This window comes from Phaethon aethereus, assembly GCF_964289735.1.
Source record: "Phaethon aethereus genome assembly, chromosome: 2".
Lineage (NCBI taxonomy): Eukaryota > Metazoa > Chordata > Aves > Phaethontiformes > Phaethontidae > Phaethon > Phaethon aethereus.
Genome location: NC_138582.1, coordinates 114,402,103 through 114,474,191, shown reverse-complemented (window position 1 = coordinate 114,474,191; position 72,089 = coordinate 114,402,103). Strand labels below are relative to the sequence as shown.

Below are 72,089 nucleotides of genomic sequence, written 5' to 3'. Positions count from 1 at the left end.
GTCACTGAAATCTTGTACCCACAGTCTGTGTGCAGGTAGGATTGTCATTGCTTTTCATCTAATAGTAGAACGGAAATTTTAGGCTACCATCATCTAGCTTGCTTGATGATGTTCACTGAGGTTATTTCTCAATACGTGAAGTGGTTGGTCATTTCAAATCTGTTTTAACCTCCTCTCACTATCACTAATAATGAAGAACTGATTCAGTCATCCTGAGGACTTTAACTTCAAAAGATTTTGCATATTTTGAAGTAGTTTCTCAGCTGTATTTTTCTCTCTCCAGTCGAGAAGTATAGAGGGACCCAATCCAGTCTTCTGCTAGAAATCACCTGCTGGATGTTACAGATGCATTCAGGAATCTTCAGCGTAGCAAGATCTGGCAGAACTTAACTGCAGAGCCTCCCTCCCTCCCCTAAGTGCCCATGCATGCACCTCCCTTTAGCCTTCACAAGTATCTGCCAGCAATGTACTGGTGGCTTATGGAATTTTTATGAAAGTCACTGTACAGCCATTATTCTAAAGGACATTGCTTGCTTTGGGCTTATTTTTCTCAGAAGAACATTCCTAATAAATTCTGATTAAGACCTTCACTAGCACTTTCCTTCCTTTCTCACTCAAGAAATGTTACACCGTGCTGGCATGAGTGTTGTTTTGTTTGAGTTTGGAGGTTTTTTGTGTGGTGTGGTTTTTTTTTTTAGCTTTTCAGTTACCTATTACTTGTGGCGGGCATTCTTGCTCTGTTATCACACACAGTACAGTTACAACAGTGAATGCTATCAGTCCCAATATTTATAAAAACATGCTTCTCAAGTACTTGCTCATTCAGTTTTGAGGCTACATGGGCAGAACATGAAGTATCATACAGTTGGGCTAAATATTATATCCACTGAACTGCTGCTTGTTCTAAATATTTAGGAAGTACATGTCTGTGTGATCTCCAAATCTCTGCTCCTTCTCCATCTTCCCTCTTTCTACAGCCACCAACTCGCCTCTCCTAGTTTTGAGTAGTCATTTCTCTGGAAGGCCTACGTTTGGACTCCCCTCTTTTTCTTTTTTTTTTTTTTTTTAATCTTAGCTTTTGTGCTTTTGACACAGATATTCTATTTATAGCCATCTACTTAATTCCATATTATTTTAATGAAACACATCTTGCACAGCTACATGGGAGTATCCAGCATTTATGACATTTTGACTTACTGAGATCATGAACAGTAACAGAGGTAGCAGAATAATCACAGCCCCAGCAAAAACAATTGGAAATAGGAGTGAAAATGTGCAACAAACTGAACAACGGACTGTCCCCCCCATCCCCTGCCCCTGACCTGGGCACAGGGGAGGCAGAGCTAATTCAAAACTGCAGTTGAACAAATAATCTGGGGGAGATAAAAAGCAGCCCTTTGAAGTTATAAAATATAACTTATGTTCTCTTGTTTTCCTTTTCTGGCTGTCTTGGAGGCAATTCTCCTCTCAGTTCATTGGAAATGGCTAGTCTGCATATTTTGGTATATGAATTACTGGCAACTATGTCTTGCATAGCTATTTAACTGGAGAGAAAGGTTAGCTGAGTAATTGAATGTAATAAAATTCTCCAGTGATAGTAAACACAGTGATCCATAGGCCCAAGCTAAGAGGAAGAATTGACCTTAGAAAGCAGTTTTACAATGCTGGCATGAAAGTGTGGTCTAGTAAATAGTGACTGGGCTCTGCTTCTCATGTTTGGAGGAGGAGAAACAATGAGGCATCATGTTATCTAGTGTGAAAACACTGTGATCCAATTTAACTTTGAATAGTATGATCCTAGTAAACAGAAGTCAGGTCAGATCAATTTGAGACAAAAAATTGTTTCACAAGCCCACCTCAAAATGTTAAAGCTGCCTCTGCCCTCACAAGGGTATTTTGAGGATTAATGTCCTGTCAGCACTTTGAAAATGTAAAGTGCTAAGTATATATTATTATAACCCTTTCCATTTATTACTTTTATTGATGGTCTCGTGGTTTCCATGACGCTATGTTGATTTGCACGGGATTTTCCTGCAGTGTGCATTTCATCTCATGAAGAGTAAAAAAACAAATAGTTCTTTTTAGGCCTTGTGCCTTGTTGGATATCCTCCAGTTACTGGGGGACTTGTTTATGACCCACTATCTCTGTGCTGTGAAAGCCTTTACTGCAATACGTTATGCAGCTGTTTGTTTTCAACTTTGTTTTCTCAACTGTATAAGCCTCTGCTGCTACTGCGACCAGTGTGCTGCTCCCAGCTGACTCCAGAGGGGTGCCTGGGCGAAAGGCAGGCTCTTACCACCCGCCGAACTCCCCGTGTTTTTTACAGTAGGTGCTTTTTTCTGATAGCTGCTTCGGTGCGTTCAAGGAGTGGGGCTGAAGCCAAGCTTGTCCATCACGGGCAATCAGGGAATATCTTGCTTGTTGAAGTTCAGTCCAGTTTTTTCTGCCTCTTCTGGCACTGGCATCACAGCCAGACCTCCTGGTGGCCAAGCTTTTCTGAGGAAAATTCCAAACTTTATTTCAAAATTTTAGATTTACAGTTTGGCTCAGTAGCATGTCTGTCTAATTCCCAGCCAAGTCCCCAGGCGGCATTTACTTTTGGAGCAGTTTGCCTCCTCAGCTCTGCTTTCCTGCAGACTTCAGGGATCAAGTTAGTCCAAGAAAAGCCGAAGGCATATGAAACCACGTGTGCCTTTTGCTTCCTCCTCTGTTGAGAGTCTCAGCAGGGAGGTTGGCCCCGATCTGTCAACAGCGTTCCCTCGGCCAGCAGCCTCAGCTGGGTGGGTTTTCCTTGGCCCCTATCTCCCCTTAAGAAAAGACATAAAGGGGGTTGGAAGCCATGGCTTCAGGACAGCCAACCCGCCTCTTACTTACACAGTTGGCCATGTGACGGGGCACAAGCACAACAGGTTGTGCCCAAATGCATGGATGAATCGCCACACAAGATAGATACCGAAGTTATCTAAGTCTGTGGTGTTGTCACACCTCTGACAACACCTTTAGGGCCTGCATCAGCTGCCGTGCCTTTAACTATACCTCTCCCCATCTTTCCCCTCAGGGGTCCAGGGTGCACAGGGGTGGACAAAGTCAGAATGTGCTGCAAAGGGTCTTGGAGTTGCCTCCTCTTGCAACTTTTCATGTCCCTCACTGTATCGTATCGCAGACTGACACCTCCAGGGGAAAGATAGACTCGCCCTTCTTCTGCGGAATACAGCGGGGTTTGTGTCACATAGAACAGCAGGCTAATGGAGGTTGGAAGGAGCCTCAGAGGATCATCTAGTCCATTCTCCTGCTCAAATCCAAGCTAAGTCTGGCCGCTCAAGGCTGTCTCCAGGTGAGTTTTGAACATCCCCAAAGGTGGAGATTCCCCTGCCTCTCTGGATACCTGGTCCATGCCGCACCACATTTTGGTGAAGAATTCTTTCCCTATATCCATGCCAAATTTCTGTGGCTGGATTGTGCAACTGCTGCCTCTTCTCCTTTTGCTGTGTGTCTCTGAGAAACATGTGACTTAATCTTCTCTAGGATAACCCATTAGTATTCAGCCCTGTGGAGCATGCAATATGGGTTCTTTGCCAAAAATCTACCCTCAACATTTTTCTAGAGCATTTTCTTTGCTTAGTCTTGCTCTCTTGTTCAACTTAACAGGTGAATGAAAGTGCAGACAGAAGAGAGACAAGAGGGGAAAAAAGCTAATGATGCAATCGACAATGTTTTCTTTAGTACCTTTGTGGAATAAAGGAGGAGTGATCAATACTGAAATGGCAAGACCCCAGATATGATGATTCTTGTAGACAGACAGCTCTCCAGTTCTGCCAAAGCAATTCCTCCTCTTAATGGGAGAAAGCCCAGCTGTCCAAACTGGAGAAAAGAGTAAAATATTCTAGCTCCTTAAAGTGCTGATTAAAAAAATCAAACAGCCAAAAGCTTGAACTTTATGCAACTCAGCTTTGAAGTCTGTAGCTCCTTGTTCTCTATAAGGGAAGAACAGCAAGGTTTTCCTGGCACGCCTAAAAGATCAAATACATCTAGTTTATGTGCCTAAGTAGCTGCTGTATGCCCAAACTGCTATGGACTAATGCCCATATTATTGGTCCCAGCTTGCTGCCATATCTAGTTGCAATAACTTGTCCCCCTCCTTCTCTGCCCACATCATGGCTGTGATGTGGAGAGGGACAGAAGTCCAGGCACTGGGAAAAAATATGGGCAAAAAGGAGCCTTTTGGCAGAGCTTTTTTGGTATAAAAAGGAGAGGGAAGTCAGTAGGGCAATGACTGCTCAGGACACAATTCATTAAGATCGTTGGACACTGCCTCTTCCACAGCAATCAAGTGTCCCATCATGATGTGCAGAGTGTCTGACACTGTTCTTATCCAAGTCAGATGACCACAATCAGCTTTATCTCCAAGAGGAACTGTCCCGCTCCTTATGGAGAATATGTCCTATCTCTGTGTATACTGTCTGCTGAGAGAGAAGATAAACACACAAGAATTACATGCAGAGGTAGCTTTCTTGCATAGCTTTGTGGGGCTGGTGGCTAACCTCTTTGGCTATCAGGATAGTTAACAAGAAGCATCATGCAACCTGTCTGCATCTTGTGACCTCACATCTGAGTTGTTAAATGATACAAAGTTCATGAGGTTTCTTGGTCTTGGTTCATAGTCCATGTTTTCCATTGTTACTCGGGGTAATGCTGAAATAGGAAAGAAAGCCAGAAGCGATGCTGTTCATGCCATGCTGTCTCTGGGGCTGTGACTCTCAGCCCAGGTGAACAAAACAGATCTTTAACCTCAGAAGTGCCAAAGAAAAGAAAAGGACCCATATTCCCTCTAGGACCAGACAAATTTAAAATTAATGTGTAAATGAAGTAATTATTCCTCTGTGGATCTGAGTAGAAAAAAAGAAAAATATGGAAGTGGAAGTTGTGGGGTTTGGGGTTTTTTGTTTTGTTTTCTGGATGATTCTAAGGTCATTGTTAAACTAATATATTATACCAGTGAAATCAAACCAGTGGGATGAATTTTCGACAAACAAGCACAAACGCTCAAACAGAAGGCTCAAATCTCTTTCAAGAAAAGGAAATTATCTACAACTTACAACATTAAAGCTGATATCCGTAGGATATTGTTCATGTGTATCAAATACTGCAATGTCACAAAATACAGCATTTACCCTTCTTTACTACCTAGAGTAAACCTCACAGCGGATAACACTATGTATCACGTGCTGTAGGAACACCTTCTCTTGCAAGACTCTGCCATGTACTTTTAATTCTAATGCCTAATCTCGAGAACTGCCATGCATTCATTCATAAACTACAGGAGAAATCTTTCTTGAACTTACTTAAATATCTAAGTTCAGTGTTTTACAGTATTATGGATTTTGGGACCCATGGTTCTAGAGCCATGTCCCGCAACTTGAGATGTGCTCGGTAGTCAGCTGGCCATCAATGCATCAAATACTTTTAGCACCATAAGATGGTCAAGATAATTTCATAATTTTTACATTGTTTCTTTTTTGATTGTTTTCTTTTTTTTCTCCCCTCCATAGATTTTCATATAATCTACCTTGCTTGGATAGCCACATATAAAAATTCTTTTCCACCCTTCCACATGTTTAGAGATGTGTGAGAATCCAATTGTTAAGAACTGTACATCCTAGCATGAAGGAGAATAAGGATATTTATCCATGCATATTTTAGCATTTTGTAAGTAATAAGATTCACAAATCTTACTTTTCACTGGAAACAAGTATAATCCTAACTAGAAATAAACATTGATGTCCAAGGATTGGAGTTTGTTTTGGAGCAAAAGCAGTTCTTTGTACTTTTTCCTCATGTTGCTGAAGTATAGTTAACATGATTCATGGTCTGGGAAAATATATCTAAGTTAGCCCGACGGTGCAGATTACATCAATTAGAGGGAACGTTGGGAGGCAGGGGATCCTCTGGTGTCAATGTCTTGAAAGGTCAAATTTTGTGCCTGTGCATCTAGTAGGTTGAAAAAACACCATGGAATGGACTTGTATGTTATGTTACTTAATTGCGATACGTTTTCAGCTGACCAAAGATTAATTTTCCTCCTTTTTTTGCAGAAAGGTTGAGATCTCATGTTGCCACAGATCACTCAGAAACGGTCATTCTAACCATCTAAACCCTTTGAATTTATTTCTGTAAAATGTCTCTGCTAAATGTTAATAGTATTGGGTCTTTGAAAAAGTTTATCCACACTCCAGACTTCAAATAAAATAGAAGGCTTTGAATGGGCCAGATTTCTGTGTATTCTCAGGTTTTTGCAGTACCAAGGAGTGACTGTAGTTTTCTGTCCTACTTCTTAAGCACAGGACAAAACAAAGTGGTAAATGGAATTCAGACCTTCTGGTTTGTGGACTATGTAAAAGTACTGGATACAGAGAATGAGAGTGACATATGAAAATGTGAGGAAGATTGCAAAACCATCATAGGCAATGCAATGTAGTTTGCTATTTCTTTCTCAGGGGAATCCGGGCAGTGCAGCCAGACTGTCAAATCTGGATTATAAAATAAATGACATTAAAGGGAAAGGGTAGCACTTACCATTATTTCTGCTTTCGCTATATTTGTCCAATCTCTGGAGAATGATCAAATCTCCTTCCAAATAGTAAAATCTTGCAAACAAAATAGCTTCAATATATGTGTCTGTGTATGCCAAGATAGATCAAGTGCTTTATGAAAGAGATGCAGAAGTTCAATATATCTTTCCTTTTACCTTACATATTGGAATGGCCCCAAGTTATACGATCATAGAAATGGAAAAGACCTATTAAATTATGCATTTCCTTGCCAGTGAAAGTGTAGTCTCAGTATATAGTATTTTCCATCTCAGGCTATTAGGCATCTATCCATCACTTGAGGACTCTATTCCATAGCACAATAAAATCAGTGTTGGGAATTTTCCCTACTGCTCAGCCTAAAAATGGATTTGTTCCTTTGTATTGCCTTACTCACACCTGTAAGCCACCCTTTTCTGTCCTTCATCCTTGAGAGTTCAAACTCCTGTAAATTGTCGTCATATATACTCCAACCTCTGTAAAGTCAGCCAAGTGCAAAAGGAAAGTGGGAAATCTGTTTCTAATCTGAACTTATGGACAAACTGTTACGTTTACTATAGGTGAAATATTTTTATCGTCTTTCTTTCAAAAAAAATTCTCAATTGTATCAGTTCATAGCTCTTTGGCCCAGTTGTTATCTTTCTCACTGTCTTCCCAAACACTTAAATGATTCAGAGATGAGAAGGGCAATTTCACCGGTACAGTTCTACACTTGAATTTATTTCAATAGGATTGCATGTTTGGCTTTAGAAATTACTCAAGAGCTGTGTTTCTTTCATGGAAGTGTGCTACTTCATTTAACATCAGCTCCACTTCCTGTGTTCATGAAAACAGAATTAACTTAGCTAGCAGAAGCTCTAGTGATCATGTTGTGCACTGAGTTGGAAGAAGTTCCCCCACAACTCCATATAGCATATGTAGTTTCATGGACATTACAACTTGTCTGTCAAATAGTGCCTTCAATCACTGTCTTATTCTCTCTTTTCATACTTGAATTTAACCTATCTGAATCTTTCCTTTAAGCTCTTCATGGTGGTTAAAATGGTTAAAAAAGACAATTGAAAGGTGCAAAGAAGACGGAGTCAAACACTCTAAATCCTCTTGTTGAAGGGCTGTGTAGTTAATTAAAAAAAAAAAAAAGAGAGAGGAAGCCACCACTGGTGGGATCCCAATTTGTGGGATGGCTGCCCATTGTTAAATTAAGTTCATCCATTCATTTCCAAGTATTTTCACCACGCTACTTGCTCTACTTTTTACAGTGGATACCAGCCAGGTTAAGGATTTACAGCCTTGTATGGCTATTCTTGCCAACACATAGATCTTGAGAAGGTGTTCAGTGTGTATAAAGAAGCTTTAAAATAAAATTTGGTGCTGTTGGCATTCACTGCTCTCTCTCTTTCCTTCCTCTCCTTTCTCTCTCTCTCTGCCCCTCCACCTTAATTTGTCTATGGACTTGGCTTCTTTGTTCTTTCATGACTAATATTACCATCTGTGACATTACATATCAAGATAGCAATGCAACATATTAAGCACAGGAAAACCCGGAATGTTTGAGCTCATCCAAGCATTTGTTGCTTAAGGCTCCAGCATTACTTGTAGCCACCTGAAGCATCCCAAAGTTTCTAAAAGCACATTGCAATAAATCAGCAGGTTTCTGTGTTGTTATTGAAATGGGGATATAAGACCTTATTGGAGCTGCCTTCTTGAAAACAATCTCGGCAACTGACTTGCAGTTTTATTTCTCACGAAGGGCTCATAAAAAAGAGCTTTTGCTTTTATGGTATTAGCCTAACTACCACTGAAGGCACTTCACTTTGGGAACTCCCCAACTCACCATTACGAGATCTCATATACTAGAAGGGAAACACCACTCCCAGATCAGACCTATGACCATGGCCTGTGTGAACTATGCCCTTGTGGAGCAGGGGCCCAGCAACCAGGCAGGACCATAAACAAGTGCTTATCTTTGGCAACTTCTGCCCTTCCAAGGTTGGGGAAGGGGCAGCAGGTATGGAGAGAAATGTATCAAGTAAAAAACATCTTGAAATGGACACGTCCCAAGATGCAAGATCAAAATCAGGATGGAGGTCTCTCCTCCTCCTCCTTCTTGTATGGTTCTAGACAGATCCAAATCTCATTTACCTAATAGGAGTTGCAGTAACCACCAAGATCTGATATTCTGAGACAGTTCTTTCCCTCCCTTTGCTGATTCTTCAGACAATGAATTGCTTCATTGTTTATCTCAAAACCTGTACTCATCTGCAGACATCAGCCTGTCCAGTTTTTCTCTGCATTAATAATTTTCCACTTCAGGTTCTAGTACCTGCATGTAGAATTGAATATTGACTAATTGTATGCTTCACACTGAATCTTATTTGCATTATTGCATTCTACTTGTTAAAAGAAAAGAGCTGTATCTGTAGCAGAGTCATAATAAAATAATGAAAAATAAAGATTCACGGCAAGGTTAGGAGTGTTCCTGCATGTCCATATTCGAAGTCTGTTACCTCCTTACTAGTTTATCCAAATTGCCCACCTGCACAAGTGAGGTGGGAGCAAGCTTCCTCCCCTTGCCTGTTCTGCACCCGCAGCTCCTGAGGACTGAGCTGGTTTTGAATGTGCTCCTCAGTGCCATGCAGCTGGATTGAGCTTATGCAGAAGTGATGATGGGAGAGGGAACAACCATCACCTGTAATTAAGGTGGATCCGAAGCTATAGTTTTTACTCTGTTCCCAGATTAGATGGGGAGCCAGAAAGGAAGATTTGACTTACATTAACTTAATTGACTTTGATTTGACCCTAGGCTAGGCAAGCACAGAGGTGCATTGCCCTTGCTCCTTATTTAGGACAAGTTGTAAATTAACCCTGCTAAAACATCTTTACTGTGTTTTGATATACAAAATATGTGTGGATGTGTGTATTATAATGCAATATTTCTACATTATTTTTAATTCTCCTATGTCTGGACATTTACAAGTCTTTCCTGTCTTACATTACAAATATTTTTTCCAAAAGCTTTCTGTTGAAAAAAGCAAATAAATACAATTATTCTTTCTGTATAAGTCGTAGAAATGAGAGAAATATTACACAAGACAGATACAACAAGAACGATGGAAATGTTGCTGTTAGGATTCGCCAATTTGATTAGGCATGATGGCAGACATAGAAAAACACGTAATAGTGGTATTATTCAGAGGAAAGAAAAGGTGAGGTGGAGAAAGAAGGAAACTGGAAGAAAAGGGCAAAAACCAGGAAATAGGCAGCAGGGAAAGGGAAAAAGTGTCTGCTTCAACAGAAACCTCCTCAGCTTTTTCCCTGGGCCTGCAATCAACCTTGCAGGGCCAAAATGTTCACTAGTGGTGATGCCACTGGCCTGTGTTTCATGTGGGTACTGGGTCATTTATGACCACTGTGTTCACATGTTATGTGGTACATGATTCATCACCACTGTAGCGTAAATGATCTTCCTCTAAACAAGAATTTAAGGATATCCAATGTGCACACTAGGCACGCAGGTGTGCAGACTCACAAATGTGCTCAGGGTGCACACATAATGTTTTATATGAAAATCTGTCTGTATAGAAAATGATGGACGTGTAGCTGTTGACCCAAACGGGGCTACATTTTCAGTCTGCAGCACACGTGGTTTTCTGTTGCATGCACGTGTATTGCAATACGTGTGTGACTTACCGTAGTTCTCTGCATTACCATAAGAGAGACAGGGCGATACAGAAAGTGTATTCAATATTCGGTTTATGTCATTCACATCCTATCTATTTCTTCTAGCTGATGGCTTTAAACCCTTAGTGTAAGGGAAAACCTGATGGTATACCGATAGCTATGGGTGACTGAAAAAGACATGTGGTTAACTTTTGATGTCCTCCTGGGTGACCCAAAACCACCTTTTGGCACAGACCATGGCTAAAGATGGTTAAAGGCACGGTTAAAGGCTTCTGTTTCTGTGCTGTCGTGTCAGGGCCCGTGGGACCCCAACAGCTGAGATCTTCCCCAGGGAGGTGGGGCTGGGCGCTTTTGCTCAGTGGGGCTGTAGAACAACCCGCAGCAATGAACCACATTGCTCCACCACACCCCAGATGTTTTCCACCCTGTCGTTAGCCCCATCGCATGGACTCAGGAGCGGGACAGGTGAGGCATGGGAGGCTTTCCCCTAGCTGTGGTTGCTCCTGGCCCCGGGCGCCCGTGGGGCGGCAGCAGCCCCTGAGGAGACGGGGCTGGGGAAGGCAGGTGCTGTTCCCACGACCAGAGCTCAGCTCCCAGGGGTGGAAAGCGGAGGTCAGGAAGTTAGCAAAGGTCGGCCAAGTCTCGCTGGCTCTTCCTAATCCTCTTTTCCACCCACAGCCCCTTGAAACTCCCCTGATTCCTTCCAGTGCAGTGTCCAGGGGAGTGCTCTACTGCTGCAGGATTGAATTCATTTTGCTCGCTTCCAAGCTATGCTTCTGCAGAGTCTCAAGTCAGCTTTGTTTCAGCTGGTGTCGAGCAACACACAGGAGAGATGCGGCTCTATTACACTGGTTTGTTTTTCTTTTCCTTTTTTTTTTTTAACCTTTTTTTTTTTTACTATTTTGACAGGAAATCTTACTCCTTTTTCTCTTGCATAAGTATGAAGTAACCCTGTGAAAACAAATGTTGTTACTTGTTGTTTATGTGTGTAAAACTGAAAGGACAGTTTTGCTGATCAAGTTAGTTCTTGCTAATCTGAAGACTAGAGTTGTATAAAGAATTTATTTATTTGTATTTGTATGCTGGCCAAACCGAAAAGTCAACAACAATAAAAACATTTCTTTTGGTCCACCCAGAATTAAAATTTGTTGGTTTTCGTGCCAAATAGCAACAAACACACAAATTTGGAAGAAAAGTCATTTCAGGTCAGAAGACATTTCATTTGGGATTTTTAACATTCATTAAAACTGAATATAGGTAAATTTCAGAAGAAACCCTTATTAAAAATGAGAAGTGGAAACTTTCTCTTTTGAAAACATCAATATGATCCTTCCTGACATTTAAAAACGTTTCTTTTGACCCAAGTATTTCATTCTGCTCTAGCAAAGGTTGTTCCACGTAAGGAAATTAGAGCAAGCCTTTTCATACTGAGGATGCTTCCTTACAGAGGACTGGAGAGGTTAAAAAGTGTTTAACTAGCAATCCTCTTAGATAGAGCTGGAGAACGTACTTTCTGGTTTTGGCTTGATACAAAACATCCAGGCATTAAACCAAATTAAAATATATAGACTATAGTGTCAAGGGAAAACTTTATCCAACCAAAATTTAAATAAATTCATACATATCACTAGGTTAAAAAAAATCAAATAAACAAATAATTTTGCACATATGTAATTGTCTCAACATTTTGTCATTTCTCTTCCGGTTTTAAAACAATAAGACCCTAATGTGTAATGTGGATAAAATCATCTTACTCTTCCCACTCAAAGTGAACAACTTTTTCCAAGTTCTTATGCTGAAAAAATGTGTTTCTTAGGAATTAATGATTAAATCTATATAGAATAAGTGTTTTAGTGCTCTAGTTAAGGAAAAATAAACAACTGCGTTAGCTAATCAGAGTTCAAATAAACAGATGCATAAGCTGGGCTGTTTCAAAGCAATGCAGAACTGAACAGAGACCATTAACACTCAAAACACTTCATAAGGTTCAGAGATGGTTAACCTCTTCAAAACAAAATGTGCCTAGATCTTGTATGGCTGCACTGAAGGAGTAAGGGATAACACCCCTACGTAGTGGCAAGCTGTAACTGCAGATTTGCTGAGCATGTATGCTGGTACAGAAGGTGGCCCACATGAACTTAATTTTAAAGTTGAAGAGAACAAAAAATATGGTCTCATTTATTGCTCACTGCAACCAGCAAAGCTGACCAGACATAGTGGTGTCCAATGCTCTTTTGACTCTTAGAAAATAATCTAAATTTTCAGGAACCTTTTTTCCCACGTGGCAGAGAAAGCTCCTTTGAGATATTGCCCAAATTTTGTGACATGGTATTGACCTTTGCTTATTCAGCGCTGCGTTTAAATGATTCGTGGCTCATGGTAAAACCTTTCATGGTTTGTGGGAAAATCTTGGCTACCTGCACAGCTTGGTAGCCAGTGGTGGAAAGCACAAAATCTGTGCTTTGGTGCATTGTGGATTTTAAAACATCTCTCCAGACTGTTCCAAGTCTATGGTCTGTTTCCACAACAAAAATGGACACAAAAAGCGAGGTTCATATTCCGTCGATTTTATTTCAAAATAAGTGTGTGTGTGATAAATACAGAACCATTTGAACTGGCAAAGGACTGGAAGGGTTGTATATAGGTATCAGAACACACAAGAAATAAAAGGCTGTCATTAGGTGCAATGGTGCTGATATCCAGATAGGAAACAAAAGACCTGCCAAAGTCTTCATTCAAGCATTGTTTTGCAAATGTTTTAAATTCAAACCAGCATGGATTACTTTGTATGAATTTTTGATTGAATCAGCTTTCTTCATAGCTCTATAAAATAATTCAGAATCATTGCCCATTTTTTAAAATTTTATTTACTGAGGGAAAGGGGGTGACTTTTAACGCCTTCTGAAAAGCAACCTAACAAGACTTTGTTCCTCAGAAGTCCAGCCCAGGTTTTACACAGACTTCAGTACATGCCAGGAGAGGATTTTGGTGTTTTAGCCAGCACTATGTGATTACACATAGCAGTGTAGACATGATCAATAAGGTTTCTAGTTACAGAGGTCACTGTTAAAACCTTTACAATTGCCATTTACACTTAATTAACATTACCACATGGTTTACAGTATTCCCCACACTATGAATGCTGCTGTAAAGAAAATCAGGTAAAAGTTAGAATTGTAAAAATTTTAATTTGTGTATTCCTTAATATGCAGTCTCAATGCTGTGATTTAAGGAACTCTCAATAACTGCAGAAGCAGTAGGAAGCTTTGCATGGGAAAGGAAGAAGAATAATATTTCTTTTAAAGAGCTCCTTAAAACTTTGTTCCACTTACAAAATCCTCTATAGTCTGTACTATTATAGCCTAAATAATCTATGCTATAACTCCAAATTTATATATTGTAATTCATTATTTTTTGCTCTTATAGAAACTTCTGTTTCTTCTGTTAAAAGAATTCTACTTGGAAATTTCAATTTCAAGATTTGATAAAAATAGCTGTAATAAGTCCTGATTTTTTTTTTAAGTCAGAGCTTTTAAACAGGTTTTCACATTTGCCAGTTTTTACAGCCCATTTTAAAAATATATGCTAGTGTCAGAGAAGCCCAGCTGTGCTGAAATGATAAACATGACTAGGGATGCTTCAGACTGTGGACAACCTCTTCAAAACACAGGAATGAGGCTTGACTTTTCAGGCAAGGGGAGAGCATCACTTCCAGCACCCGAGGAACTTCCTGCAAATGTTCTAGGTGGGTACTCGCCCGCTTTCAAAATGTGGGCCCGGGGAGTGGTCACACCGCACTAGGAAGCCATGAGCTACCTCAGCTGAGACGTGGTATCTCCACGTCGCCCCACAGCCTGCAGCGTAGACAAGTCTTGAGTGTGTTTGAGCTGTATAAACATAACCACAAGCTAAACAGTTCCATTGTTCAATACAGATTTCCACTGTGCTTGGAAACGGAATTATAAATGCCTTTTCATAAAAACATCCTAAGGGTAATGGATGCCTAAAATATATCGGCTCCATTATCAAGGAGTAGATTATCCCAGCTGAATACACAGTATCAGAGTTTCCTGATTTGTGTATAATCTACATTCTTAACATTTTCCTGGAGTGCTGTTAGTTTGGGTTAGTAGGACTTATTGTACTCTCAGCGGTGAAAGATGAATAGGCCTATCAGCTGAACAGTATAATAAATTTGTTAGGCTGTGCATGTTGTGCTCCACCTCTCCCTCGTTCTTCATCGTGTATAATGTAGCCTAATGCAGTATGACAGCTGTTAGCAGAAAAATGGTGCAGCAGCCATAAAAAAGTGATTTATGTCTTATTACTGAAGCAGCTAAAATTAAGAAGCTGGTGTTTGGGAGGGCAGCAAACAAGTGAAATGTGAAACACAGCGCATATATATATATGTTCATGAAACACAGGAAGCTGTGAAATGCTTAGACTGACAGTGAAATTCTCCCTGGGTATCCACCGCAAGGTCGGACTAATAAAGGGGATAATTGGTGGTGATGGTTGTGGATGTTCAGAATTGCCTACATGTCACAGCTGCTTATGCTGGAGTATCAGAAGCATGTTAAATGCATCTCCTGACATGAACCCAAAGATCCTTACTACCAAATGACGTAAGAAAGCCTAATTTAAGGTGGCAGCTGGCAGAAAGAACAACATATCAAGCAGGAAAGTTGTTTTTAGTGGCCACAATGTAGAGAGGAAACAGTGGGATGGGAGAAATAACGCCGGCCTCATTCCCTGCTTCCTTTTTCTGCCGCTGTAAATCCACCAGCTTAAGGCTACAGGGATTTCCCCCTGGATGCTGAAACTACGAGCATCAGAGGAAATTCTGTATTTGGTTTACAACGTGAGTAAGCATGATCACGTAACGTCTTGTCAGTTTTGCCACTGAATGATATAACGCATTAATCTAAGTCACGATGAGTTATAACCACCACGTCAGACCACCCCTTGGTGTCTGTTCAGCATACGCTGTGTATATATATGCTATAAAGACGCATATGTCTACGTACGTATGTGCTCAGGCTGCTGCTGGGCGTGATCTTTTTGGTTCGGTGAGCGGCACTCTCCCTTCCGAGCCAGCCCTCTCCTAGGCCTTCCCCCCGTGGTGCTTAATGAATGGCCAGGTCGGAGAGGTTAATAGCCTTACTTTGGTGAAAAGTGCCAGGGGATCTTCCTCGGCAAGCAGCAAGGATCCTCTGAAAGCCGGCTTGGGACCCGCGTAGAGCCGCAGACAGGAGTGTCGCCGTAATGCAGAAATCGGGGGAACCATGTTACGGGTTTAAGCGGCGGGGTCGTCCTGCCCCGTAGGTGTTTACCAGATGGGGTGAAACTGGGCTTGTTTCAAGCAAAAACAAGGGGACTTGTTGTGGAGTTGTACGTGGAGTTACAAAATAACAACCACGGGTAGGGTGGCTGGAAAATACCAGAGCTTCCCTTTGGCATTTCGATTTGAATAAATATCAGAGAAGACGCTCTCACCTGGTAGCGTGTGGTCATGCTGTAAGTAATCCGGGATGGGGACCTCTCAGACCCGTTGCTGACTCCGGATGACTCCGGATGCGGTAAGTGCTGAACGAGTTGGAGCAAGTGAGACCTGTGGCAGACATGGCCATGTTTTGTGCCGTTGGCTAGAGGCCTGGCCATGGACAGCAATTCCAGTCCTCTTAGGGGAGGGCTATGGAAGGCCTGGTTCCCATGCAGTAGGTGTCCCGAGGGACTTTCTAGCCTCGGGGTAACCAGGATAGGGGTTATTTTAACAGGCTGGTTGATGTTCGGGTCATATCCAGGGCAAAGCGAGACGGCTGGGAGGGTCCTATTTTGTGAAGCCCTGTTTAGCTTTTGCCCTTTGCAACTCAGCGTGGCTAAGAAGCTGCACCCCGGCAGCTGTCTGGGCCCCTGTAAGATGACAGCCACTGAAATATAGCCATCAAAAGTTTGGGTGGCTACAGGATTAGGTACAGGTGTTGCAAATGCTAGCAGCGCCTTAATATTGCACTAGAGAGGCCCTTGCAACCACAGAGCATTTCTGTACCTATCTCCACAGAGACCTAGTAGGTCGCTGCTACCACACTGAATTTTTCCATCAATTCAAACCACAACCAGGTCCTCAGCTAACCATTTCCCAAAGGCGCCAGTGACACATCATCCTCTAACGTACTGCTGACCAGTTTCCTCAGGGTTCCCCTCCCCAGCCTTTCTGTCCAATGCACAAGGAAACCCTTTTGCACGTGCAGAGGAGCCCAATCTCTGCTGGCCCGTTGGTGGCAACTTCTGCCTCCACAAGCCACTTTGGGATTGAAGTATCAATCCCCGATACACACTCATGTCCTAGAAGAACCGATACGATTTTTTTGCAGCACTGCTGTATGCCTGGGGGAAGGAGCATTGCCTTGCACTGGGATGGACTGGCTTGCTGCAGCATCATGCCAAGGAGCTCATGCTGCTCCTGCACCCATGACTGGCTTTGTCTCTGCCCCGAGCACCCTGCGTAGGGAGCCTGTAGCTGCTAAACGTAGCAAAATGGCTTAGGGATGATCCTGTCCCACGGAGACAAGGGGCCAGAAGTGAGGAGAAACGTGTACCTAGCTCAGTAGGAATTCTTAGGAAAAAGGCTTAGCAAGGACATCAGGATTCATCCCACTACCTCTGTGGGATTGAGATGCCTCATAATTGTGTCTCTTTGCCATAACTTTTCACAAACTGCATGATTAGATTCTGCTGTGTAATTAGCGTTCCATACTATTAAACATCAACTTTTTCATCAGTTTCTCTGCAATCACCCTGTTAGAGGATCTAAAATACCTTCTTTACATTCCTGGTAAAAAACATTCAGAAATCCTTCTGTTAGTCAATATTGAAATAATATTGTTACTTTTTCATAAACACCGTTCGATCATTAGTTGTGTCCTGAAAAGTGTGATTGTTTCAGATGTCCAAACTAGATGTTCAGACTAATTCCAAGCACGGAGCACTTTGTCAGATAATAGGATCTTACCTTGGTATGATCTGTTACCTGAATAGATTCCAGAAACTGAGCACAAACCATATTAGGAATCACTTCATCTGTCATTGCTTAGTGGTATTCAAGGTGAAATGAGGCAACTTTTAAATAGCACAAAGTAAGATTGCATAATAATTTAGGTCAAAAAGTGAGTAACATGTCACATAACTGAGATGTTAGATGAGCAGAATATAGTGAATGTCGAACAGCAAACACCATGCATCTCTGTCATCATTCTAGATCCTTTTAGACTAACCATTTCTTGCAGTCCGAATAAAGAAAAATGTTAGCATTGCTGCCACAAACCATTTCTGCAAAGACAAAGTTTGATGGCAAAGGATGCTTTCTGTTTTGATGGGCATTGTTTAAAACATATTTAGAGGTACAAGGTACAATGAGTGTACATATATTGGAAAGCTGAAGAACGTACTCCCTCTTGAAGTGTAACAGCTTTAATAACTGCAATAGAAAGAAGTGCTTCAAGCACACTACAGAAAGCTTTTTTTGCCTAATTATAAAAGGGCATGTGATATCAGAAAGTGAAGCACTGCAGGCAAATTGAAGCAGGCTGTACTTCTTTGTTTGTCTTTCCTTTTTGGAATGGCTGTGCAGCACACATGGATCAAAGCAACGGGTCGTGTGCATCGCTGCAATCTCTACAATTTCTTCTTTTATGCCACATCACACAAAAGTGTTCTAAAGCCTGACATATTTTGCCAGATACTCCTAATCATAAGGAATTATGGTTAGGTGAACTTGTTATTCTATATAATGGTTTCAGTGAGCTATCTTTTTTTTATTAGTTATGTGTTATGTATCAACTTGGGCGAGTATGCTGCTGAACGAGAGTGTGTTTCTACCTGTTTTCTATCTTTCAGTGACAATCGGTGCTGTGGTTCTGTGTCCTAGCTTTGCACAAATCACTAAAGCACAAAATGCTTTACTTTTCAACAACTACTTTAGTAGATGCAAGGCTTCCTTTGCGGGGAATACCATAGCCACCTTGTTTAAAAAGGCAAGGCATAGGGCCACATGTAATTTTGCATCTAAACAAATAAATATGAAGTGTATATGCAGATTCAGCTCCAGATCAGAACTTTTATACTGGTCTTCAAATTCTGTCTTGTTCTGCTTGCTATATCTTACGATACTTCTCTTTGCTCTCTTGCCTGATAACTGTACAGACAAGCATTGCCAGGATCAGCCTGTGAAATAGCTTTATGTGCTCCTTCTGCCCCAGAGTTTCTTTAATAACACCCTGAACATCCTTTCTTCAGGGAATTTCTTCAACAGCCAGAACTGAGCTGGAGTGCCTTTATTCTCTGCTGGCTGAAAGCACCTGGACTTGGGTGACTGTCTTCAAGTGCTCCATAATGAAGGATATTTCTGCCTTTGTTTTATTCCAGAGTTTGCTAGATCCTGATTTCAGTTATGCTTGCCTACATCAGAAATAATCCTAATGCAGTAACTCCAACTCTCCTCTGGTGTCCCTGAGTCTGACTCACTTCTCCTATACCTAGTCTTTAAAATTAAATCTGTTCTTTTTCTCTTTAAAACTGTCATTATGTTCTACTGTACTTTAAAGTGTAGTATTACGTTTAAAAAAAAGAGCGTAAAAATGACATTTCAGGGTTCTATATTTGTCTGACAGTTGTTTCTGTTGCAGAAGTGCTCATTTTATAAGTTAAAAAGCTGTCTTTCCTAACACCTAGCCCTTCAAAATGCACAGGGTGTTATGATTCAAGCTGCTGAAATACCGTCATCAGATTCTGCAACCAGTGTAGGCCATCTTATATTGTAAAGCCTCTGTCTGCTTGTACCACCCAGTCTCCTTCAAATCATGCCCTTGGTGACACTGCCATGCCCTTTGCATTGCACGAGCATGTTACAGGTCTAAAGGATCACGTTATGCCAGGAAAACATACACCGCAGTATAAAAAAGGGAACTTGGGCTTTTTGTTAGAATTGCAGGAATAACAAGTATTAGTGACAGTAAAACTTTACTTCTCTTACCAGATACAAATATAGACCCACTTGAGGTCATTCTTTGGAGCCAGGTTTGAGGCATAGCACTTCTAGCACAGAGATCTGTTCACCATTCTGCTAAATGTACCAGGAAAACCTTCATTTGATCTCAAAGGAGTGTCTAAGGAATTTAAAGTGGTACCTCTCAGTTGTGCAGAAGTGGTGATCTGTTCAGCTGCTTTGGCAGGAAATGTGTTGCTAAGGGTGCATAGGCAGCAGTTGGCCGGGGAAGGGGTTAACTGCAAATGGTGGATGTAGCACATTATGGCACCAAGCAAACTTCCACATCTCCTTGCAGTCAAAGGTCTGTCTTTCATTTTCTTTTATAAAATGTATCAAACAATTTGGCATTAAAAGTACAGCTTTTGTCATATTGAGAATAACAACGTGTTATAAGACAAAGGAACAAAGGCTGGAAGTTGAGGGAAATTAAAAAAGGGAAGAAACAAAGGAAAAATGAAGATGTGAAACAGTTGTGTTTAGTTTAAAAAAAAAAAAACAACACTTCATCTTTACCCTCCTTCCTTGTCTTTTTTTTAATATAGTTGAAAATGCAACATTTGGAAAAATCTACATGTGTCTAAATTTAGACTCTGTGTTACTTTACTCTGCATTTCTTTATCACACTTGAGTCATCCATATATCATTTTGTAGAAAGCGTATGTGGCAGGCTGATGCATGTCTTATTTTATAAATATTTATTACCCACTGGTGTGTTCCTATCTTTGAAGTTACATCCACTTCTCCTTTTCAGTCTATGTTCCCTCCCTTTCCCTATTAAAAAAAACCCACTCTTGTCAAACAATTTTGTTTATGTGGAAATAGTGTGAAGACTATTTTAATTTCGGTTTTAGCCTCGTCTTTGTTTTCGTTTGCCTTGCTTCCCCTCCTCCCCACCCCCTTTCCTTTTCTTTTTAGATAGTGTAAGCCAGGAATAATAATGTAAACAACATAATCTCTGTTGCTGTTGCATGAATGCAGCAGGGCAAACCTGGCCATTCATAAGCCGATTTGCCCGTCCGTCTGTCTCCCCAGGGATGCATATGGCTTGTGCAATTGAAACAGCTAGGAGGACTTGAACTTGGAGGAAATAGCGACTGGCCTGTGAAGAAAGCACAGAGATAATTATCACAGGCTGTAGCTGCTCAGCCATGACGATAATGCAGTTTTGTTATTTAACAGGAAGGGATCTGAAAAACCTGTATAAAAAAAAAAACCAAACAACTGGCTGCATCAGAAGGATAACCAAGCTGCCTGGTTTGCTGCAGCATAACTGTATTTTTGTCTTGCGGTGTTGAGTGAATTCTCTCTGTATACCCAGGATCAGCACCTGCTCATAACCTGATCCTCCGTGTGTTCTACCGGAGAGAGTGTGGTATTATACTGAGGTAAAAGTGACATAACTAATGGAGAATCAGCAATGAGCTTTTCCAATCAGAAACATGATGACCTAAAAATTATATCTTATTTTTCTTCCCTCGGTCTGTCCCTCTAAGGAAATTGGATGAGGAGAGTTTGAGCGAGCTAGACTTTCTCAGCCTAGAGCAGAGAAAACAAAAGGGGGACCTAATTGCTGTCTTCAGCTACCTAATGGGAGTTTCTGTTTTACCCTGAAGTCTGCCATTCTCTTCCAATACCCAAAAACAAGTCTGCATTTTCCAGCTATACCAACTGGTCTCATAAGCAGCAAACCTTGTCTTGCCTAGTAATCCCTAATGTTCAGCTTGCTTTTCTTACTGATGATGAGCATTTAGCTGACACGGTATAAAACAGTTCATTATAATGCTCAAGTCCTTTTCCCGAGGGGCATAGCACTTCTAGCACAGAGATCTGTTCACCATTCTGCTAAATGTACCAGGAAAACCTTCATTTGATCTCAAAGGAGCGTCTAAGGAATTTAAAGCGGTACCTCTCAGTTGTGCAGAGGTAACTCACTTCTATGCACATGAAGTCAGGATTGTTTTCTCCTACGTGTGTCCTGTGTTACCGCTGTTATTTTACGGTTATCAATACTGATTTGCAGCTGCTTTTTCATTATTTTGCAAAGTTCTGCTGCAATTCCATGCCACCAGCCATTTGCTGTGCTATTTTGATTAACTTAGTATTGTCAGGAGGCTTTATCATCTGACTTTTCATCCACTTTTCAGGTTTTTATGCTCATACCACAGACCCTAATGCAGAGCCAGACACTAATGACATCTCTCCATTTCTTTCATCTCTTTTAATTAAAACTATTAGTTATGTGTGTGCTGCCTTCTTTATCCCATGATGGGTTGGTTTCTTTAGGAAATGTTAGTGGGGGTCTTCATAAATTCCTCCCGGAAAAATCCAAGCTATCAGTGTGTTTTCCTTTCCATGAACTTGTTGATGCCTTCAAAGAAATGAAACAGGTTTTCCCCCTACAAAGCACCCATTGACTCTTACTGCACTTATCTTACTTGACCTTTTAACTCATTCTTAGATATTATGGGTTTTGCAGGGTACTCAGATTCTTTTATAACCTCTGTAATATGTTTTTAGAATTAACTTGTTGACATTTCTGTTCTTTTCTATTTTTCTCACTTAAATATGACTTTATCTTGCTGACCTCTCATACTGGCTTTTGGGGTCTTTTTCAGTACTATGCCTCTGAAACAGTATCTTTAAATAGTCTGCAAGCTGCTTTGAAATATTTTACCCTTTCAGCTGTAACTGAAACTTTTAGTTCCTTGAAGTTTTCATAGGTTTTTCCAGTTTCTCTTTCTGAAAACACACTCTGCTGTCGCACAGGTAGGTAAATAGAAAGATGGACAAGTATGACTTACCTTCTTGCTGTAACAAACGTAAGTGTGGTATAGCTACTGTTTCAGAACAATACTTTAATAATAGATTCTTGAGCCAGGTTCTGCATAGCAGTTTGCTGCTTCTCTTGTGAATTCCCTGCCTAGCTGCTCTCTGAAGAGGTCATTGGTGACAGCAAAAAAAATTTAATCTCTGCATCATGACCTGATGTGACAGTTACTGCATGGGAGTAATTGAAACCACTCTCCCGTTGCTTCATTTCCTCCCCCTGAAGTCCTTCTGCTCTTCCACAGGTGCTGCAGACCCTCTCGGTACCTGGGCTGGGTCACTGGCAGGGCAGGTCTAGTACTGGGCTTCTCCTGTTTGGACCTGGAGTCTCTATCAGTAGAGAATGTCTCTTATTTGTTGACATAATTAACTTATTTATCTGATCTCTCTCCTTCCTGCCCAGACATGTGGGGGTGGCATAAAGCTCCTGTGCCTGAGAGTATTTTCTTAGGCTATAGAAATACAAATGGAGATGCGAAGCCTGAAGCTTAAACCTAGAGCCAATTTCGCCACACCAGCTGTGTACAAATGACCAGCCTGTCCACGGAAAGCGTGAGAAAGGAGTAGGATTTGCAGGAAAAGGTATGCATTTGAAAGCATGACAAATTTAAACCTGATTCATACTAAGGTAACTTGCCAGTGCTGAGACAGGCCTGAGTTGCTTCTGAGGGTTCTGTCACGTGCTAGAAATTTCAAAAAATTGAAATAGTTTGATTTGTCACTTGTTAACCAATCTGTCTGCCCTGTCTTTAGATAGATCTGTGGCCTCTGTACACTCTCAGGGTGGCAAAAACAGTGAGTGTCTGATGCCTGGAAGTGCTGCTGCATTTTCTTCCTGCATTGCACCACTGCTGAGGCTGGCATGACCATGGGAAGGGCTATGTCAGTGAAGCAGAAGACACACAGCTCAGCTGAGAACTAGGTTTTACACCTTTGAATGGGATCCTTATGTAGAAACACCCTGTGAAATTGCGTTCTGTAACTGGAGGTTTTTCTACCTAGGTTATCGTCACATTTTTCAAAGGCATTCAACTCTGATCACTCTCATATGCGGTTCTAAAGTGCCTACATCATCTGCCATCTCCCTCTTTGCTTTTTTATACTCAGTGATCTTTCTCAAAAAATAGGACTTCATTTTGCTTTCGGTCAAGCCACCCAGGTCTGTAATACCCTGCTGACTTCATTAAGATCAAGCCCAGGCCTATAAACTGCATCCGAATGCAGCCGTAAGAGGCATTCCTGTGTGTGCGTAAGCTGTGGAGGAGCAGTCTGCTCAAGAGCCCCTCTAGGGACCTCTGCTAGTATTTCTTGCCAACTTTCCTCTGACTGTTTTTCTTGTTTGAATAAAGCTGCCGTGTTGTTTTTGTCTGGTGTTACATGAAATTCTGGAGGCCATAACTCTGGTGATATGCATTTCTATCTTCTCAGAAACAGAGTAACTTTCTCATGCAGTAGAGACTGGATGAGTCAGATGCATTAAATAATTGTTATGCTGCTTCCTGATGTGGTGTTGTAATGTGTACATTGAATTTGCCACTGTCCATAAGCTGCGGTGTCACTGTTCAAAGACAAAATAAACCCATTCCCTCTCACAGCCCTTGTAAGACAAAGATGCATAGGTAGTGTCTACTCATGTGGACCTTTCTCCCAACTCTTCAAGTGCTCAGAGTTGCTGGCTGTCGGAGGGGAAAGGGAAACCTCACCATTCACTTAACTTTGTCCTGCAGAGAGGATTTGGGATGCTTTAGCAGCTGATGATTTTCTGTACTATTTTTCCAGTCAGTGCAATTCTAGCAAAGCAAATGAGAAGCAATAGTGGACAGGAGAGATGTGGTATCAAGTGGTGACAATGAGTGGTAGAGCCCTTTTGAAACCATGAAATGCTCAGAGGTCATAGAAGCTGGGCAGCAGGTACTTGCAAGCCATGGGTTTGATCACTGTGCTATATTCCTGCCAGCAGCATAAGGGAGGACAGTCTACTTTGAGCCCTAGGCAGTACTTGAAATTAGTCTGTGGTTGTATTTCAGGGAGACAGACAAGCTTTAGGAAGAACGGGATCACTGAGGGCAGCCATTGAGACTACCGAAACATAGACTCTGTTAGCCCCGTGACAAGCATGGAAAGAATCATAATATACACTGAAACTAGCCCAGTAGCCCAAGCAGCAGCATGAAGATGTTCCTCTAAGGTAGGAAATCCACACTGAGTAGACACTACCTGTGTATCTGTTTTGCAAAATCATTTGGTGTTATCTGCCTTTGTCTGTATATTATTAGCTCGGTCTAATTTTTTTAGGACAGATTTTTTTCAGTTTTAGCAGATTGTTCTGCTCATGCAAAAGGCAACTCTTAGTTCTCCACTGTTCTTTACAGATGGGGCATTTCAACAAGCCTGTACAATAGCAATAGTTCTCAACAGCAGTAGCATTCTTAAAATAAAAAGAAAATCAAATGGGCTGGAGAAAATGGAAAAAATCTGGATTACACCATCTAGTACTGCGCTTTATGTCATGCCAGAGAAAGGATAACTCCCCATTTTACACTTGAATTGTAAGCTTCATTTATACCAGGTTAATACAATTGCAGTTGGAATCCAGTAGCCCTTGTGATTTTATTCTCTTAGAGCAACTTCCAAACCCGGTTGGATTTGTCCTTGCTGGCAATAATAATAACAGTGATCATAACAAAGGAAAGAACACAAATATTCAATCATGTCTTAATTATATCTGAAACAAAGGCTTTCTCTAGTTCTGATTGCATTGATTTGTTGAAAACTTATTCTCAGTAAGAAGAAAGCAATTCACTTCTCCAGCCTTTGTAGAAAGGCTTTCAGTGCCTAATTATTAAAAGGCCTGCTTATGGCTGCGGTGGCCTACGATTGAGCACCGTGCAAATAATCCGTTTAAAGATCAACCTCAAAATTCTTGTTCCCTGATTCTCACCCCACTGGAATGTAGCAGGAGTTCATTTATCACTGTAGGAATGCAATGACTGGTGAAAACCCTCCATAGGTTCTCTTTACTTTCAAATATGAGAGTATTCAGATAATTCCTCTCAGAGCAGGGATCAGCTGCCTGTGATCAGGACTCTTTGATCACTTCATCTGACTACTAATCAATTTACAAACTAGCACATGGGAACTGACAGCCTTGCAATTTTGTCTCAGTGATACAAATTCTCCTTTTATCTGGGTAAGCATCTAATTCCGGGTTATTCAAGGGAATTGTGGTGATGGTAGTTGAAGACCTAACAGCCTGCAGGGAAAAGGAAGTTGCAGTTGGCTTTAGCTTTTGTACTTCGTGGGTTTCACAAGTGAGCAACCTAAAATTCCATTACATGTAGGGCCATGAATTCGAATGTCCATTTAGCATAGTCACACCAAAGAGAAAGGCATCACACTGTTCAACCCAAAGAGGCACCCACGTTTCACCTCCAAGGTTAAATTTTTCAGCTGTTTCCCCAGCTCTCGTGAATTTCCCAACCAGGAATGCATATTAAGGGACGATTACACAATGCTTGGTGAAACTCCCTTTATTTATTTCACTTGTGTTGTTGCTGCTGTTGTATAAGAAAGAGCAAAGTAACAAAAAGAACAAAGTAAAATAAAATAGTAGCTGACCCAAACATTTTTAACACGTTGACATCTCCTTCCAAATGCAAAGACTCTTTCTTTCTTTCTGCCTTTTCTTTGCATTGATTTGCACAAGCATTTTCTCTGTGAGCCAAATACATCTCTGGTATAACTTCACTGAAGTCACTGGACTTACACCAGAGGTGGTTTTGGTCCTCTGTCCTGGGTAAATACAGTAGGAATAAATTGGTCACGCAGGCAGAGTGTCTGGCAATAAGTGCACTGAGTGGTCCTGGCAAACCAATAGGAAAGATCTAAAATAAAAATCCCAAACAGGTCTTTTATTTAACATAGGGCCTAAAAATCTACCGGGAGCTGCTGAATACTGCCCACTAACTGTACAAAGTATAGGTAGCATGCCTTCCAAATATCAAAATACCAGACGGAATGCCGTGAAAATAAATAACTTCTAATATAAACAAATGAGAACATATCAAACTGTTACCTCTTTAAACATAATGTAAATAAAAAAAATACCAGTCCTTCTACACAATAAATATTAAGAAACCATTGACATAGTTGAAATGTACTCATATAAATTAACAATTTTAATTACATTAGCCAAACAGACATTGGTTAAAGCACTGCATGTAGTATGCAAAATAATAATAATAACAATAATAATAATATCAACAACAAAACACAAAATGATAAAAACAAAATAGGCTTCATAATATCTTGGCTTTCATAATTTATATATATATGTATATACATATATATATAGTTGTGTGTATATATATACTGTAGATATATATATAATATGTATATATACATACATATATATATCTTCAACCCATCGTCAATGTATTGTTTTTGAAAGTATTTAAATACAAAGAAACCCATTGTGAATTAACACAGATTCACTATATCTCAAAAAATAAATAGCTATATAACCCAGAAGTGTTGTTTGTTTCTGCCCACTAAAATGTTGCTTATAGTTGTTCACAAAAGGTCAAAATATTATTTTATTTACTCATACTGAAAACTTTTTTACTCCACATGTGATGCAGTGAAAGCAGATGGGGAGTAAAGCGTTTTTCAGTGTAAGGAAAGTGATTAGCATCTGATTCTTATACCGATGCACACTACTGACATGAGGTTTAACTTAAAGAACTTAATCATTTCCATCACATCTCTTCTACCTACACTCCAGAAATAGATGTTGCTCGCTTTATTGATGCTGACTGGTAACTTTCTAGGAAAGGAGACCCTCCGAAATCAACAGCATTGCTTACAGAGTAAGGCACTATTCCACACGAGCAACTATAGTCCATTACAAATTTTCATTTTGAACACAGACTTTACAGATGCCTGAACTTCTCTACCTCAGAGGTATTGCTGCTAGCCTCTACATGGCCTTGTGGTGTCACAGTTAAATGAACTTGATGGCTTCAATCTCAACTAAATACAGAAAAAAGCAGGTATAGGTAACGGAGTCCTGTTAGGCGATGATTTGGTAAGATACTGTTTCTATTGAAGTCAATGACAAAACTCCCATTTCATTCAGCCCTGCAGTTTTGGGCCCTAGATCGGTATTCTGCTGTGACATATGAGTGCAGAATAATTATAAGCATCTGTAAGCATTTCCTTTTGCTAAACCCCAAGAATACGAATACATTCAGCCCTCCCAAAGCACCGTCTTGACGTGCACTTCTCCCAGTTTCTCAGGCCTTGTGTCCAGTGAGCATCTGATACGGAGAGGGGGAAAAGACAACCAAATGTGGTCAACTGTGAAGCAAGAAGATTGTGGCGGTACTAAACAAATACATTTCTGTGATTAAATATATACTGAAAATACATTTTCAATATAAACAGGAAGTAGGTTATATGGAAAGGAATGTGTTAGTAGTTAAAAGCCTCTTTTTTTTTTTGGTATAGTCATACCTGAAAGGAGGAGTAATTTTTGAGACTGCATGCCCTTGAACAACTGTTTAAATATGGTAACAATTTCTAATGCTATTTTAAGTACATGCAGATTTAATTAAACCAAATTATTGGGGGTGGGATGTTTTGCTGGAATCAGTCAGTCTTGATTAACATCCCGATTTCTTATTTTATTTTATCATATAGTTTTTCATTTCCCCCTGCTTTAAATAACTCTGACCACAAATCAAAACCCCATGACTGAATCTAGAGATCGGAGGGAGAAACCTTTAAAATTTGTGACTCGTATACATACAAAAAAGAAAGCTAAAAAGCAGGGCTTAGGAACAGTTAGTTCTTGATTTGAAAACTTTCTCCTGATTTTGGTGTATCTATCATGAAACATGCTCACCACATCTAAAATCCTATTCTCTTTCCTCGCTTGGAAGTTGTCTCAGGCTAGTTTCAGGTTTTCCAGGGCCAGTCCCCATTCACCGCATAAAAGGTGGTATCAAACTCAGTGTCAGACTTCTTTTTAAAGGCTATTTCTGCTTTGGCCAGGAAAACCATGAGCCTAAACTTACTCTGCTTGCAGTCAATGGGAGTTTTGCCATTGTTATTTAGGGGAAGTTGCTGGGATTTCAGGTCTCCAATACTCTCTACCTAATCACACTTGACAATAATTTTTACCAATGTGAGCCATCTCACCTGCCTCCCTTACCACTATGTTCAGAGATCAACCATGATGCAAGCAGCCTGGTTTAAATAGTTGAATTAAACAATGTTGGATATGATGCCATTCATTCAAAATACTTTCTCTCCCTTCACACTGCCTACAGCAAAAGGAACCTGTGATTCACCCTGGCTTACCTTTACTCATGTAAGTAGTTCTACTACTCTTGCAAGGACACCCGTAGACGTCAAAGAGCCTGTTGACATGAGTAAGGATTCTGGGACACTATGGATCCAATTTTAGAGGCCAAGTCTAAAGCCAAGTGAAATAAAAGATACTCTCCTCAACAACTGTCACAGACTATGTCCCTGCTCCTGCGGTTCCAGAGCCTGGCTTTTCTTCTGGAGAAAGCAACATTAATTCTGCCACTTACTTCAAATGAAGCAGGGTCAGGAACTTGGTTTGTGTAAGTTATAAAGATAAATTAGTTGTGCATCTTTTTTTCTCTTTTTTTTTTTTTTTTTAGTTTTCCTACTAGCATTTGGTATCCCTCCCTTTCCCCAGGAAGAAAACAAAAACCCCCAACAAAATTCTGCAAATAATTTAAATCAGAAAGCCTTGATATTTTACAGAATACTTTAGTGACAAATTTAGTGTTTACCCAATTATTATAATTTTGTAATTTTTTTTTTGCAAATTGCAAACAAGTCTGTAAAAAAAAATGCATGGTATAAAAAGTACATAAATGTATAACCCATTAGCTGTACTATGCAATCTAAATACTGTGGAATAAATTAGAAAACTTAGCTATAAGCATGTATGTTGATATCTATTCAACGGAGGAAAGGGCTTTTTTAAATTTATTTTCATTCTTTTTTTCTTTTTTTTCTTTTTTTTTTTTTTAAATCTCTATCGATATGTACAAATACGGACATGCGCCCATGCGCACAAACATATGCACACACAGAGAACACCCACGCACACATGGACACACAAACAGTTTTGGCTGACAAAAAATGAAGGCCCTGATTACACTGTTTAAACATGGTCCTTGCCATGAAGGTGCTAACACGCTATCCCTAGCCAATGTGACCGGGTTAAAAATTGTGCTATCTTTTTTTTTTTTTAATTTTTTTTTTACAGACTGTGCTCTCAACAAGGTGGGGAGCCACGTTAGTGCTTCTTTCCATGAGAGGCGTTTTGAAGCCTGTCCCATCAGAAGGCACCTAACAGGGGCTTGGTCCTGCAAACCTGTGAGAGTCTGAAGCTTCAGGCTCAGGGTTATCAAATTCAGTGTAAACAGGGCCTAAAAGTTTCTCCCATTCCCTCTTATCATCTCCCCCAACCCAAAGACAAATGTTGTAACTTTAACATTCTTTTAAATATGACAGCGATAGAATTTTTTTAAAAAACTATCTACCTATGCCCTACGGGTTGGACCCTTCAGGTTAGGTGTTGACACTGAAAATTAGGTCTTACAGGTAACATGCAAACCCGTTAAGAGTTGTCATGCTCGAGGGTGGTGGTTGAGACAGCCGGTCTTCTGCTGAAGACTGCATTTCAAACAGAAATCCTACCACAACTGCCATTTTCTCTATATTTGCCGGGGCGATGGTGGGCAGGGCCCAAAGCTGCTTCCATTTTTACATCGAAACTTTCTAAGTGGACACCATCACTTTAGGTTTCTCCCACACAAATACCGTTTTGAACATGTAGCCTCCCACCTGGTAGTAACAAATAAACAGTCCTTTAACACACTGTGCTTTGCACACAAACATTCATTCTTTTAAGAACATTAAAGTGAAGCCGGAAGTGCTTATACGTTGTGTATACATACATATATACATACGGAAATATATACATATATATATGTATATCCCTTGTATAAAGTTGTTTCCCAACAACGCACAGTTTCTGTGCATCAGGGATGAGTCTTAGTGTTGTACATGCAAAAGAGGACAATTATGCTTAGATGGACCTTGGAGTCGAGCACCTCATATCCAAATCCCAGGGCTTTTCTGGGCTTACTTCAAATGGCAATTTTCTGTTGAGGGCACTATTTGAATTTAGCTGGTTAACAGATATTCTAGCCTGAATGTAATCAACCCACTGACCCTTAATTCAAACCCTAACTTATTACAGGTGAATGGTACCAACCACAAACAGACTTTTTAGAGGCTCACACAAATGTCTTTGGTGTATGTGTCTATTCATTTTAAGGTACAAATAATAATAATAATTATTATAATAAAAATAGCTATTTTGTGTGCTGTAGCAGTTCTTGTATAGCTCACAATAAGTGCAGCTCTCAACCCCTCCCACACCCAACCACCCTCCCTTGCAAATATTTGTTAAATAAGGATTAGACAGGTCAGACACCATTGTAGTGCAAATAGTAAACGATTAAAAATTTTTTTTACAAAATATAGAAATGTTTGGCTCCAGTAACTGGACAAACATGTTCCTTTCAAGTATCTCTCACTGAAGAATTTTTTTTTTAAACAAGTTACTTCCACTTAAAAAAAAGTCTTTCTGGTTTTTTTTTTCTTTCTCTCGCAGGTAAACAGTTTCAAACCAACTAGGTTGCATAGTTCTAACATTGTAAGCACCTTTACAAAATGTAACTTTTATTCTTTCATTCGTTCTTTTTTATTCTGTTTTTTTCTTCATTTTTCTTTTTTCCTTTTTTCTTTTTCTTTTTTCTATAAATGTAGTGCAGAAGATGAAGGTGTATACACCTGCACAATATTGTCCCTTTACCAATGTTAAGTATACGTATGTGTATAGTGTCTGTATGTATAAAGATATGTATGTAAATACATACTCATATATATATGCACACAAACACTGCACACCTACTCAGTTCCTCGGTAAATTTGGGGGGGAAGTGCCAGTGAATGTAATGTTCATACACATGGCTTTTCAAGGAATTTCAATGACATTTTGGACTTAGTCCAAATTGCTGCAGGTTAGATGAGCTGCTACCATGGCTTGAACTGATGGATAACTAAGGGAGGGAACATAACTCCCCTAGTAATAGCTAATGTTTAATATACTATGTAATAAGATAAGGAGCATACTGGAAGGAAGGGGAAATCCCCAACCCATACCGCCATTCAGACTTATCTCATTCAAGCCCGGGTTCATCAAACTTTCTTCCTTTTTATAGCTGAAGCCTTTTCTGATCCTCCGTAAGTCTTTTTTTTTTCTTCTTTTTTTCCTTTTTTCTCTCTCTCTTTTGTTTTTGCTTTTATTTCCAATGATTGTTTCATTCTAAAAAGGTTACACCATGTCCGGTCTTTCCTCTTCTTGGGCTTTCGATACATTTTCTTCTCAACTTAACGAGAAGGGTCTTGCGCACACATGCGTCTATGAACAGCCACACTCCTCCACAATCATATTCTGTATGTCTTTCTTAATGATGTTCTGGCCATCGTCATAGTAGAGCATGGACATGGGCCGCAGCTTGGTGGGCACGCAACATGACTTGAGGTTGGCAAAGGGGCTATGGCCCCGCATGCGGTAATGGTTGATGACAGTGGAATGGAAAGATAACGATGAACCAGATGTGCCTGCTATATGGCTGGGGCACTCTCCTTCGCAGTAGTTGGCGTGATAACCTGTAGGTGCAATGATCCAGTCACTCCATCCTATGTCCTTGAAGCTGACGAAGAACTGCTTCTTGCAGCAGATGTTGACTTTGCCATCACACTCAAGGCCTCGTCTCCGCCGCCTGTGCTGGCGGTCCTCTGCGTGCCGGGCAAGCATCATCAGGAAGGGACGATGTGATTGCTCCTTCTCCTCTTCTCCTGTGAATTCTCCAGCTTCCTTTTCTTTCCCTTCTCCATCATCTTCCTTTTTCTTCTTCTTGCCCAGTAGCACCAGGCTGGCTCCAGTCTCTTGGCACAGGTCACAGGCAATCCGGACATCCAAAGAGCTCTTTCCTTGATCCAGGAGTTTCTGGACACTGCTGGAGACAGGAAAGATGTGCCAAGTGCTCTTACGGGTATCCACCGCCTTTTCCGAAATCAAAGTCTCACTCGTTTCACCTTTCAGCCCCCCATCCTCCATATCTTCTGCTCCTTCAGAGTTGCCTTTTGGCTGCCGCTGCTGTTGAAACAGGCGGATGGTGACTTTGGTCCTGCTCCGGTTGGCCTTGGAGACCTTCAGGAAGAGCCACACTTCAGCATGTTCTACCACCGATAATTCACTGCCTTCCTTGGAAATCTCAAAGTGCAACATTTTCTTGGCCGTGCCTGATTTGGTAAATGAAAATAGACAGGAAGAACATGTTAGTATGTCTGCTTTCATTCTGTTAAAGAGAATTCTGTTACTGTTGCCACAGGCATGAAGTTCCCTAGGTTTCCTACTTGGCTCTTTAAATTTTTATCATTCTTCTGTTCTAACCTTCCTTCACCTCATCCCCTCCTCGGTTTATCTTTTGTGAAAATTTTCTCTTTAGAAAAGTATTGCTTTGCCTGTTGTTTTCCAGTATCCTATTTTAACAAAAGTGTTTTGTTATAGTAATGATATAGTCATTTATGTAAAGCATCTCATGGCAAATAAGCATCAGTAGCTGCTAAGAGTTCATTTGCCTAAGCTGTCTTTGTGATCACTGTTAGCTGAAAGGTGAAAACGCTCTTGTGACAACAGTCCTTGACTATAAGTGCCATACGCATACAAATCTGCACCTAATAGCTAAAGTTAAGGAGCGAGTTCCAGCCCTGCCAATTCTTTGGCAATACTTTGGAAATTATGTGGGAACGAGGTCTTTCCTTTCTCCCTCTGTAAAATGCCATTCTTCATCTGCATCTTAAAATGAGTTGTATGTGTCAATTGTTTCAAAACCAAAGAAATTCAAAAGTATGAGCCTCAGCTTTGAGGGCTTTGCAGAGTTATATTGCAAAGAATTGCAGCAGGCAGACTCTTCATCCTGTGAGATGTTAGCTGTAGATCCCGTTCTTAATTTAACACACTGTACTTGCTGTGATTATAGTAATGGTGAATACACTGAGAAATGAGCTAAAGAACTGTATAATTATAGGAATGGTTCTCTGGCATAATTGTATCAACTTGCTGAGATGTCATTATGATGATTACGATGGTGAGGGGGTGTTTCTCCGATACAGAGCTCATATCCCTGGCAGAAGTTGGAATGAATAATAAGGGCTGTTTAATGACTTGATCACTAGAGCATGAAAAAGTTAGGAGAGAATGAATTAGCTGGAGGGGTGAGGGGTGGTGGTATTATTTTTTTTGAGAGAGGTACTTTTCTATTTTCTTGACAAAGAACAAGCCATGTTGGCACCTTTTGTTCTTTCTCAGCATGGAGGCCGGGGCAGACTGGGGTCACAGATTTGAAGTGCACAGATACCTGACCTTAGTGAGACAGAAACAGTATCATAATTATCAATTTGTCATTGATACTATTCTTTAGCTACCCATGGTTGTTGACCCGATTCTCTGTGCAGTGGTACTGCTTGTCAGGGAACCAGAACTTTGTACCCTAAAAAGGGCAAGTGGTGATCAAAACTGAAGTGCTTGGATGCATACAGGAAAAATTGCTCTCTCGGGAGCAAGGCTCTCCTCCTTGCTTCCCATTGCCACTAAACCACACTGGTACAGACCCCCTCACCACCTTCCTGTTCCCCCGTTCTCAGATGAGGCAGAAGTGGGGCAAAATCACAAGAGACATCTATCCCGTATTCACTTGCAAATTCAAGAGTTCCTGGTTGCCGAAGTCTGTAAGCAGGCTGTGCTGCCCTTAGAGCTACCTGTTGCTTTCCTTCTCCGTGAAGTCCTGGCACTGACACATTCAGCTTTCCCTGGTGGCATTCCCAGGTCAGAGAGACAGGCGTTTCTGAATTACAGTGGCCAAAGGGCACAGCGTTTTGTTTTTGTTTTCCCTCTAAGTGAGAGCGTGAAATTGTAGACTTTAACTGTCACTGAGATAGGGAAACACATGGTTTGTGTTAACTGCTTCTCACAGATTTTGCTGATGCCCGTCTCCAAAGCGAGTTACATTAATTTCTCAGGGAGCCACATGAACCAGTGGGACTGTAGAAAAGGAAGGGGCTTATAGAAAAGACAGAGCAAGCTGACCAGTACTATGAGGCATGGTGGAGTTACTGTTTTTCTGTTATTTTTTAAATAAGATTCATTCAATGGTGACTGAATGTTCATTAGTCAGTTCTTACCAGCTGACACCATTTTTTTCCATTCTAGAAATGAAACTATGGCAAAGCTGCCAGCGGTATTGGAGCAGAGGGCAGGTCATAGGCATTAATCTCACTCCTGCCCGGGTTTCAGAGCATGAGAAGATGCACAACGACATTCCTGCAGTCCAAAGAAAGTCTGGTCCAAGAGGCTGGTTGCCTTGTACCTAGGGATGTTATAAAGAGCATTCTCTAGGAGAATGGATACTTCTAAGGCCTGTGAGGACCATCCATCTGGCCTGTGGCTCCATTCCCACTTGACCCTCTCTTCAAAGTAAGCTTCTAACTTTAGCTTATCCCTTTCCTTGGCATAGTCCTCATAAGCTCTTTCTGAGGGGGACCTGGGCTTCAGTGGAAGCAGCCGGGGTGCGCAGACCTGGCTCCACTGGGGATGAAGCTGTTATGGGCCATCTGATCTGAAAAGCGAGACAGCCCCACATTACAGAATAACCTAACGCTGTCACATGCTAATGCATTCACATTCTGCTATTGCCGTGCTAGTGGGAGTTGAAAATACTTACAAAGTGACGTATGCCCATATTGTCAGTATTCATATTACCTTATGCACTGGGCAGAAGTGTAGCAATGCAACCAGTCTTTTTGACAGATAGTACATGAAAGAAACAGGACCTCAAGAACTCTCTTAATTAGTTTGTCATATGCTTCTGTATGTGTGAAAGTCGAATTCTTCCTCATTACTAAAAATATTAGAATAGGTCGGTGCAAGTACCCGAGTACTTGCTTTTTCTTCACTCGAGGAAAAAGAGCTTGAGCGAAGTAGCATAAGACGTGTCCTTATACAGGGATAACAGCCTCCCTGTAGGCTGTTAGCTACAATAACAGCCTCTCTGGATGTGGTTAGCTATGTTTTCACACACGAATGGTCGATTCAGATGCTAAAGAAAAAAGATGCAGGGAGCATATATGAGCCTAATATTTCTGGATGAAACAAAATCCTGAGTCCTCAAACCTGCATAGCTAATAAAAGGTTTTCTAGCAATTAAATAATCTTTCCCTTTCACAGATCTTTTTAGAAGGAGACTGGGAATGGTGCAAAGTTGGGGATAAAAAGCATGCTTTCACATTAGGAAAAAACGAAGCTTTTCTGAATTCTCTTCACATTCACAACTAGTTTGTTACGATCACACAGCACAAACGCTATGAACCCTGCAGTCTTTACAAGGTCACTATGCTCAGACAAGCTCGTTTTGAAATCAGAGTTTGGCCTGTGCTAAAACTGAATTGAGATGTCTGGATCTGGCTTATTATGATTACACAGTCACTTTATAACAGGACCTTTATTTCCAAAAGGTTCGGTGCTACAGTGAAATAGATTATCCAAGTGTTCTGAGACAAAAATAATCGCTGTACTTCATTTTCTCCAAATATTGCTTAGGGACTTCTCAGTCTTTCCTTTTTGGTGTGGGTTAATGACCAGGTTCAGAGCTTTGGAAATAAATACTGTTCGTCTAACTGAAAGTGAAAAGGACACCTTCCTGCAAGTTGGGGATGGTATCACTTCCGTAATTACACTTTGTTTATCCACTTGTCCTGCCTTTTCATCTGCCACAGCTGATTTGCAAGGGTCTTTTTCCATTTCTAATCATCCTGCTCCTCCTGCCTGACTCCTGCGGAAAGACCCACAGCCCAACAGTGGTAATGCCTTCATCACTTCCATGCTCATATAAACCGCGATGTCAACAGCCCGGATTGTTGTCATAGCAGAAAGCAGCTGAAAAAGGAGACGAGGGATTCCTTTGGGCCCCCTTTGATTGCTTTCCCTCATCTCCCCTTCCCAAAGCCTTGGAGAAGCCACCTCGCCGCTTTACTGCTGAGCGAAGTCCCTTCCAGGAGGAGCGCCGTGCCGCCGGGGGAGCAGCCTAGCAGCGCGGGGGACACCAGCAAAAGCTGTGAGAAACGGATGAAAACACGAGCCCTAAGCAGCAGTGCATATATGGTAAAAGATTTAATGGAAGGAGTTACTGAATGGAAAGAAAGCGTAGCATCAGTATATACAGCATGAGAGTTCGCCTGTATCTGTTTTTCTCTTCGCACACCTTCTGAGGCGAGAAACCCGGAGGCGCAAGCTGCGGGGTGCCGGCACAGGTACCCTCCTCTCAGCCTCTGGAAGGGCTACTCAGGGCCCGCCCGTGGGACGCTGGGCCTGCTCCCAAGCGGCACTCGCTGGCGGGCACGGTGCAGGAGAGCCTGGAGGGACTGGCAGAGCCCTTGCAGGCCCCGGCGTGGGGGCACGGGCGGCGGGCAGCCCTGCCTGGGGCAGCTGGTGCTGGATCTTCCTCTGAGGCTCAGGATCCTTCCCTCAGTACTGCTGGCCCTGACTACCCAGTTGAAGCTCGTTCACTTGCAATTTGCAGCGTGGTTCAGGGTCGAGCCCTGCTCGTTCAAGCTGTATGCATGTACTGGGTAGGGTCTAAGCCATACAATGAAGAGGATCTATTTTTGAATAAAACGCTAAGATACTTAAAATTACTTTTTTTTTTTTTTTTAACTATATGCTTTTAAATGATTAAGACTGGTTGCTTCATAATGAAAGTGATTATCCTTTCTGACGCTATCATTTGAATTACTCTTAATTTCTCTTAATACACAGTATTTAAATTTTCCTTTGAAAAATGCTCATTGTGTAAGAAGGTGCTGTTACTTTAAATTTCCACGCTCCACCGCTGCTTAATTTTGAGCCATTTTTACGTTATACTGTAAGTGAACTGTTTTTCCATACAAAGCAAGCTTTTTTTTCCTTTTTTAGTTGCTAACTTTACTACTGCCTATGTTTAGATTTGGGGGAATTTGTACTGTGTGCCAATCCGTAATTACATTCAAAAGCATCCTTCTCTTCACTTCTCACTTCCGTTCCCCAGGAGACAGAAAAAAATAGGTTACTAGAAAGGTTCCTCTAAAGAGAGTGAAGAGAAGAGCATGGTTATTGAGAGATAATTGCTCAAAATGTTTACTAATGAGTGACCACTAGAGTTAGATGAATTGTTCACAGTGTAGAATTTAGTCAGTGAATTTAGCACTGTTATCGTCCGGCAATTATCCCCTAGGCAGACTGATTATTGCAAATGTGTTATTACGGTGATTAGACAGTGACCGTTTCTGCCTATGGATCACTGGCAAACAATTTATTCTAACTATTCGTCACCCCCCCGTATGTGACTGTTCATCCAGGTTGCGTACTTTCATTCCTGCTCCCTGGCTGCCTGACTGTTGCCTCTTACAAAGGGAGGAGCAGTTATGACACAAATGACAAACACCTTATGTTTATGTTCACATACCCTTTGCTGCCAGCAAAAGAAGATTTTTGTTGTATAAAAAAAATAAACCAAAAAAGAAAACCAGGAAAAGGAACTATGCCCCAAGCATTCATGGGGGGGAAAGCAGCAGCAACCTTATTTAAATACCTTTTCTTGAAAAGTTAACCCAAAGGGGCATTGACAAGGTCATTCTGAATGTGAAATAATTCAGTTCTGGTGAACCTTGACTCTCCTCTGCTATTTTGTCAGGAGGGAAGCACTTCACATCCACAGCCTAGAGTTCTTTCCAAATTGACAGCCCTTCCCCCACATGGCTTTAAATATTTAGAAACAAAAAAGGTGTTTGTTTGGTTGAAGTTTTTTGTTACTTTATTTTTGCATTTACGTCTTAAATAGCTCCAGCACAGCTTAGGGTCACTTGCACCAATAACATATTTCGAGGTAAAAACAATACCAAGACTTTGTCTTTCATAAAAGAGAGAGTAATTTTTTTGTACATACTTTTAATAATTTATTGTAAATTCTAAAATTAAGTGGATCAGAAGCTGCCAGTCTGTTTTCATTAAAATATTTAATTTCTGTGCACTAAGGCCCAAATCCCAAGCCTGCTGAAATTAATAGCAAAACTTCCAATTGCTTCAATCTAAAGTAGAAGACTAAGCTTCAATCCTAAATCAACCTTGCAAAGCTCTCCTCCGCTAAATGAGATTGCCTTTTCATACCTACATAAACATATCCAGATATAAGAACTCTTCAGCATAAGTCACTTACACATATGCAGTGTAGCTACATCCTGCACGCAGGAGAGCACACGAATGCACATACTTGTCTGCAGGGACCTATTCATATTACAGTGGTGCAGGTACCTTGGTATGTAAGTGTGTCTGCCTTGGCATATCCCTACATATGGACGTACGTGCGCTGGTACACACATACAGGCAGCTGCATATTCTGATATTCCCAACAGCATTTGCATACAAAACTGCATGCGTGACTACACACAGAGGTGGACACATGCAGTAATCTCTGTCTCTCTCTCAGGTATCTTTTTCTAAACTGGTTCCCACCTTCTCAGATTCGTCTGTACTTTCTCAAGTTGTTCTCAAACCAACTAACCTCCCTGAATTCTCACACTTTGTTACAATGAAACAGATTAATACAGAATGGCTTTCTTCTTCTGGAAGTAACTTGCTTTCATTTGCTAAACTTGAAATCTTCGATATTGTATGCCAAAGGGAAAAAAAAAAATCAAGGGGAAATAGGCTTGTTTTCCAAAAGCCAAGGAGACCGCATTAAAAAAAAGATGTGAGAAAATCAGCTCAGATGATTCACAGTCACATTTCTCAGTATCTTGTAAAAAATAATAATGATAATTTCTGATCTCTCTACATTTCCAGAACTTCCAGCATCCATCAGTTTATCTTTTCCCCCTTTGCCTGTTTCCTTCCTGCATTATTTTGCTTGCAGTCTTTCACTCCAGTGAATCTCTGCCTTTTAAATAAAGTAGAAGAGAGAAACAAGAGCTCCACTCAGAGAAGCTACAGATAAGCATAAAGATCTCCGGGAGTCAGGATCCAATTAGGTACAACAGGAGCCTGCAGGAAGGTTGGCTTGCCTTGCGTGGAGCAAAAAGCCTTTGGAGTCTGCCCTCTCGTGGCCGTTCTCTATTCCGCGCGGACATCTGTACCATTAAATACATTGCTTTTAAAAGAAAATTGTCGAAATTAAAGAGACATAAGCGACCCATCTTTTTTTTCTTCCTGAACTGCCAGCCTGGCTGTATAGGAGGAGGTATCTTCCTAGGAAAAGGCGTGAGCCTGTACACATATCGAGTCAGTTCACCTTGAATTCACTATGAAGTGATACACAAAGGTAGAAGCGGTCTAAATAGCTGTCAGACTTCTAAATTTTTCCTGACAGTTCTGCTAATGAAAAGCCTTTGGATTTCAGTATTTCCATCCAGTAATTCCTGTCACCTTCTCGGGGGCTGATGTTAGCAACTCATTTCATTGGTAGTTTAGTTGCCAGGATCAAATTCACTTGGCAAAATCCCAGGTCTGCCTAATAAGCTATCTACTTAAAATAATGAAAGAGTTAGTAGCCAGCCATATTTTATGAGCATTGGGTATGTATCTCAGTTATAGAACATGTTGGATTTGCTTGTCACAAAATTATGTGACCCCTCTCCCCAAAAGACTATTTTTAAGACCTTGAAGTAACCCACAGAGATCTGGCACAGCTACCCTCGTAGCAGAACTAATCGAGGTTAGTAATCTTAGTTTGATATGCAAGTAGAAAATCATTTTCGTGTTTTACTTGTAAGAGTGCCAAAGGACAGTAGGGGTGCATTTGTAAACTTTTGCCCAATACTCGTGGTCATTAGTTTTGCAGAGATCTGCCTGCATTTGTTAGCTGTGAAAACTACCTGCCAACTGTTTTGCTGATTTCCTGGATGTAACTACACCTGTGCTTCAGACAAGTTCACTGCATTTAGTTTCCCCCTCTAATTGTCTGAAGCCTGTGCTCATTTGAATTTTGGTCTATTTTAGAAAATAGCAGTCTCAAGCCAGAGCCACGTGCACAGGGCACTGTTTGTTCATTCACTCCATTTCATTGTATGTCTGAGAATATGGCTGATGAAAGATGGAAATAGTACTTTTTTATGAAGGCAAGTAGTAAATGTGGCTTCTGAAAGGTAGGGGGAATGGCTGGTTCATGTCAAGTCATACCCAAAGGAAAAAAAAGCCTAAAGTCTTACTTCTTTTTCCATAGACCTTTATTTGATACAATGTGAGATGTTTCCATTCATTTTCATTGATTTCCTATTGCCCTCTTTTGAGACAGAGTGAGTTTCACATTAAAAGCAGGAAGAACGTTAACCTGACGGTGAGAGGAACATGTTTATTCTCCTGCTTGGTGTTTTAAAATTATCCATATTCTTCCGGGTTTCCACAGAGTGAAAAGTGAGGATTGTCTATGTGGCTATGTTCTATTCCTGCCTTTCTAACTCATACTTCCTATATGACATGTCACTTGCTTTCTTTTCCCCTCACTTTCCTCAACAGGAAAAGTAATACTGCTTTAATATTTGACACACAATACTGCCAGTGTGTGAGTGGAAGAGATCCTAGGTAGAATTTCCTTAAGTTGCTGCAGGATTGGTACCTGTAAAGTGTGGTAAATCCCCTGATGTTAGCAAGACACCAGATACGAATGGCTAGAGATGAAAAATATGTTTTAGCAGCTTGAGGTTACTCTACAGAGTGGAATTATCATTTCCATTTATAAACCCAAACCCTAGAGCTCGGTTTCTAAGTTGCTAATTGCTCCTCCCTTCTCCCAAATACCATACCTAAAAGGTATGGGGAAAAGGGCTGGAGCAGCTCTCCTGCCTTGGCTTCCAGGATGGGCTTAGCATGAAGGTGGAGAACAGCAGCAGGGAAGAAAAAGGCATGGGAACACAGCAGATGCCCCCGTCCTCCAGCTGCGCAACTCCATAGCATAAGTCTTAAATTAATTTGGCTAGCAGTGGTACGACAACGCTATGTAAATCAAATTAAGCGATGTGCTAGTGTCGGGTAGTTTGCGGCGGGGGGGATCGGTGGCTGGACTATTGGCCAGCGTGTGGGCAATGGCACGATTTTCGCTGCTCACGTGACCCTGAGAGCCAATGGCTTCAGAAGCCGCCGTTGGAGGGTGTCGTACTGAGTAGGCATATATCAAATTCCAAATTCCTTTGTGTCAGAGCTCAGGAGAGACAATAATGTGTTTACAAATGATCGGGACTCACACAGTGAAGAGAAACCACTGCTCATGCCATATGTGTTTCACTGTGCTCAGAGCGAGCTGCTGAAAACCAGGTGGGGAACCCGACTCATAGATAGCTTAGAGATTTCCTTGCTTTTAAAAACTCATTGCTAAACTAACGTTGAGCCGTCCCTGCTTCTAATGACCACTGGCATTGATACCTTCTGCCTGCTTTCTGAAGTGGAGCGGATGGAAAAACTGAAAAGCCTGAGCTTTCATACTGAAAGAACTGATAATGTGTGTATTGACAAGGACTCCAAAGGCAAGGGCTCCTTGTACAGTTAGAAATCGGGCAGCCGGCAGGAATGTTTGCTCTTAAAAGCATGCACACTTCTTATGCATGGCTTCCCTGCAAACAGAACATCTGAGTCAACAGGTTTTCAGGACTGGAAACTCTGAGTGTTGTCTTAATTGTTTATACTGCTGCAGCAAACTTTTAAACAAAAATGCTTGGAGTTCCTCTGCATACTTTGCCTACCATATGCTGTACCAAACAAAACAATGACATTCTTTTAAAACCGTCTTGGCAACAGGAAAAATGCTTTGGCTAGACAGCATCATAAAAAGTTGCTGTTACTTAGATGATAGAGTTATTGCAAGATACTGCTATTGATGCATGTATAAACATACTCACATATACGAACAGATATATATGCACATACATAGACATTGAATTAAAACGGGTTCTGGTCCTATTCATGTAGGAACAAGACAGTAAAGTACAACTTCAGAGCTGTTTCCTATAGGCAGTTGATGTGAGTCTTAAACCATTAATTAGTAAATATCTATATTCTGAGCTCTTACTGCATAAGAGTTAAGGAAAACAGAGCTGCGAAAGAGTTCAGAATAAACCCTACCAAGGTTGCATTTTTTTGGCAGGGGTGTTTTAGGAACAGAATCTTTTTTTCCAGTATGCAGAAGTCTGCATTACAAATTGGATCAGCTACAGCAACTTGTCCGGTTCTATTGAAGTCATCTGACAGTCCCTGCAACTCTTTATTTTTATTACTGAAGATGCTGTGTTAACGTAAAAAAAAAAAAAAAAAGCCCTCTCAGTTCTAAAAGTTAAAGCTGCTTCGTCTGTTTTTAAAACTTCCACTATAATTTTTACATGAAAGTGTAGTTTCTCAAGTAGTTTGCAGTTCACTTTCTATCTTGATAAACTCCCCCAAAGGCTTCAGCCCTTTTTCTTTCACCATCAGCCCTGCAAGCCAGTACTTTACTGCAAGTACCCTGGCTTCACAGGCACAGTTTGGAGGACCCTGCTGCAGCCTGACTTTCTGCTCAAGATTGGTTAGAGAGCTTCCTCCCTGTGTGGCTGTGGCTGTCTGCTTAGCAAGTGTAATCTGTAGCCAAGACTAAGTCAGAAAAATCAAATTCCTTCAGGGTCCTGTCCCCCAAATCCTATTCCTCCTTCTCCCTTCCCCCAAGTCTCATCCTACAACTGTGCAGAAAACATCGTTGATGAGGAGATTAAAAGAAGTTAATTGCAGTTCTGGCACAAAGGATATTTTACAGTTTTATTTTTCAAGCACTCACCTGATTCTGCAAAAGTGATGATTTCTGAGGTTTGCTCCACAACTTCATTCATTTCGGCTCTTCTTCCAACATCATCCTCTATTTCCACATAACCATCCTCTCCCACCTTTCCCACGTGGAGTTTCTTGATGGCATTTAAAAGTGCTGCCTTGGGCACCGGCTGGGTGATATTAGGTCTGTCCCTCAAGTGCAACATGTTCAGTATGTGCTTCTTTACTGCTTCCACCATCTCAGGCTGTGAGCTGGGCACATCCTTTGAGAGCGTGGCGAGGGCACATGATGGACAGTCAGTGACTGAACTGTGCCCCTCGGATCCTGGGGTTGGGGAACTCCTCACTATAATCCAGCAAAGCACCAACAAAAATCCTCTCTTCCAAAGCAAAGGCATCCTGGCAGCAAAAGTTGTTGTGATTCCCTTTTTAAAAGGCCCTGCTTTTCCTCCCCCTTCACGCACAGTTTTTTTGGGGCTGGTTTGGTTTGTTTGTTTGTTTGTTTGTTTTTCCTTCTCTTCAGGAAATTCTCTGGAACAAGAACCAAAAGTTTTCTGTGAAGTTTTGTTTGCAGGTTCCCTCTCTGAATGCAATAAGTGCTGTAGATGTTTGTGGCTGTCAGGGAGAAGAGTTCTGACTCTGTCTCAGAGTAGGAGAGAGACACAGAGAGAGGGGGGGAGAGAGAGAGGACGGATTGGCCTAAAGTGAGTGAGTGAATGAGAGAGGGAGGGAGTTTTGTCTGTGAGTAAAGGCTATGATTAGGAAGGGGGAGGAACAGGCAGGCTGGCTTCCTTATGCTCATTGCTCCCCTAACACACACCTCTCTTCAAATATCACTACTCATGGTTTCTGCCCTCCCCCCTTTCTAAAATCTCTTTTCATTTCTGTAAATTTACTCTTTTTTTCTTTTTTTTTTCTCTCTGTTTGACCCTTCTGGCTCTCCCCCCCAGCTGTTGTCCCCCCCCTCCTTTTTTTTTTCCCCTTTTCTTTTTGTTTTTTTGTTTTGTTTGTTTTATTCCTTCAACAGTATCACTGGCTTAACTAAACAGAGGAAACATGAATGAATGAAAAGAGTGAAACCTCTCTTATTAACGAGCACCTTGCTCTTGGTCCTGCCTGGTATTGTTGGGGATAGCAGGAGATGTTAAATAGCTTGCGAATGAGACAGGGATGTGGGCAGGGGCTGCGAGAATTTTGGGCAGAACATTATTCTGCCTTGAACAGAGGAGAAAAGATCTTTTCTGCTCTCTTCTAAATGCTGGAGGTTATCAACACTGGCAAGAGATCTGACGGGAGCAAAACAACACTGTTTGGAGGGCTGTGTAATACATGATACACTCTCCAGCTGCAAGACGCGGTGAGGCACTGAAAGCCTAAGCAGGAGTTGGTACGGCACAAATCTCTGACATGCTAAGGTAGTGTCCTCGCACCAGAAATATCCCTACTTCTATGCTAGTCTGTGCCTAGAAGTTCTCAGGCAGAGATATATTTAGGTTAAGGATTAATCAAGTAATGTCTGAAAAATGCTTTGAAGGTGAAAAGTGTTACATGTCATCTGGCCAAATCATACTCGTTCCTGACTCAGGCAAATCCCTCATCGATGCCAATAATAATGCTGTCTGAGTGAAGGCTGAGTAAGATCTTCTACATTTGGCCCATTGTTATTAGAAGGCACTTTTTGTTTCATTCATTTAAACCGCACAGAGCAATCATAATATTAGAATAAGACATCGGTAATGAAAAGCAATCTAAAACACTGCTAGGAGCCTGAGTTTCAACCAGGGTAGGGAGACCCTTGCCAGCTTATGCCCGTGAGGGTTCCACTCTGCAGTGAAAGGGCATTCCCAGTGTCACTGCCATGGCTTCAGGTTGGCTTTACATTCTGTAGCCTTGCCATTCTGTTCCTTACCTAGCAAGGGTGAAGTTAGCAAATTCCCTCATATTTGAACTGGGTAATGGAAAATGAACAAACTACGGCTGGTAGGCTCTAACTTTTGAGGTTCTTCCCTTCTGGACTTCAACTTGCACAGATGTTTTTAGAACAGCTTCTGCTGGTTTTGATCTTTATCCCATTTCTTTGCCTTCCTTTCGCGCTCTCTCTCACACACCTCTGTCTTGTCATGTATGCTTACCTCCTACCCAGCAAATATTCCACTTTCACTACATTACCATCAACTATTGTATTTTAGAGGAAAGGAGTAACTTATAAATACAAGCATTGTAAGGTCTCTTAATTTCCATGAGATGACTACAGGCACATGGGCTGAGAGACAGGCAAGGAATTATAGTTAGAGTAAATGAAACCTACAGAAGTAATTGAACAATCAACCAAAGTTTTACAAATGTTATATATTGCAAGTCCTTTTCAATTAAGCTCTTTTATAAGTCTTTCACTGTTATAAGGCATCCACAGTACACCCTCATCTGTGTTTTACTGACCTCAGTTGCTATACTGTTATATACTGTTACACTTACGGGTCTGTCAGCATTATAAACCCTGCAGCCATTCTTATAAACACATCTTTGTAACACAAACCTCGCTATAATACATCTAAATTTCTTGGATCTTGTGAACAGCCCAAAGTCTGTTGTAATTATACGAAGTCTGAAAGTCAGCTTGAAATAGAACTAAAAGTTTAATTGGACGAAAAAATAATTTCAGATTAAAATATGCATTCATGATTAGATGTACTAACAGATGACATAATTAAAGGGGTTATTTATAGTTCTAATACAGCACCTATCCCAACAGTGTCTGATGAAAAGTAAGGGGTAGGCATAAATCAATTTAAAATACAAATAAGTATATTTGGGATCTTGCTGTGGGGTATATGTTGCTTGCCATATATACCAGGTACACTTATCACCAACAATCTCTATTAGATATAGGTATAGCATATTTTACTTGCATGCCATGAGGATGACAGATTTAACATTAAAGCATAACTTTCCGAAAAACATTGTTTTCTAAAAGCAAGTCTGTTGATATCGCTGATACATAGTTCATTTGTACTTACATACATACATATATATACAAAAATAGGTAGTGTTTGAATAAATATAGAAATGCTGCTTCAGACTCTTTCTATAAAATTACCTGAGCTGCAAAGCTCTGTATATGCATCCATACAATATAGCCCTAACAGTATGCAACAGCATGCACAGGAATTAAAAGTTTCAGTTTTAAAAGAAAAAAGCTGATTTAAAGTTTTACCTCTCTAGTCCTGACTCTCAGGAGGAGACTGCTGTATTGTGCATTAAGAACTGCTGAAGTTCCTCTTTGTGGTATTTATAATGCGAAGCTTTATACTGTACTTCTCATGTGTACACTCACATATAATGTCTGTCAAAAGTAAGTGGGCCGGATCACTGTGCTGGATTGGTTAATCCTGTTACATCAGCAATTGACTGTTTTTCCTGTATGAGACATACTTCTGGTAATTATCTAATGGAAACTCCTAATTGTCTAGCATGACAAAATATCGTGGATTCAACTTGTAGTGGTGATCTCTGTATCCATTTAAAGAATAGAACTTAAAATCAGACTGAAAGCAAACATTATGAGTCAGGAAGACACACTCCAACTTGTTTTATTGCATAGCTAGATATAGATATTATTAGATGTAGATATCAGTGATTTAGTTCAAATACAGTATTTGCCAGATACTTAATTACTAGTTTGCAAATTGTTTTCTTCTTCTTTCATACTTAAGGATACACCAGATAATCTATTTGCAAATTTGGATTCTTTTCAAATTCAGGAAAATGCATTTGATTAAGAATCCTTTTGCTGTGGATGATTTTTTTTTAATTTAATTTTTGTATAAATATGTCCTTCAGTTAACTCAGGGATCCCTTTAAAGCCCTTAAAAAATGAATCATGTTGCTCTTGTCCAAGTCTCCTGGCTTCTTGACGTGCAGATTGCATCACACTATTAAAAACTGTTTAGACATCTAAAAATAAGTTACAATGAATGACAGGTCACATTTTTTGCAAGTGTGATATTAACACCTGTGAAATAAAATAAAATGCAATTTTCATTTCAGTTTAGTGAAAATCAGAAATAACCATATATCAATTAGGCAGTATAAAAGTAATATATGTAAGGTCAAAAGTAACTCCAAAATCCATCTCCTTTCTTAAACACACATAATAGCTGGCTTTATGTGGTACCGTTTATGACAAATGGCATGATCATGCAGTCTTTACTCATTCAAAACACCCACTGATTACCAGAAAATCCCCATCCCTCAGATTTTTTTTTTTTGGTCTGAATCGTACTTATAATTGTATTTTTATGTCCTGTTGGTAAAGTAAGTTTAATCTGTCTTGGAGTATGGCTGATCTGGATCAAGAAAGAAAGATTTAAAATCTTCAACTTGCAGTGATACCAGGGAGTCCTTATAGCAGCATAGATTCCAACTGGTGTGTGCGCTGCATTCACACAACAGCCTTGGTAGAATGAGCAAAAAATCAGGAGTTAATGGGAAACATATGACCAGATAGGTTGTTTTGTTTCCCAGGTTTAATATACATATAATAAGTTTTCAGGCTGTAACATGCTGTGGATTGAAGCCTCTTGAAACAGGTTTCAGTAGCTTTCCTGCAATCTGACATTGGTGGTTCCAGTTGTTACAAAGAACAGGGTTTTGTTTCTTTTTTTTTAGTTTTTCACTTCAGGGGCAGTGAGAGACATGCTTGAAGAAAGAAATAATGAGCGTGCACATACATAGTTATTTGCAGGACCGTATTTTTAACGGAGATCCTAAAACTGAGTTTTTGCAAAGGACTTTTCCAGCATGGAATTCTGTCTTTTTCAGGACCGGGCTGAACTTGGTTTTAACTGGCATCCTAAAACTCTTTGAAATCAGTTACATACTGTTAGTGCAGCGACTGCTGTAATTTGGCAGCAGACATATACTCAGCAAGAGATCTTGTACCGCCTGGGTTTTGCCGAGAGTGGAAAAATCGCCCTGAAAGTTAGGGAGTGATCTTCTCCCTGGGCGCGGAGCAGCGCGCTGCTCCCGCCGCAGCAGCCGGCGCGCCGGCCGCCGACCGACCCACCCCGCGGGACGCGGCACCCAGCCGCCCCGCAGCTTCTCCCACGGCGGCAGCGGGTCAGAGAATTCCCGGTGCGAAAGCCTGGTCCGCGAGGAGAAGAGAAGGCTACCGAGTGAAGCACAGCGCACACGTATGCGATTTATAGCGCAGGGTAACTTCTGAAAGGAGGTTAGGAGACGTGAAAAGCATTATTCATTTCAAAGCATGCTCCTTGTTGCCTCGGGGAATCTGTGTACACCTTTACCAAAGGCCTAATGAAAGCTTTACTCAGTGACTAATTTTTTTTCACACCTATTTCTCTCTTTATAAATATTTTTCTCCCCACCCCGCCACTTCTTTTCATTTCGTTGAACACAGCAACACCTGCTGGCAGTGGTCCGGGAGTACTGCTGGAAAGACCCACTGATCTAACTCTTCAGACCAGCTGCCATTAAGCACTGCCAAGCCATATTAATGAGCTGCCTCTATTTTTACCCCTTCCTGCCAGAAAGGGCAATTGCTTTTGGGAAAGACTGTAGCTGGGTTTTTTTTTCTTTCTTTCTTTTTTTTCTGGCAGCTTCAGGATCCAGAAAATCATTGTTCATTTAGCGAAGTTGGGATTTCTAACTTAAATTCTGATACCGCGGATCAAGACTGCATGAAACATCGGAGTGATGCTGAGCCTATCGTGCTGGCTCGCAGGGGTATTTTAGTTACCTGCTGGATCAGAAATAATTACAGGAATGGGACTGAGAGAGGAAGGTTAATGTACCAGCAACCTGTCTTTTTTTTTTTCCTAATTGTGGATTTTATCTTACAAACCATTAAAAAAAATGGTCTAATGCCACTTCATTATTCACCTAGTGGAGATTGTGTGATTTACTGGCTATTTTGGAATCCCAAATTGCACACAACAGTATTTGTGCCTCTCCGTTCTGCTTTGAAGAGCAGTCACTAGAAAACACATTGGCACAGATTTCTGTGCAAATCAGCTGGAATCTCACTCTCTTGTACCTTATTTTACTGTAACAGCAAGAAAAGATGTGCCAGAAACTTATATTTGGAAGTCTTATGTTTCCACTTTTATGTAAGTGGACCAATTAAGGCCAGTCTTGCTGTTGCTGCTAACTCTAGTGCTTATGTGCTGTTTAGAGGGGCCAGTGATTTCAATCATTATTAGTGAGCTCGTCAAAAAATAAAGTTCATCTGAGGATAAGGACTCGGTCTAGAGGGTGGGGTAAAGAATAGCTTTCAAGTTCTCGCCTTTTTTTTAATACTAATGAATGACACTTTTCACAGGGGAGCAGGATAAATATAAATGTTCTGTTTTAAGATGATCTCATAGAAAGTCAATCTGACTAACAGAAGTATGTTCATTTTCTTTCTTAACTATACCTGTGTCTCCTGCCATGCTACCCATTGATCTTTTTTCTTGCTATCTCATGGAACGGTGAGCTGTTTCTTTAACGGGGACATTTTTATGTCCGTGTTATTTTAGCATATGTGTTGCCATTTTACACGTAAAAATAAAAAACAGGAGATGTGAATATGTAAGCCAGATGACACAGATCATGTTATTAGAGTGAAATGATATGACACAAATGTGTTCTATAATCAGATCTTGTTCAAAACTTTGCATTTGGCGGAAAAGCTATTTACAAAGATAATTTTCTTGAATTTATAGAGAGTATGCAGTTAAGTTAGAACTGTAGAGGGTAGCCCAAAGAACTAAAGTTGTTCACACAGCTTGCTCATTTGACAGGTGATTTTTCAGTACATTACTGGAAAAGTAATTTTTTTCTTGAGAAACAGTTGTGTAAAGTGTCTTGAGTGATACTGTCTTCAATATTTCCAGAGGTTATGATTAGAGTCACATCAGTGATTTAAACAACACAGAGAGGGAGCCCCAGATGACAGATCATATTTGGTTCCAAGTAGGGTGAAAAATTTATGGCTAAAGTTGGAGCAGCATTTAAATCTATCGGTGTATTAAAGCTATTATTGAAAGGTAGATTCGACTAAATTAATTTACATGCTGTTGAAAACTTCAACTGTTGCACAAAACATACATCAAAATCATTCCTTATGTAATTGTACTTGGATCAGTAGAGTTTTATCAAGGATATATTTGGGCCAGCTGCAAAGTAACAGGGAATGGTTTTATTTCTCTGACACGCACTGAATTCTCTGTTCTATCTTCTTTTTGCTACAGTCAGTCAAATCACAACACACACAATGGTTTAAGTACAGACCCCTATTATCTTTTAGCTTTCAAGGCCAATTCTCAATGCCACTGAAGTTAATGCTGACTGTGGGAGCACAAGTCAGTTGAATCAAGTTTTGGCTCTGAAGATCAATATTAACCATTGGTAGATGGAAAGAGAAACAAGAAATGGGGTCTTAGGTAAAAGCTGTTCAAATGATTATTCACTGATGTACTTCCCAAAGTAATATTGCCTGTGGATTTTAGAAAGATTTAGAACTCTGTTTGCAAGAGGAGGGCTGGACCCTTAGTTAATGTAAATTGGGTTAGCTCTCTTGACTTCAGAGGCTGGATTAGACTTCTACATCAGTAGAAGTTCTGATCTAAAGTCTTTTTTTTGTTTGTTTAACCTAAAAGCCTGGGTTTTGGCTTTTTCTTTTAAAAACAAATCCCAGTTTTCATATTGTAAGAAAGGTCCAATTTCATCTTGTTTTAGCTCCCTCAATGATGGGGATACATTTTGCCTATTATATTTTGATTACTTCTAAATCTGCTGATGTGTGGGAGGGAATTGAAGGAAGCTTATAAGCTTGCCACTTTCGTTGAGCTGAACTCAACAAGAGGTTATGCTAGCAAATCTTCCAAGGTAGTCATCATGCACAGGCCATTGGGAAAAGCTGCAGTGTCACACATCGACAGATATTCCCTCTCTGTAAGACTGGCCAGCAGAAAATTGGCATAAGCAACACTGAGGACACCAACAAGCAGCTTAAAAAGGGTATGTTGATCTTGTTCACCATTGCTGCTTTGTCTATTGTGAATCCCCTGTGGAGCAAATCACTGTGGAAAAGTAAATACATCTTGCAGTGAAAATGGTAAGGGGAAGCCTGATTGCTTTATAATTGTTCACTGAATAGAGTGTTAGATGGGGACCCGGGAAATCTGGGTTCTCTGGCTCAGCCGTCGACTGCTGGGTAAGAAGACAAGTACCTCATTTACCCATCCATAAAATGGAAACAATCAGGATCTGTTCTAAGATCTGTGGGTCAGAAATGACAAGCAAGTCCCTGCTGTTGTTTGGTTTCTCACTACCCTTTGGGATCTGAAGGAAAGAAGCCATGAGGGGAGGCAGGGTGTGGGTGAGGGCATAGGCACCAACTGAGCTTGTATGACATCGAGGAGAGTGCTGGTGCTCCCCATGCGTTCTGCCTTTCCTAGGTACCACCTCAGTACCATCTTGGCACCACCTTTCCTCGGTGTCCTTCAGGCTGCTTTCTGAGGCACCAGTGAGCTTCTAGGAGAGGCAGTTTCTAGCCCTGCATCACACAGGAGGACCTACTGGGGCTCTTCCAGGAGCGAGCACAAACAAGTATCTCTGTCTTTACTAAAAATCTCAATGCAGCATTTTTGCCATTACCCACCCAAGTCAGAAGCTCCTTGACTTGACATGATGTCCAGCTAAAGCACATAATGTACAGTGAGCAAATTCATTCTGTATTCTTACTGCCAGCACAGTTTTTCATATTGGATATTTAAAATAATGTTTGGACTCATGTCCAATACAGACAGGTTACCTCTGAGGGATGGGTTGGGGTTCAGTGATTATTTTCAGGGAAGCACAGGAAATTTCACATATGGGGAGGTGAGAGGAGCAAAATAAACAGTCATCATTTGTTGATGTAATGAAGTTGCCCCCCTTCCTTACGCATATACACATGCACTGTTTTAACAAGCACTGGAGACGACCCTGAGTTTCCAGGTTCAAATGTAAACCTGCCTAAGTTTTGAGAGTTTATTTCAGAATTTCCCTCAAATTTGGAGTTATAACACTTGAGATTTGACTTGGTAGCACTGAGGTTAAACATTTGGAACGGATATGGAGTCCTCAAATCTGGATTTAATTCACTAATCCACTTCCGTTAATTTTTCTCATGTGACTTCACATTTTATGGTTGAAATTTTATACGTGTAGTTCAGTGCAGGTGGGAGGTGTAACATGTAGACAGTTAAATATCTATTTGCCTGGTGTCTTTGCCTACAGACTACAGTGTGCACGAACAATAAGGCTTAAGCCTGTTTATCAGTGAGCACAAAATTGTACCTGCCAAGCTCAGAGGTCTCATTGAAGTACTTTTAAAATGAGCTTTATAACGCCCTGTAACAGTTGAGGGAACAGAAGGTTGATAGGCAGCAGTGATGGCCAGTTGCCTAGAATATCAGTTCCTCTTCAATAACTTTTGTATGCCAACTATGAACTTATAAACAGTTATTTTCTTTATTCATTGTCTGCTTATTGGTGTCATGCCCTCGTGATGACTCCTGCTAAAAGGGGTGACATAAGGTAGCTCAGAATAAAGTTTTTGTGTGCAAACAGGGCTCATCTGTGTGTCCATGCACACATTTTTTAATTGCTCCTTTGAAGCTGCCCATTCAGGGACAGCAACCAAGCATCTAGGAAGTATAAAACCAACAAAGAAGTGTTCAGATGTTTCTCATGAAGCAGATTCTTTTTGGGGGGTTAGTTCTGGTTCTTTCCCCCCTGCCCCTTAAACTGAATTTAGCTCCTGTGATCAGAGCCAAATTGACAGCTTTGAACAATAATGTAATCTGCTTGCTCACAGGAGAGGTACAGCAGGGACAGCCACAGGACAGCCTTCCTCACCCGCGTTCTTGGGTACACAGAGGCTAGCTCATGCCCTCGGTCCAACGAGTTCTTGGGACGCTCAGCAGAGCTGCCTGCTGTAGTGTCTTGCTTTGAGTGGGAGCTGAACTGAAAGAAGTGAATCCTGTCATACAGATCAGCAAATAGCCAATCTAGAAGTGACATTCGGGGAAGTATTCCCGAGGGGTTTCTGCAGCCTAGGGAGAGATGGGTCTTGGAGGTATCACTTAGAGGTCTCCAAACTTATAAACCTAATGTGCAGTGGCAGTCCAAAAATGTTGGATGTTGTCAGGAAGAGTGCTGAGAGCAAGACAGAGGGCACCATTTTGCAGCTATATAAAGCCCTGGTGCACCCACAACATGGGTTTTGTGTGCAGTTCTGGTCTCCGCATCTCAAGAAGGTCGTAGTAGAGACACTAAAACTATTAAGGTTGTGGAGCAGCTGCTTAATAAGAAGAAATTGAAAGGCAGAGACTCTTGAACTTGGAGGAGAGAAGGCTGAGAGAAGATATGCTTGGGGTTTAGAAAATCATGAAGATGGCAGATAAGGTGAATGCCTAACTGTTATCCACCAAATCCTGCAGTACTAGAACTAGGGGGAACTCGTTGAAACTAGTAGGAGAAGATTTAAAACAGATACAGTGCTTACACAATGGAGACTGAGCTTCTGGGATTTGTTGCCACAGGAGGCTGTGGAGGCAGACAGTATCAGCAGACTCAAAAAGGTCCATAAAAAACTACCAGAGGGAATAGGCAGGGACATATCCTTTTAACATCCTTAATACAACAATTGCGGATGCTGTGGAGTTTGAAGGGACAGGCCCACGGAAAGCGGCCAGGCTCACATTCTCTCTCCAAATAGCATCTGCTGTTGTCACAGTTGGAAAGAGAAAAGGGGGTTAGATGGACCACCAGCGGGACCCTGCAGGGAGTTTCTCATGGCCTTACGTGGTAGTGAGGTGTTCCTGTTTCCATGCTGTGGAAAGAAGAAGAAAGCTCCTGAAGGTGATTCAGAACAAGACCTAACTGTTCCTGCCCTGAATCACCCTCAGAAAAACCTATCTCTCGCCATCAATTTCAAAGAAAATCTGCCCTAGACAAAAGTTAGTCGTGTGAATAACCATGTTAGTCACAACTGACACAGGTTGGGTTTGAACTTCTGATCTAGAACTGAAAAAAAGTGTCATATACAAAAACTCATTCCAGACCCCTCACAGTCATTTTGGTGAGTGTTTTTAAGAGCAAAAACACTCTATCAAATTATTGGTTAACTTTGATCACAGGCAATTGGGAACATTTCCTCAGCCAGTGATGTTGAAGCAGTACATCAAGCTCTGGTTAAGATGAAAAGTTAAGAAAACACCTTTTGTATACATTAGACAGCTTTCTCATAGTCCTGAAGCTGAATCACTGGGAAAGACTGCCTCTGATGTCTAGCTGCAAAGCTATTCTGAATTGCCCAGGTATGGCCCTATGTCCTAATGTTTATGGGAAGCCTGCTGCATGTCACCTTCTGGAAACAGAAACAGGCTGTGAGGCTGGAATTGCAGGATGACATCTGACTCAGAAAAAAGGGTGAAAGTCAGGAGGTGATTCTCTTATGTAAAGCTATACCCCAGTAGCTTCCTTTGAGCACTCCAGCTCATAGAAATTAAACAACTGCTTAAGTGACAGTTTGGTGTTTCATCACCAGATTTATACATACAATGAGCTAGTTAGACTTGCAAATATATACATTTTTGGACATACATTACTAGAGTTATGGATGTTGTGAAACATTTTTAGGCATCTGCTGAAAATCTGGTCACTTCAGAAAAAATAATAAAATTGCTCCCAGGCATATTCTGAGATTCAAGAATAGGCTTAAATACAGTAAGAACTGCAGAGAATCTAAACTTGTCTTTTAAATGTGTTCTAACTGTGAAGTTAAGTATAACGGATAAAATGACTGATCACTGGTAGCATGAATACTTGATATTCACATAGTATGTAGATCTTTTTGGAAATCAGCTGATCAACCACCACTGTATCCTTTGAAGTAGGTATGTGTCTTTTTTAACCCAGCAGATACAAGGTGGGAGCTTGTTCTCAGTGCTTAATTCACTGTTCAGGGCTACCAGAGAAATCTGGGGTCAGGATGGAAATGGGAACCTGCCATGTTTCCCAAGCTTTTCTCCCTACTTGCTAAAATATGTCATTACCTGCTTAAGAACTGTAAAACCATTCCAAGCTGCACAAAGCCTCCAACAGAAAATGTTTAAGATACAGTTAACTGGTCTGTGGTTGAACATTTCAGTATCTGTAGTACTCCTCAGCTCATCTTCTGGCTGAGTTTCCAGATATTACCACTGGGACCATTATTCACTGATTCAGTTCAGAAAATTCTTTTTGTTTCCCTCACAAGATGTCTTTGTGAAAATGAGAAGCACAATGTTATTAGTGTTTGGACAAGTAAATGGTTAGCTTGCACACTCTATCTTTTGTTTAATTAATGTTCAAAAAGGGCATTTTAATTGTCCCAGCTCAGAGAACATTTTCGTAATGTAATGTCAAACCCCTGCAGCTCCCATTTAGAGCTGTTTTCTTAGTGCTTGTGGGACAGAGAATTTTAAAGTAGTGTCATATGCCCTTTTTATTACCAGTGCAAATGCTGTCCACCTCACATGAAAAAGTTAACTTGATAGAAAGAGTCCAAAGTATCTGACCTTCTCTCAGGGCACCTCATAGTTATATCAGGGCTGCATAATGCAAGTGCTGTTATTCTACAAGGGTAAGAATTCAATTTACGCTGGCGGTGCTTTCACAAGAGCATTTCAGTTTAGTTGGTAAATATTTCCAGGTGGCCAAATCTAATTTTAGGGAGGGTGAATTTGCAAAGGTTAAATAGAAGGCAGGATTGCTATAAGTCTCTATCAATTTGAAAAAAGAAAACGTAATTAAGCACAACATTCTTCCAGAGATTAACCAGAGGCTTGGCATTCTACATTCCATGTCCACTTTTCTGTGTTGTTGCTGTTAAAATCCATGCTCCAGAGATGCTTAGGTTCCTTTTGTAAATATATTCTGGAATTAGCAATGAAGAAAAAAGTTTTTATAATACCAGCAGATGAGGCAGAAAATGGGGATCATGCAGCTTTGTGTTGGAAAGGCCATTGGGGTAATTTTTGACCAGTTTTGAGTTTGTGTGTGTGTGCATTTAATGAATAGAGAAAGGCAAGAGCTAGCTGTAGGCCAGCCGAAACACCTTGCAACTGTAAAATGAAGCAGAAGAGTTAAAATGGTGGCTCCTATTCAAAAGTTCCACCAGAAGCATCCTTCCAGTTTCAAGGGCCCTTTGTGCCGTCAGATGCTGTTAGCCCCTTGTTAGTCATTGCTAGAGAAAAAAACCTCAACAACACACAACTAAGTTTGGTCAGTTTGCTCAGCTGCTGTTGATGTCACCTCTTGCCCACTAAGAGTAAATTACTGTAATAATCCTCCCTTTTTATTAATCATAACTTTGTAGAAAGCAAGAACTGGGTGACATCATTGCTGAAGAGGACTGGCTAACTCATGCTCAGCTTTAGTCAGCTTTGCTATAACATCTCTTGCATGTCATATGAAAATAATTACCAGCTCTCGCTTTCCATGTCTGACCAATCATCCCCTTTTTTTCCTCTTTATGAGGCTACAGGCCTCTGCCTATTTCGAACACCTGCTGAAGGTGTAATCTATTTAGAGATGAAAGAGAATATCTTTAACTGGAAGCTGGGACATTCCAGGGGATCCTCATAGGATGAAGTCACTTGCCATATAAAACATTAGTGGTATTTATTATAGTGAAAACATCGTCTTCCATAGTATAACATATTAAAGCGCTTAACACAGGCTATCTTCATACTCTGAATGTGCTTTCAGCATTGGTACATTCCACTATTTTTTTGCTCTGCTTGTGTTTTGGATAACATAAAATGTTTGTCTGCTTGTACAGCTATCTATACAAAAAGGCAAATAAGCCAAATCTCAAGGGCGATTTTTTTGTTGTTGATTTTTTGAAGGATATTTGTTTAGTTATTTGCTAAGAAGCCAATGTCTTCTAGTCTTGCTGACCTATTGCCTAAGACCAAAGAAGACATAGTTTCTACCCTTTACTTTTAACTCCACGTTTCAGTCATTTTGAGGCCAAAAGATACCTTCTTACTTCAGGAGAAGTGCAGACGAGAAGAGGAATTTAGACAGTAAGGGAGGGTTATTTCTTTAGAGCAAGTGATTCATTAACACTGGGGAAGAAAATACAGGCAGGACATCAAGTTAGACAACCTTCATCTGTAAGGGTCGGGGAAAAGAGCAAAGTAACCATGACTGAATGAATGGGAAACAGGCAAACAGGTCAAACATACAGCTAGATTAATTTCACCAAAACACCTGGCAACCTGAGAGGGATATTTCTATAGCTTTCAGGGGTTTTCTTCATATTGTCTGTTAAAATTGTTACATTTCCTTTTGGACAGATAGATTATTGGAGAGATTGGTCACAAATATGTACCTTTTTCTCTAAAGATCTAATTTGATTTTTATTATAATCAATAGCCAACCTCTCTTTGACTTCAGTTAAACTGGAGTAAGTCTTTGGTTGTTCTTGCTATCGTCAATAGTCGTTCCTAGCCTGTCAACTTCGTGGTGTTTGAACTTATGCAAAATAATTGCGATGGTCTCTCTCCCTTTCCAAGTCGGTTGCGCAGTTCCTCAAGAAAACATCACAACATGGTATAACTGCAGAATAATAGATTTAACATCATATGATCCAGCCTTACTTCCTACAAGATAAAAGATGTAGAATTTCACTCACTAATACCTGCATTCCAAGTGCTGACTTTCCACATTTCCAAATATGTCCACTCTTAATAACAAAGGTCCTAAGGACCACGTTCAACAGCATAAAAAGTTCCTAAATTCTCATTGAAATAATTTGTTGAATCTGAATAAAACAAATAGAGAATGAGACAGATTCCTTGTGTGAATAATTGTCATTATTAGTAGGCAAGTGCACCTCAGTTCCAGTTTAAATTTAGCTAACATCAGCTTCCAGCCACTCTATGCTGTCATGTGTCTGCTAGTTAAAGATGTTTTTATTGTCTGATACCTTCTCTTACTGTAGGGATTTGGAAAGTCTCATTAAAATTACATTTTAACATTCTCTTTGGAAGGTTAATTGTTTGAGCTTCATAAGTTTATCAATGATGAACAGTCTTTTGAGGTTAAGTCACTCTTTAATTTTTCCTGAAACCTTTCTGATTTTGTGCCCCTGCTTCAAAACCTCTTTTTTTTTTTTTTTTTTTAGTGTAATTTCACAGACCGAGGAAACACCAGTTTCTTACTCCTTTGCAATACAATTCAAAGAGCTTTGCTCATTTGGTTTACTCACTGTGGCCTCTTAATTTTTCCCCCTGGGGTAAAATGCCACGTCCTGTGAGTATGACATATTCTCTGTTGAAAGATCTATTGCATTGCTCTCCACGGTACTAAGATACCTGTAATGCACTTGAGCAGATCTTACGAAGTTGGGTCAGCACGTAAGACAAGTTACCTATACACATCACTGTCAACTGAGCACTCTGCATAAGTGATCTACTATTATTACTGTTACTGTGGCACCAAACTTTCATTACCTTTAGCTGTTGCCAGTAATGATTTAATATTATATTCCATGTTATGTATTCACACTGCTATACTGAGTAACACTGAGACACTGTAACGTTCAGTGGTATTAAAATGAAATGCCCTATTCTGTGCAGTTCCTCACAAAGAGTTCAGTTTACCAACCGATTGTTAGTTAGATATAAATGCACTTAATGTCTCCTATGTTGATTTTACAACATTGGTTTTGCAGTCCAAATACTCATCAGTATTCCATGAAACCATGCAGATTTGTATTATTTATGTTTTCACTCTTTAATTTTTTTACTGGAGGAATCCAGAACCAGTTATTTTTCCCTGTTCAGTGTCAAAGTGCCCAACGTGCAGTAACAATTCTCATCCTATGTAACTCTTTTAACTTAGGAAAAGGTAGTTCGACTTAGCTAAATCTTTAAGAATCAGATAGAGTGTAATGAAACTAAGTATTTTTTCTAATAAATTGAATTTTCTCTTTGTTTTGTAAGTATTAAAAACCAGCACTCAGGTCATAAGAGAGCACTGAAGTCAACTCCTTTAAAATTGCATGCAAAAATGCTTTTTACCTGGGAATGGTTAACATAAATACATTATGGCGAACAACATCTGTAGTTATTGCTAGACTAGAAAGTAATGATTATAAAACATGCATGCAGTCTCCCATTTTCTTTTTTACACAAAAATACAGAACAGAAATATTTATCGTGCACGTTTGCCCTTTTTCTGTCATTATTGCTGACAGAAAGATTCCAAATAGAATTTGAACTGAGGTATTGCTCGTGTTCCTTTTCTGCCTGATTTATAAAGTAATTGGGACAAGAAGTATTTACTTTTGCAATTAACACCTATTGATCATGGAGATTCATTAATACTTTTAGCTTCCCTTACCAATTATTTGCATTCCTCTGTCTAATTTTTATTCACTGAAATAGCATGCTGTTCAATATTTCAGCAGAATCTATGGTTCTAACAGATACTAAAGGCTTTAGGAAAAAAAGAAAATTGTATCACTAAAGAACACCTAGTGTAGATGTAGAGAAATACACATTACTATAGATAAGGACTACTTAACCTCATGTTAGCTGATCATACTTAATCTTCCAGTCTGCTTAGGTTAACCGTAAATTGCTATAATGTTTAAAAGTCAGTCCTTCTCAAGGCTGTCTGTTCCATATTTAGCATCATGTTACTTGTCATACACACAATTTTGCCTAATTTTCTACTCCAGTCTGTCTTGAAATATGCTATAACCTTTAAAAAGAAGTCGTCAAGTTTGGACAGTATTACTGGAAGAATGCAGGGAACTTGCACTACTTCTGCCTGTAATATACTTTGTTCTGCGCATAAAGGGGATTTTGGTCTCCAGACCATTAATCTGGCACCTTTCACGAATGTAAATTCACAGCCAAAAAGGTTTAGCCTAGGAAATAAAGAATTCTGTATCCATTTCAAATCTCAAGGTAAATATAGGCAGTCAGAAGTTAATTGGCCAGCTTAGAATTTGGCTGGAATTACTTAACATGCTTATTCATAAAATTCAATGTGCCTAGATTTGATAACTTGACCCCGTATGACCTCACTCCCATATTTGCATTTTTTCACATGATAACATACTTGAATGTGTATTAGCGTCATGCTGCAAAATATAATGCACCACCAAGTAACATTATATAACTTAAGTTGTAAGAAATTTTATATTCTCTAGTATTTGATTGATTGAGTTTCTCTATGTTCATATATGATTACATCTACATACATACATATATACATGAATACGTGAGCCTGAGGGTTTTTTTGTGTGAAGCCAAGTGCTTCACTAGCTAAGTGTTAGAAAGTAACAGAAAAGAGGTGCATGTCTACATGGATTGTCCTGTGAGTTTTGGGGTGGCATATCAATTTATGCTTATTAAGCAGAATTTCTTTGGCCTGTATATGCACCGCAGATGCCGTATCTCATTCCTGCAGACCAAACAGCAAGGGCAGAGTTGGACAGTATGCCTCAATAAGCACTCTGCATCTTCCTAATGGTTGTGATAACAGGGCAGAGCAGTAAGAAACATGACATTGTAGCATTCAAGTAGATAAGGCCCACTGTTGATTTCTTAATTTGATTTGGTCATCTTATATAGTTACAGGTGACTGAGACCGCCTTTTTTCACATTGGGGTGCACCAGGCCAGTACAGCAGCCACCAGCTTGTATGGTGTCTTGCTAAATGTTTTCTTGTCACTTTTGTTGTGAAAGCCCTCTTGTAATGGGCTTTGCATCTTCTTTCAGTTTCAGCCTGTGACATTCATTTAAGATTATTTTTGAGGGATTAGCCCTTGTGGATTCTCTTCTGCTGAGATTCTTCTTTGAAAACAGCTTCCTGTTCCTTTTCAAACTAGTCTCTCTCTTTGTGCTACAAGGCAAAAGATTGCACAGTAGGAACATCATGCTTCTTAGAGCTCACAGTGTGATCCAGGTTGTTACAGCTCCTGACACCTCAGACAGGAAAGGGCACAGAACACTGGACAGACTAGACGCTAGTCACCATCCCTCATGCCAGTCAAGAAGTGGTCAAGGGACTGCTGAGTTTAGCAATCAGAGGTATTGATGCTAAGCAGGCTGTCACCATGGGTCTGTGAGATCCACCAGCTGTGGCCACACACCACATATTTCCCTTTCAGTGCTTGTGTGCTCAGTGCCATCAGATGTGGCATGTTCGGTGCTGTGTAATAGGTAGACAATGACTCTACCTGCTAAACTGACCATTTCAGTCCCATCTCTTTCAGGGCAGGGTTCTCTAGCTCTGCTGCATTTGTAACGCTTGCCAAGCTGGGTATCACTCCTGACTGGCATCTTTGTTCTTGGATATTTCTTTTTTGTATCTAAGGTTTAAAGTCTCTTCTGATGACAGCTCAGATCACCACTAATCTAAATATCATTGTAACCATCACCTCTGGCCTTTGTATCTGCCTTGCAAAGGTTTTTTTCTAGCAGTCCTTTGTTAGGCCTAACTATTCATAGGTCCCATTTTCAACCATCATTGCATCATATTCTCCTGGAGTTCCTGAAAATCACTGGGGAAGAAGTTCTACACATCATAAAGGAGGAGATTTGGAAATCTCAAAAGTTCTTCATACTCTGTTCTGGGACATCACTGATCTTTAAAGCACAATTGCTCTTAAAGTTCCTAGTAATTTCTGTTGTAGCATCATACCAAATGCTTTACTGAAATACAACCTGTTTTATTTTCTGGGAAAGTGCTGTTAATATCAAAGAAAGATTTGTAGGTGTTCTGGCACAAAGTAATTCTGATGAAACCCTGTCCACTTTTTACCTGTTTACTACTCAGCTGCATGTAGCTGCATGCCCTTAATTATTCTTTTCTTTAAAGTACTCCTGAGATCAGTCAATTGCCCTTTTTTGCCTGGATCACACTTCCCTCCATTATCTCTGACTACCACATTCAAAATTTATCAGTAATTCAGTGCTCCCACAGCTTGACAGATTTACTAACAGATTGTTACCAAGCTTACTGTTTAACAAGCCAATTTAAAAAAAAAAAAATTGGGGTGGCAGTTACCTTGTGATTTCACATGCTTAGCTGTTTCAGTTTTGGTTTTACTTCAGATATGTCCATTACAAATTCTCATTTGCATTCCCTCTATAACCTTGCCCTTTATGGTCAACAAACAGCTGCGTCTTTGCTGAAAACTGAGGCAACACACTCAGTTCCTTTTTGGAGCCTTATCTTGCATCCTATCCCACCCTTTCTGCACAGCAATAATTCTTGTTATTTTATTATTTGTATTGAACAGAGGACCTTTTGCTGTTTGCTTTAAAAAAAGTCGGCAAATCCATGAAGTCCATCTGACTCAACGTTACTTCTGGCAATTTTCACTCTCCTTGACCTCCGAAGTGCAGTCTTATTCATGCATACTTATTTCCTTTTCTATAGATAAGTGTCTCTACATAATCCTAGTTTTCTTCTGGTATCCTTGTCCCCCCAGTTGGATCTGGAGACTTTGTCAGATGTCTTTTTGGCATTTTTTTATGGAAAACAAGTCCATGGTTAAAGAAATTTTCTGTCTATTAAGTCCTCAGGATTGGTAGAAAAGGGTAAGGCATGAAAACTGTTAGAATTTTTAAAAATTTCCCAAGCTGCAACAGAATAAAAAATCAAACGGAAAGTTCAGTATATGGCATTTTCTAGCCACTTTAACAATTTTTATTTTTTCTAAATGTTAATACTATTATTATTTGAGAATGTAATCTGAAAAGTGTTTCAAACCCCATTTGTCAGTTTCTGAATGATTGGCACATCTACTGGGACAGAAATTGCAGGTACTTTTTCTGTCTTTGTTTCTCAATACAGAAATTCAGGAAAACTGCCCTTTTCTACTAAGCTCCAGTTTAGACAAGTCAACATTTTTGTCTGGGGAAAAACTTGCATATGATCGAAAATTTTCCACCCAAATAATTTAATCTGAGTTTTATTCCCCAGAGCTGCATTATAATGCAGTGTCATATTAAGCCACTACCTTCTGTCACTTGGCTGTCCCTTTCGTTTGACAAGATGCAAGTTCATTATACGCTGTAGTATTCTGATTCTGAGGGATTTAATCATACAAGCTAAGTGTAGCAATTTGCCTTCTGGCAGTCCCACCATTCTGTATTGTATCCAGTTAAAGTGAAATGGATGGGTCAGCATTAGATGAAAGATATCTGTGTGAATGGGGGAGGCTGATGAGAAAGAGGTTCTTCCTCTTGACAGAACATGTACCCGTATGTCAGAAGCTGAAAGGATTAATACTGGGGTAGAAATAATGTCTTTGGGAGATAAGCAATGCCAAATTTCTGTCCAGTTGCAGTCATTAAGGTTCCCAGCTTAAAGGCACTTTCTACAAATGATCCTCTTCAGTCTTGCCTCTTTGACCAGTTCTTACCTGACAGTTGCATCCTGCTGATCTGACTTTCCATCACAGTTCTACCTGCATGGTACCCTTCCCAAAGCCTTTCTGCACAGCAAAGGTGGCATGTTTAGAAGTTGTCACCCATCACGTCTGAGTTAATTGTACCCACCAGCGGGAAAAAGATTGTGCAGTCAGTGACGTGCATAATGCTCAGTTTCTTTTGTGACTGTAGAAGGATCAGCCAACTTTAAAACTGTCTTAATAACATCCACAAGTCTGAGTGGATTTCTAACACTTGTCTGCTTAGTTTCACCTTTTGCACTGTAGGCAAAAAAAAAAAGTATGCATACCTCAGTGACATATAAAACATGTCTGTTCTTTGCATGCTCCGTAGATCAGCGATCAACATGGTGCAGAAGTTCTTCCATGGCGTGGAGTCAATATGCCTTACTGATTGTGAACTGAGTACCTTGTGCAATATGACAAGGTTCTTCTTTCCAGACCTTCTCAATGGAAGCTGGAAGTCTCCTGAGAAAAATGGCTTAGCAGATAGAGTACCCTTCTTTTTACTATTGTTCATCTCCTAAATAAAATTAATTTATAGCTCTTGCTTCCTGACAGACAGTAATTTGTATCTTGAAACCTAAGACCACTAACTCATAATCTGCACAACTTGACCATTTCTGATCAGGGAAGCCTGGTGTGTGAACTTGCACAGAGGCTGAATTATCTCTGGCCCCACGAGAAATAGTCTCTCCAGGTCATGGTTGAGGTCATTATTAGAGTGTTTTCTAAAGGCTTGTCAGTATTCGGAGCACATTGTTTGCTTGTTCTTGGGGAGTTTAACCCTGCAAAGTGCTGCATACTTCTGATAGATACTGGGCACCATCAACTTTGATTTGGATTAAGATAAAATTGAGGACACTGAATCTGTCTTGAAAATGTTTAGTATTTCGTAAGATTGAACCCTGACCGACTTTTTGTTTTCACTTTACAGTCCCTAAAGAATCTTAAATTTAATTACAAAAATGCTGCTGAAGCTCAGGCAGAATGGACACTAGTACATGCCAATGGTATTTAAAACTGTCTGTCAATGGAGTATTGAATTGCTCAGTCTGGGTTTTAATAGCTTTTTCTAAATCAGTAAAAATATATTATTTAAATCCCATGTAATGTAAGTGTAATTAAAATGTAGCTTTAATGCAAGGCAGTGCATGCAGAAATTGTTGGATATCTCTCCTGTACTTTGGGGAAAAAAAGATATGGGCTTAGGAGCTCTTTTTAAAAGTCTAGTGAGGGCTTAACATTTCTCTATGCACTCCTTGAAATCAGAGATAACCAAATGATGAGATAAGTGGATAGCTCTTTTTTTGTTGTTTTTAATTCAGTGAAGGCCTCCCAGTGCATATTCCTGTTGGAGTTGATGAATAGCTCCTTTGGGATGCTGTAAGCTCCACTCAATGTACTTATGGAATACCTTCCATTTACACAGACCACATTTTTCTTCATCAGTCCATAAGGATCAGGGGAGAGAAAAAGAGGCAGTAGGCTTCTTTTTTCTTTTTTTTTTTTCCACTTCTGGACAGTTGTTTTATGCTCTGTTTTATGATTGTGGCAAACTGAAGCTGCTGGGATTCAGCCTGGCCTTAACCGTAGAAGATAACATCCTCTCAAACCCTAAAGCCATCCAGTTAAAAGGGTCCATTAGCCATTACTTCTCCTTTTTAGATGAAACCGTCACACTGTGTAAGGAAGACTTACTGGGAATGAATAGGAAGAAAGGCCTTCTTTCATCTAAGCCCACAAACCAGCAGCATTCTTGATGCACTGTGTTTTTCAGCTATAGCTTTAACATAGCCTCAAATGTTTCTCATATTTTCTTTACAAGGTCACAGGCAGCAGATCCGCGCACTGCAACGACACCCTTAAATCTTAGTAGTACATACTCAGGTAATGTGAATTGGCCCAGAGTTGCACTTTTCCTGTATAGGCTTCTCTAGCTTTTTCAGACCTGCCTGATGGCTGAAAATACAGTGTCTGTATTACTACTGATGGGGGAAAATGAAAAGGAGATGAATTACAGGCAATAACACATGCTTCCATCATGAACTCCTCTCCTGTAGTGAGTGGGAGGTGAATCTGGTTCACACACTCCATGCTAAATGGATTGTAAGTTTTGAGATAAAGAATAAATCTTCCCCTGGCTCAGAGTAGTGGATGCTGGGATTATTTTGGTTTTGCCTTCTTACAGCAAAATTCATACTTTATTTCTTAAAATCATTCTACCCTAAAATGATGATCGCCCCCAGTACTTAGATGATGATAATGCTTGATGCTGTGTTCTTTCTAAGGCACATTACAGTTCTGAATGCTCATTATTATTCATCATCTTTCTTAATTGTGTTACATAGGAACTGTTTTATGGCCTGTGACATGTGGAGTAGATGTTCTATGCACTGTTTGCAATTAAACATCTAATTCATAGTAGCCTACAGTGCAAGGAACGGATCACAGATGGTTCCAGATGGTCCTTTCCAGTTCTGTGTTCTCACGTTTCTATTACAGTGGAAGGGTAGCAGCAGCAAAAGGTGACTGGCAATCTCTGTAACCTCTTCTGTGGATTTACAATGCCCTTTGATCTCCATTTCCTTTGAAAGAAAGAAGGAAAAATATGTTACTTGAAATCAAATGCAGAAATGAAGAGTGAAATAAAAAGTTAAAAAGAAATAGTATGAGAAATTGTTTTGCTATAGCTCGTTAGAAGGTTCTCATTACTGTATTTTTATAATTTTGCTTTGCATAGCAGTGCTTTGCTCTGGCTACCAAACCAAGAGCTCGCCAAATGTTGTCATCCTTCAAAGAACATTTAAGAACAATGTATTGCCTCTTCTCTGGTGTTAGTAGATTTAAATTGCATTACCCCGTGCATAGGAAAGCGTCAACATTTTCCAAAACTATACATATGCATGCCTATATCTATGTCTTTATGTGTATCTATATCTTGCTAATAACTTGCATCTTGAACACTCCATATCCTGCAAAACAGACATACCACATTTTTGCTGCTGCGTAAATACTCCACACTGATGTGCCCGCACGCTTTACGTAACACGTGCATGCACTCTGACGAAGAGGAATGAAGCAAGCTGGTAGGGGGAAGCCTCAGACCGGAGGGGGTCACTGAAATGCAGAAGTGGGAGAACAACCGATCCGCTGCAGGAAAGGTCCCAGACCTTCTCTGCAATAAGTAGCTCGTGCACAGTTACAACACTAATCCATTACGCTGAGTGTACAGCTTGTCCATGTCGGACAGGCGCACACAAAATATATCCTGGTTAGCAAGGCCAGGGTAGTATTGAAGAGCTCATTTTCCACATAGTGCATAACACTGAGTTTCACGCTCCTTTAGCCATTAGTTATGGGGATAAGGATCCAATTAAGCCCATATATGTTTGGAAGGGAAGGTCACTTAGGGAATTTTGTATGTCTACGTTTCTGTGACTGCGTCTGTAATTGTGGCTCTTTGTATTAGAGTTGGGGCTGAACAAAACTCTAAATTCAGAATTAGGGAGATGCGGGGCAGACTTTGGGTTCAGACCAGAATTTTGTAGCTCAGGCCCATCTCTGCTGTAAGAGTTTGGCTGTGGGTGAAGGGTGGTGCTTCTTGGCGTCACTGCAGGTGGCTGCGTATCTAAGGCTTTGAAACAGGAGAACCGCAGTGGCAATAGGACCAGTCATGTGCTTTTGCTGGATCAGTGTTTCCATTCGATCGAAAGGCTCTACTAGTGTCCCTCCAATATATTTCAAAATGAGAATTTCCTGTGTGCCAGCACTTGGAAGGAAAATCTCTAGCCGGTGGGTTACAAGCTAGCCAACCTTCTAATTTATCAGTTTCAATTAGGCCAGCATGTCAGAGCTGAGAAAGAGAGAGTAAATCGTGAGACAGTTGTCTCCTGGCACTCCAGCAACATATGGCAAATGAGGGGCTGTGGTGCTTTCAAGATTAACTGATTTTTCCCTGAAAAGTGAATATTCTGGACCAAATCTATGCCCCAGAGCTGTTACTCAAGCCATTTTAGAAAAGGTAAATTTGGCCTGCTATGCATAAACTCATTTTCATTTTCAGTGTTTCAACCTGCAGGAGTATTCAGCTGGAGGTAAAACATTGGATTTTTTTTCTCCATTTGAATAATGAATGGTGAAAAAAGCTTTAATCTTACATCTTTTTTCTGTCATAGATTTCATACGTTGGATTTTTTTTATTTTCTCCCCAGTCTGTTGAGGTCTCAAAAATGACCTTGACAAGTGATTTCTCTGATTTCTTCTGAGTGTGAATAATCCCAGTGATTTCTGTGCTGGTGGTTTGTTTTTATTATGGATTTCCTTGAGCCTAAGAAGCTTGAAATAGCAGCTTTTATCTTAAAATGTTTAAACTTGATTGAGTCACAATAAGTCTGTAGCTGTCTGGATATGTAGATACATATCTGTTCTTGGCACCTATATGGCCTTCACTGATGCAGTCTTCAAGCATCTTCCAATCCTAGCAGGGTTTTACTCCCACTGCCCCTGCCAGGCAGGGAAGTATTAGCTGCATTTTGCAGACGGGAAACTGAAGTGCAGCCCAGAGTGAACAGCCTGTCCTGGGAAGTCCAAAGTGCAAGTTCAGAGCAGCGCCCAGTAGGTCAAGCTTACCTCTCACCATATTATCAGAGCAGTTATAGGAACAAAGTAAAAGCAACCTTGTTTATTATATGTTAACCCACTTTTGAGTTAAATTTGGCCCCTCATAACACTGATAATGGTTTAAAAATAAGTTTAAACACGAAGAATGTCCTTCTTAAAAAAATATACCTATACAATCAAATCAAATTGATAGCGAAAGGCAAGTTCTCTTACTAGGCTGTAATAAAAGCAGGCTGATTAAGGCTCAGGGACTTCAATAAACCAATTCTGGATTAATAGTGTTGGAACTTAAAGGAGTGAGTGAGCCAGCAGTTGCACACCAGAGAGCAGCTGCAATGACAAAAAATAACAACCCTTTGCCTGCTAGCATTGAAAGAAACTTCTAGATCATTTCAAATTAGAACATTTTTCTAGTTGGCCCATCAGCAAATGCCGTATTTTCCTACGGGATGGATATACCCCATCAATTACGTTGCCGATGTTCATATGTACAGTGAACCCAGGGGAGTAATCCATATATAGTCTAATGTAACCCATCCCACCCCCTCTTTACAGAGTTTGTAAAAGAAGTGTTAACAGAACAGTGTAGAGAGGAAGGCAGTGATTTGTTGGGGCTATCAGCTTACAGGTCCTGTTATGGCTGGCTCTGCTTGAAACTTTTCTAGTCCTTGTATGATCTAGTCTAAATTGACTTACCTGTCTATACCTTTTGCTTCTATGGTGTGAAATGGGAAGATGTTTTATCTGTACTTCTCCAGAACTGAGAATCATGGAACCATTTGGTTTGGAAGGGACCTTTGGGGGGTCACTGCCCAACCTCCTGCACAGAGCAAGGCCAACTTTGAAGTTAGACCCAGCTTCAGGGTTAGATCAAGGGGGCCCAAGGATGTCACCACTTCTGCCTGGTATGTGAGACCTTATGCAGCAGATTACGGATTGGGGAAGGGTTGGGGGAGCTGATGGGGCAGGGTCTTTTGCATGTTAATCCATGAAGCAGGCGTTTGAGGGATGCTTCTGACATCCTGGGCACCACAGCAGGACTTGGCACTGCAGGTGGGTGGGATGTGGGCTCTGTGCTCCAGAAGCCCCTTGGCTGTCTCCTCGCTGTGCAGGAGAGGTGCCAGCCCTAAGGGAGAGGTGGGACGTGAGAGAGTAGGCAGAGGACAGGGGCCAGCACACCATTACTCTTGCGGGAGCAGCTGTGGCTGCCCCATGTGCCGTCCTGGTAGCCACTGCACCCCGGGAAAGGGGCAGCGGTAGGTTCCATGATGAAATGCACGGCCCCCGGGAATAAAAGGGGGTATGAAATAGCCTTATCCCTCCCGTGCCTGAGTCATGTTCCTCAATTCCTGCCTCGGGGAAGACAGACATTTCCCTTTGGCAAGGAATTTGGCCTGGACGGTGAAAAAAAGGAAAGCAAAAAGAGGAGCTTCTGCAAATAAACCGCAGCCGCTCCCCGCCAGCACGGGGCGACCTGCGCCCTGACCGCCTCTCTTCTGCCCGCACCTGCCCCCGAGCGCGAGCGAGCTCACCCCCGCCAGCCCGGGGCCCTGAACCGGGGCGTTAACGGGCTGGGAGCGCCGGTTGAGGCCGTTCCCCGCACTTGGTCGGTGTTCGCGCGCCCTCTCCTGGCGCGGGCCGCCCGGCTAGCCCGCCCGCGCGGCGGGGGGGGGGAGGGGGGCGGGGCCGCGGGGGACGGGAAGGGGAAGGGAAGGGTTTGCCTTTACCCTACGCTTTGGTGTGTGTGGGTAGCGTCCCAGACTGCGTGTAGGATGTTGCTGAGCACTCAAAACTTGGCCTGGTCAAGTTTCCCAGACACCCTCCTACCCCCCACCCCTCCCTCCCCACCCGCTGAAAATCTTCCCTTTTTTTAGCTCTCCTCCTTTAGTGCCCGGGAGAAAGGTTGAATTATCTTGCATCTTTTCCGTCACCGGCTCCTCTGATGGTGCGTGGAGATGGGCCCTAGCCTGGGCTTGCCCCTTAGTCGCGCTCCGTCCCTGTGAAGGAAGTGTCGTTCTGCACTACCGTTTCTCATCTCTTCCAAACACCTGATCCCAGCAGTCTGTGTTGCTGCAGAGAGGCCTCGGACCAGTTACGCTGAGGAATTTAACGCTGGTCACACGTTGGCATACGTGGAGATTCTACAGGAGCAACCCTAAACTGATTTCTTGGCTGAGAAAAAATAACCTATCTCACTGTTTTGACACCATGACCATTGTTAGAAGACACATAATTTACAAAGGCGCAGTAGCTAGAGTAACGATCTTGCAGTGAAAGTCATGATCTTGCAGAACAGTCTGGGTATAAGTAGAATTTTCATTCATTTAAATACCTTCTGCTACGTTCAGTGAGCTGCAATCCAGCGGAGACTTTTTTTCCCTTCAAGCTGTTCCACAAGGGATTCTTCAGCCTCTTCTAAGGGTGAATTCCAGCAAGATAGGAACTGCATGAAGAACCACATTCACTTGCTACAGGGACCAGCAAAGACTGACAGCATCAGGAAAAAGGAACAACTTCTACATAGCTGTGAAAAAGTACCTGGATGGCCAGAAAAGGGAATTTGCACTGTTGTTGGACACAGATTGCTGTCACACATGCAGGAGGTTCAAAGAAGCTGAGTTGAGTGAGGCTGGAGGGTTCTTCGGAGCCAGAGCAGCCTTTACCCTCGTTCAGCTCCCAGATCAAACGTCGGACATACCGTCTGCTACTAACTGGAGTCTGCTCCCGACTTTGTTTCGCTCACCCAAAGATCCAGGGAGCAGCCAGTAGTTGTGCAAGGCTGGAGATGCCATGTGGTATGCAAGGGAGTGGGAAACAAAGCAAACCTTTGGCTTATGGGCCACAGAGTTGACATAGACTGAGGTTGTGGGCCAGCCACAATTGTCTTGGGACTGCTGTTCTCTTCTGCTGGCACGTCATCTGCCTGCAACAATGTGCTGACTGAGCCTGCTTGTCTATTGTAGAGCTTATCCTACCACTCCTTTGCCCTGTAGAGCATTTCTGTATTTCAGTTGCGGATCATAGCAGCTAGTCTTGTTTCTGTCCCTCTTCACTCAAGGCGGGAACAGAAGCAAATGGATTTTCTTGCGAGCACAGATACACCCTAGGGTGTGGGAATGTGCTCTTTAGGATCCTTGCTGCTTTTATCAACCTGTGAGTCTCTCTCTTGTATTCATGAAGGTCGTGTCAGCACAGTATTTAAGCTTTGGTTGGGGTATTTAATAACACAGAGGAGGGTCACTCGGACAGCCCTCCTCTCTCAACAACCAGACTACACAATGCATGCTTGCAGTGCTGTGGGTAGTACCCCACAAACCCTAGAAACTTGCAGAAGGCAGGAGTAGTGTGTCTTCCTAGAAAAGACGGTAAGGAGAAGTTAGAGATGAGCGTGTTTTATTCAGTGAGGTCCCTGCAAACAGAGACTTGGTAATGACGAGGAAGAAGCTTCCTTTGAGAAGGGTTTCAAAGCGCTTGTGGGACTGGCAAGTACAGTTAGCAACCAAGATGCCTATGGGTAAAAATGTGTATCAAAAGAAAAATAAGAAGAATAGCTTAGAAGAATTAAAGCTTTGGCTTCTCTTTCTGTGCTTCCTCAGGAAAGGATATAAACTAGCAGCAAAATGTTCTCAGCATCAGCAAAAACTCTAGTGCTGTCAGAAAGATCTGAGATGTGTTAAGCTTCTGCAGATGCGAATTGAAATCGTATCAGATCTGATCGCTCAAGGAACTGTGTGCCCTGAAATTTCACATGAAGTCATGCCCAGCAGCTCCCAGAATGGCCGTTGGGACACAAGGTTCTACTTATGGTCCAAAACATG

The 72,089-nt window shown here is 41.0% G+C and overlaps 1 protein-coding gene across 1 annotated transcript; it reads right to left on the bottom strand.

The window, feature by feature from the left end:
* Positions 1-30,504: 30,504 nt before the first annotated feature.
* INHBA (inhibin subunit beta A) lies at positions 30,505-44,940 on the bottom strand. Its single transcript, XM_082014696.1, is given in 3 exon segments — positions 30,505-32,563; positions 43,144-43,611; positions 43,614-44,940. Coding segments are annotated over 3 exon segments (1,677 nt in total). The 5' UTR covers positions 43,936-44,940; the 3' UTR covers positions 30,505-31,676.
* Between the last annotated feature and the right edge of the window lie 27,149 nt (positions 44,941-72,089).